Source organism: Cryptomeria japonica, chromosome 9 (assembly GCF_030272615.1).
Source record: "Cryptomeria japonica chromosome 9, Sugi_1.0, whole genome shotgun sequence".
NCBI classification, from domain to species: Eukaryota; Viridiplantae; Streptophyta; class Pinopsida; order Cupressales; family Cupressaceae; genus Cryptomeria; species Cryptomeria japonica.
The window spans coordinates 24,961,533-25,033,621 of record NC_081413.1 but is presented as its reverse complement, the minus strand read 5'-3'; positions in this window follow the sequence as shown (position 1 = coordinate 25,033,621).

Sequence of the window (72,089 nt, the reverse complement as noted above, 5' to 3'; positions counted from 1 at the left end):
CAACCGACCATTTGATAGCTTGCATTACTATATTTGTACATCATGGACTTTTATGGTCCTATATATTTGACTACTATTACACTTTATAATATTTGATCCTTAACATCATTGTTTAATAATATAGTATTCTATCATAAGGAATGACCATTTTGTCTATGGAGACGTTATACTACATATAGTATATTTGCTCTTTTAGACACTTATACATGATTCTTATGTCTCCCATTTCTTCTATGGATAGCGATTGTAATGTATTTCATTATAATAATGTTTTACTTTCAAACACTTTTCTATAATCCATGATAATTTTGTCTATGGAGATATGTTATGTTATCATATAGGTATCTTTGCCTTCTTTAGAGATTTAGTTTTTTTTAAAAAATGTCATGTTATTTTTATCTACAATCCTTACATGTATTCGATTTCTTCTATGGATAGTGATTATAATGTCATGATTATAAATTTTTTTTTTACCTCTTTCCATCACACGATTTAATTTGTGACTCATCTAGATTGTAATGAATATTTTATGTGACATGACATTAGACCATCCATACATATTCATTACATTAATTTTTTCTTTTGGTGACACATATCTTATATAGCAAGATAACCTAATGTCCACAAGAACACATGCTTTAAATAAATTATCTTCTTTTATAAACAATGATGCATTGTATGAAAATCACATGATTTCTACTTCTCATGTTAGCTCTACTAATATTCATTTGAGTCTATCACATTGTTTTAAATTACATGGTGAAAAGATATACACCTTAATGCTGGTTAATTTTCCTTTCATGTAGGTCCTATCAATATTCCATTGCCTTCCTAGATAGATGACATAATGACATTATGATATAAGGTAAGGAATTATAATATGATGATCACAATGGTACTTTAGATGCTCCTTTTCATGTTAAATTTTTTTCTTTTGTGCTAAGGATAAGTATGTAGATGATGGCATCTTCTAGATTAGTCCAAGTTCAAACTTCAAATGGATTGTATAAATTTGTGATGTTTAGATTCATCTTGTTTTCTATACACTTTATAATATAACAAATGCTTTCATTGCTTACTTTTTCAACATGGTGCCCATGTCGAAAAAGGGATCTAGTAATACCTTCTCATGATTTATATTTTCAGATTTCTGCTCCTATTTCTTATATATATATATATTCTCATGGACATCAACCCACTTTTCATGTTTTTCCTAATTCAAAAAATTATCACATAGGTGGAATTACAAATTGAAAAATACCTAGAGGCCAAGATGTTCCATTGCAATAGTTTGTTTACTCCTTAATATACCTAATTCCTCATAAGCCTACACATATAATGTTAGAGTAACTTTTGTAAAAATAATTACCTTACCTTTTCTCAAACAAATGTATAGCTCCAAGATTGTACCACATATGGCTAAATATTTTAAATACTTGTCATCATACACATGGACATTCTATAGATAGAGGCATTGCATCCAAACCTAAAATTCAAAAACTTATTGAAAAAAGGAAGATAAAAACTTAAGCCTACTAATAATATCACACACCTTTTTCATTGGGTTAAATGAATCATATGAAAGAAAATCACACAAATCAAGCATTATATCTTGTTCAGAATAGCACACTATATTGAGGTTGCACATGACATAAAAGAGAAAACACTTGATACAAAATATTGACATAGATAGACCTAGATGGGAGGCATTGGTTTTAATAATGACATATCTTTCAGTTATATTAGGAAGACAAATCATTGGTTAGATATTTGTAACTAAAGTCTTTTTTTTTAATCAATAATAAAGTTGTTTTAATATTAATAATAAAATACTTAGATACATTGTCACCATATCATAAAAAAAGGATTAACCCAAAGTTTGAGAATGTACAAAACAACATCACCTCCACCATTAACTACATAGAGACACCATGATGACCAAATACTTAGACCCAGTATGTCTGAAAACAAATAAAATTACTGGTCCCAACCTATACTACCAAAAAAGTACACAACAAGGAAGCAAATCCTACTTGGATTTCACATTCTAGCCAGACACAGACCCTGGCCCCTTTGTGTATCCTAATTCCATGGTCTTGTTTCTTCTTTGCTTCACAAGCTATTTCTCTCTCAATTTCAGTTGAGTAAACATACACCATCAAATCCTCCTATGCTTCTCGAGCCTCTTTGGTTCTCTTCACATAGCCTACACCATCCCTCCACAATAGAAACGACTGATATTCAACATTTACACAGTCTGGCATCACACCCTCCCCAAACGGTGCCCTCAAACTTAGCACAGGAACTGCTCTTCCCATCAGAGAAACTAGGTTGCAAAGTGAGTGGGTAGGAATACTGGCTTTCATCAACCATTGAACCTTTGATTTAGTCCCAAACGACAAACCCTAGACCACCAACATCAACAAAATATCTATATTGGCTTTGTATTGAAATTCAGACACCAAATACTCCCATCTTAGAAGATGCTTAATGATATCAAGAAAGGCCTCCTCATCACACAAGAAAATGCCACCCAACCGCTTATCATAGATAACTCCATGGAAAGCCAATTGTTGCTTAGTGGAATGGAGAGTAAAGTTGACCTCCATTTCCACCCATCACAGAAGAAACACAATTATCTCCACACCACGCCCTCACTTCAAACTATAAAAACTTCACAATGTAGGTGGAAATCTAGAAATATTTAAATAAAAATGAAGCCAACCCCTTTGCATGTCATAAAATGTGTCACCCCTCTTGCAACCAATACTAAAAACCTTAGTCATAATGACAAATTAAGTTGACGACTCAAATTTAATACTAAGCGAGTAAGATCGACACATAGAGAAAAAAGAAGGAGGAAATTAATTTGCAGTACAACTTCAAGGTAGGAAAATCATTTTAAAGTACCAATCAAGCATTCGAAGCCACATCAACTCCTAAGCTATCCCACCACCAGATCATTTGAGGGTCCAAATCACATGCCACATTGGACAAGGCATCAGCCTCCCCATTACCCTCCTGCCATAAATGCGATATTTTGAAATCTTGAAAGGAAATTAATTTTGAGCAAATAACTAATACAAACTTGTTAATACGCCAACATTGGGAGGATCCACTCAAGATTGCATCCCTAACAATCTTGGAGTCTCCTTCAAGATGGAGTTTAGAAATTTTAAGGTTGCATGCTAATCCAACTGCCAACAACGCAACTTGAACCTCGACCTCATTATTCGTTCCATCTTGCAATCTTTGAGCACCTTTTAGCAAGATTTTCCCTTCATCATCTCAAGCCACATAACTAGCACCTGAAATACCCAGATTTCCTCTTGATGCACCATCAAAATTGATCTTCACCAATCCTTTCTCCGGTCTTACCCAAATAGTTTCAAAAGCACCACAACTACTAGGATTTTCCCTAGAAATCCCATTAACGAGCCATAACTAAAACCTTCTTATTGGTTACCCAAATTTATGTTTCTTTGCTCACTTTATGCTTATGTGTTCATGATACTAATTATCATATGGATGACATAAAAACATATTTAGTAGTGCATATTTACATAGGAAAATTTGATCACATGTGTTGCTCAAATAAATTATTGATTATTCTTTATATCATCTCTACTTGGTTCTTATGCTTGTCTCATGTATGTTGTTATAATTTACCTTATGTATATTTTTCTCCTTTGATTCTTCCATATTTTTTCACCTCATATTCTCACTTCACCTTATCTATTATGCTTAATGTTTGGGTTCCTTGTGGGAAGATATTTCTCACTTTTTTTGTTATGCTTACTTTTCATGCTTTCCTATACGACTTGTTTAACCCCTGTCTTCTTATGTTCTATGTTTACTGCGTTATATTTTAACACGTTCCTTCTTATGCACCTATGGTACATGTAAAGGAATAAAATGTGGATTTAGATCATGTATGGTTTAGGGAAGGAAACATCCCATTCAAAACAACTGATGAATGATAAGGAAATATTCATAATGAAAATGGATGTGACTAATATATGTTATTGATGTTGATATAGATTTTTGATATTTTTATTAAAAGTGCATGTTTGAAGTGTGTTGTTTTAAAGTTTGAAAGTGCATGTTGATGTTTGATATTTATGTTTTCATTTATTTATAGAAGTATGGGAAATGCATGAAATTTGTTTACTATGGAAGGAATCATAGTCACGAAGTGATCCAAAACAAATAAACCAAGATTTTCTCCAATGTAGGGTGTAGTCACCTAGCCCCATTATATGAAGAAGCAGCACCATGATGCAAAGGATGGAAACATCAACTAATGAAATACAAATAGGATGAGAAATAAATTAGGTCCTAAAAGATGGCAAATTTTAGTTTATTACATATCATACCTATGAGCGATTTTTCCCCATGCTACTTGTCAAAGACACCACTAGAGGTGGGTTTCCCTAGAAAATGATTTTTCTAGTTACTCCTATGATATGTATGTATGTATTTATATGTGTGTGTGTGTGTATACAGATATATACACATACAAACATGTATATTCACTTTATCATCCATTTGAAAATGTTCTTAGTATGCACAAATTTTTAAATGGGAGTTGTGGGTAAAGAATAAGGCTTTCTCCTTATGGGAAAATAATCACGCCATGATCCATCTCTTACCTTCCTGAAATATCTAACTCAACTTAAATATCAGTTCATGAAAATTAAAAAATATTATTTGAAAAATGAATGATTTGAAATATGATATGCTTTACAAATATTATTAATATTTTTATTAATATAATTTAAATATTATTATTAATAATATTTTATACTGTTGTTTTTTAAATTAAAAAACAACCTACAAATTTAAGATTTGAATTTTCCATTATGTTTGATACAACTTTATAGTTTTCCATATAAGAAAAATGGCATACTTACATTTCACAATAATTCGGATGTCCCAGATATTTCTTTCATATACATACCCATAATAAAGAGTAATATTGACCACATGATGGCTTTTTTGACATTAAACAATGGCTTCCATGGGCTGTATAATTGATATATGGAAAAAAATTCAGAAGTCCATAAAATTCCATTCTTAGTAAAGTCTGTGATGAGGTCTTGTTGAATAAAAAAATTGGAAAAAGATGTGCGGTGAGAATGGCATTCAACTTTGAGTGCTGCGGCCCACCACGCAATCAATTGGTCCCCTAATGCTATGAGGCAAATCTCTTCACAGATTTCTTTGTATGTTGTTTGGCTTCCTATAAATACCCATGCAATCATCCAATTCAAGCATTGCAGGGGGGATTGAGATAAAAAAATCTCATTCCTTTCAGAAGCCACAGTTTGGCACGATCCAATGGGCATGTTTTTGCACAGTTTGGCACGATGCAATCATCCAATTCAAGCATTGCAGGGGGGATTGAGATAAAAAAATGCTGTTGCACCGTGCCAAGCTGCGTGCATCTGAAAGTGGTTCGGAACATGTTTAGGTTTTTCTTGAATAAGATTGTTTGAACTGAGCATAACCAATAGATATTTTGTAGATGAAAAGTGGTAAAAATTCTTTACTAGAAGCCGATGCAAGCAATATTTTTTAAAGTGAGCTAACACGCACAGCAGGTGGTTTTGGTTTATACCATACATGCTTTATTTTCCTCATTTCTAAGAGTACTATTAAGTCCCCATGAAAGTTATCTACCTTTTGATAGAGAATAGAATGTTCACTTCTTCTCTGCTATTTTCATGAAGTTTCTTTTCAGCAAATTTGCATTTTCCTCACTGAATCTATATTCCCTCTTTGTTAAAATGCAGATTGCATTTTGAGTTTTACACATTCAATGTAACCTAATTCATTCTATTATGTTTTTATGCATGACACTTATTTGTTTTGATTAGATTAGCATATCTGCCATCCAAACTTATATGACTATAATTTGTTTTAATATTTTATTAATTTTTTTATTTTATTTTTATTTTTATTTTTTATTTTTATAAAAAGTGGTAGAAATCATTAAATATTATTAATTATTTTATAAATTTTACAGTCCTGGTTCAAAGAGCACTCGTAGGAAAGAACCAGGCAAAGAAAACCTCCGGTCTTGCTCATAAAATCCTAAAAAAAGATATTAGCATGAAAGTACAAGGAGAGTATATGATTCAACCCGAAGCCCCACCAACCAGACAAACCATATTATATTAAATTATTGTTTAATATTTGTTCATATAATTTTTTATTATTTTATTTTATTATTTGTGTTAATATTGTATTGTTTTATTGCTTGGAAATTGTGCATATAATTTTGTATGTGGATCAATATGCTTGGATAAGTTAAGTTACAAATAGGATCTAACATTGAGTCTTCAAACTCTTATAAACTAGCAATATTCGTAGAGGTGGTGTTTTCAGTTCTACAATGTCTTGATGCTATTACCACTTCAAATCAAAGAACGAAGAAGCCTCAAAGACATACCCTCAACAAGTGTGTAACACTCACAAAAAAAAAAGGAACAAACTTCTCCTCACGTTGGTGTCCACGTAAAATAATCTTGGTTTTTGCATAAACAATCTTCAACCGTTGTCTTCATGCAATACCTCTACATTTTCCTTCATTGCATAATTTATGTCGCTGCCATCATTTAGAAATGGTTTGTACTCTTTATTCTATGCCATCTCAACACAATGCCTAAAGAAATAGAACCTTCTCACATGGTTGTGCACTATCATAAGTGACAAATGGAATCACATTACCCTTGTATTTTTTCTTGATACCAAATGAAGGATCCAAAAGGTAAAAGCTTCACTATCTTATTCAACACAAAGAACACCATTTTATACAATGCATGATAGGATAGTTAGACAATTACCAACCAACTACAACAAACAAGTGCAATGTAATACTAATTACACCAACACTTCCACCTTTCTATCTTGGTCTTTGTGAGAATCTCGTCATGTGGCTCCTTGTCCCACATATCTCTCCATCTTGCCAATCTAGTAAGAGAATATTCCTTCTATCTCTCTTTTAATTCAACCAATTCAATCTTGACCGTCCATTTCATAAGACCGATTCCTCTACCATTGGTTTCTACCACCTTGGATCCAAGCCATGAATTGCCTATAAAAGAAAGCCTCTCATCTTCATTTTGAGCTAGCTAGGGAGTCTAATATACTTTCATACTATTTTGACTCAGAGCTTAAGAGATCATAGTAATATCCAATTGTGCCTTTTTCTTTAATTTAGATTATCATAAGTATTTGCAAGTTTATTAGCATAAAATTTCAATTTCCATTGTTGCATTGTAGCTACACTATTTCATTTAGAATCATATGTAGCTTCCATATCATTAACATCATTTCATCATTTTTATTAGCCTCATCATATTTACCTTATTGCATATGATCATCATCACACCTTTGCATCAAATCCACTACAAGTGCATTCGTCTTAGAGTCATCTTGAAACAAAGAAGTGAACTCTAAGAGCATAATTATAGCAATCAACATCAAGATCTCAAGAGATAGGACATAATGAGACACAAAGGAGAAAGTTGCTGTTTGAAGGTATAATTTGTATATTTTTTCATTAGTTTCTTGCTTTTGGTAAAGAGATTTTTTGTTCTAGCTTAATAGATTTTTTATTAGAATTAAGTCATCAACACCAAAATATAAGGTTCATTGTCTTCTCAACAAAAAAATAATTTTTATAATTAAAATTTTATAACAAAAAATGATTCATTAGAAAAGAGATAACATGTCAAGATGATATGATTTTTAATTGTTTGGATAAATAATTAAAATTAAATTTTCCCCTATTGAAATAATTGTATTTTTAATACACAATATTTAATATTTATTTTGAAAAGTATTCATTGAAATGGAAAAAAATAATTCATGCTCTAAAATTTCAAGTTATAAATAAAATAAAAATCTAAAGAAAAATATTGACTATAGAAAATGCTATGATTTTTGAACATTTTATGAACAATTAAATTGTAGCGTCAATTTAAAAAAAAAAAATGAATTCAAATAAATTTTTATTTAAACAAGTAAAAACATAATTCAAACTAAGAAATCTATCATTAATTAAATTTTATATCATTTCAAAGTTTAAAACATAATGCTAATTCAAGTTAGAAATTTAGTTCAATGTTGGCCATTCTATTTATAAAATGGTATACAAATTTGAATTTTCACCTAGAACTTGATGCCAAACCTCTTGACCAAAATAATGAAAATTGCATCAAAAGGTTTTTTTAAGGGTTAAATTAGAATTAGAGAATATGTTAAAAGTAGTTTTCATAGTATCAATCAATTATTTGTTTGATCTCTAACAGGGTACTCAATTCTAAATATGATGGTTGTATTTATATTTGTACAAAATTTAAATAGACTTAAATAAAACATCTCCTAAATATGAATTTCCTATAAAAAACTATTTACATGATGATAGATTCCACCATTAGATATTAAATTATATCATTTATGGATAGATTTTCAAGCTATATCCATATTCTCATAAACACCCAAGATTAGCATAAAATGACATTTAGTACACTACAATTTTTTTTTCTCTATACCATCATATATTTTAAAATAAAATATTTTAGCTACATATCAACATACTATGTCACTAGTCTTTCATGATATTATGCATGAAATTAAAGAAAAATTAATAGGAATCAATAACATTCAATACTTACATTGAAAAAACTATCCCGATGGCTCCTAGTCTCCAACATCCCCACCTATTTCAAATTTGTGATTACAACCCATGACCATTGGTGTCAATGGCTCTCCTCCCTAAAACCTAGTGGTCAATATGTCAAGCTCTATGTTAACCCTAGACCATTCTAAATCTCATTTTGATTCTTCTAGAAACCCGATTTCTCCTGAGATGATTCTGAACTTACTGCTTGAAGCCTCCTTTGAATTTTCTATGTAAACTCCTTAGGGGACCTTCTAGTGTGACTATAAAGTGTCTCTCCTATGAATCCTTTTCTCTAGAGGCAGTATTCGGTTAGGAGGTGTAGAACTATATTTCCTACATGGAGAGGAAGGAATTGATATACAAGTTCAATCATTTGTGGCCTTGATTACTAGACCTACATACCTAGATTTTAGAAATAAGCCTATGGTTATAGTCAAGGTAGATATCTACCCTTATGCCTGTGGTTTTTTTGTTATTTGTTGTGATTCAATGAAAGAACATGATTCTATCTTGTCCATGGATGATTATAAATTGGGCCACCACCCTCTATCCCTTTACCCTTGAATGCACTCCTTCAACCCCCTAAATGAATAATTTGTTGTCTCTTTCATCTCGATACATTTTTCCTATTCCCCCCTCCACTTTTGGTGCAACTCTACCTACAAGGCTATCAAAAACACACTAGGTCAATTCCTTAAGGTCGGCCCCAATAATAATAAAATATCTAACACTTCCTGTGTTCAAATATTGGTGGATATAACCTCTCAAAGCTTCGTCCTATTGAGATAATCTTTAAGGTTTGTGAACAAACTTGGTCCTTGATGCTTGACTATAAAGGAATCTCATTTTGTTGCAGATATCATTTTTCTGCTAGTCATCTAGGTTCTCCTTCACCTCGCGATTTGTACATGTGGGTTCCCCCTTATGGTAGAATGATGTTGATCACTACCATCTCATAGTATTTCTTATTGCTTTGGAATATGACTTTGAGTCCTCTATTAGCTCAAGGGTTCCTTCTTCTACTAGATGTAAATCCTATTCCCAATTCTCACTTTGCTATAGATGTAAATCCTTTTTCCTTGATGGTTCCTAACTCTCTCTCTCCAGATTACATGGTTCTTGAGCTTCATTTCTAGTTGCCTGCCCGATTGGTTTGTTTACAATTTCAGAAGGTGCTTCCTCCCCTACTCCAAATGGTTCAACCAAAAATGATATTGCTTCTTGGACTATTGTTTTTTATAAGAAGAAAAAAACCAGTCTCTAATTTCTCCTTCTACACAAATTGTCTCATTGGGACCATTGTTGGGTCCTAGCTCTTAGTTTTAGTAAATGTCAAATATGTTGTTTTGTCCAATTCAGTTGATTGTCCTTTTTCTTGTCACAACTCTACTATTTTCTTAGTTTTTTATTTTTTGTTCCTCCTCTTTCTTGGTTTGGTTACCCCTTCAGTAACCTTCTTTCTTTTTAACAAGGTTTAGGCCTTGCCAAAAATACACATATCTTAAAAAACAATCAATAATTTAAGAATGCTTTTGAATAATTATGCCAATAAAAAGTTATCATAAGTCTAAAGTAATAAGTATTTGGAATTAATAGTGGTTGCTAGATAGGTTTTATTATATATCTTGATGACACATGGAGGTGTATGCTAAAAATATTGATGGTGTTTCTAATATGCATCCTCTAAAATTCCTATTGCAAAACCATAGCCTTTGATTAAAGATTCAAGCTTTATGTGAATATTCATTACACAACTAGTTGACAAAACATTACCATTCACCAAGCTCATAAGGAAACATGTCAATTTTTAATAGAATGTCAATTGAAAAAAGTTGTTTTAGGAAATGAAATTATACTTTTTGAATCCATTGAAACTCATGATTTCTTTTCATCGAATAAATTTTCTATAATATGTGTTGACCACTAAGTCTTCTATTAGAGTCTTTTTACAATAAAATGATGAAAAAGGAAATGGAGTTTATTACATTACTCATTTTTGTTAGATTATGAGATATGGTACATATAATAATGGAGAAATTATGCTTGGAAATCCCAAAATAGTAGGTTCCACTTATGAGACTTCTTGACTTGTGTCCAATATTACATTTAATTTTTTTTTAATTATTTAAGCATTGGGGGGTTTCATATAAAGGGTCTTGATTGAAGTGTTATATCAAAAATATTTATATTTAACTTCCTTGAATATAACTCACCTAATATTACATCAAATGGTCAATGAAGTCTCCTTTGCACCTAGCACCTATCAAAATGTTGACAAAAAACTAATATTGATTCACAATTAGGGGAAAAAGAAGTCATGTTGAAATGTTATTCTATGTGTATTTATCCCTTAGTATTATTTGTACATAAAAAAAATAATATATATTGTGTTTTAATTTACATTATTTAAAAAATATATAATGAATGCATATCCATGATGACAAATGATACAGTCAAGGTAGGGAGATCAAATGAAGGACATCTCATCCTCGCACCCTGAAACAAACACCATGCAAGATATACCGGTAACCAGTAACATAATGCCAGAAATAATAGAAAGAATGATTGGTAACGTCACATAATATGTATAACTGATAAATAGTATGCACAATTCTTATAACAACTTGAAGAATTACATATGCCACATGTTGGATCGCAATCCAGGATACAAACAATGCTTAAAACACAATTATAAGATCCATAGATCATCTACACATCAAATCAGCCTCCGGAAATAGTCTGTCGGTTCAACCCTAATTCGGACCTCAGCCCTTTTGATTTCGGTCCACCAGACTAGAATCTCGTCGGTTCTACATCTTCGCTCGATTCCTAAACTCTTTCTTCTATATTGTGTCTTTTGTCTACTCAAATGATTCACAAACTTCTATTTATACCTTCTGCAAATAATAACTTGATCAAGTCGACCCAAAGACAAACTGGTTTATAAAATGCGTAAACAATAACAAGCCAACTCAAATCATTAAGAACAACTTCCAATGCACAAAAAATCATGCGGACCTCTTTGAAATACCAACCGAGGCCCAAAATAACATCTCCAACAATCTACAAGTCATAAAAATCAACCGCAACCCGATCCAACTTCACTCAACACACTGCCAGACTAACCGGTAAGAACATATCAACAGAGCCAATATAGGAATCAATATCTCATCTTAATCAAATCCAAATGCAATGAAAATCAAACACAATAAAAATGATGAACTCAAGGGAATAAATCCAAATCCACAATGCTAAACTCTCAAACACAAAGAAATGCCATGATCTCCGAGCAATTCCACTGCTAACTGCTCAACTGGTAAGAACTACACCGGTGCTCCTACTTCAAACTCTCCTCGATGATCTACCAGTCCACTCTGCAGCTTGCTTCAATCGACGATCTGTTCAAGTCTCCACCCACTAACTGCCTCAAGCTCTAGGATCGGAAGTCTACCTATGAACCTTGCTCTACCTCACGTTTGGCAATCTAAACATGTCCACAAGTTGCCTCAACTTCCTCTCTAAGCAACCAGTGCATAACCACATCTTCCTCCAACAACACATTCACAAACTAGCTCTGATACCATTTGATGCAGTCAAGGTAGGGAGATCCAATGAAGGACATCCCATCTCTAATGCAGGAGCACCAGTGTAGTTCTTACCGGTTGAGTAGTTAGCAGTGGAATTTCTTGGAGATCATGGAATTTCTTTGTGTTTGAGAGTTTAGCGTTGTAGATTTGGATTTATTCCATTGAGTTCATCATCTTTGTCATGTTTTATTTTCATGACATTTGGATTTGATTTCGGTGAGATATTGATTCCGGTATTGGCCCGATCGATATGTTCTTACCAATTAGTCTGGCAGTGTGTTGAGCAAAGTGCGATCGGGTTGCGGTTGATTTTTGTGACTTGCAGATCATTGGAGATGTTGTTTTGGGCCCTGGTCGGTATTTCTGGAGGTCAGCATGATGTTTTGTGCATTGGAAGTTGTTCTTAATGATTTGAGCCAACTTGTTATTGTTTACACGTTTCATGAACCGGTTGGTCTTTGGGCCGACTTGATCAAGTTGTTATTATTTGCAGACGATATAAATAGAAGTTTGTGAATCATTTGAGTAGACAAATGGTAGAAGATAGAAGACAGAGTTTAGAAATTGAGTGAAGATGTAGAAATAGCAAGATTCTAGTCCAGTGGATTGAAACCGGAAGGGCTGAGGTCCGGATTAGGGTTGAATCGACATACTGTTTCTGGAGGCCGATTTGATGTGTAGATGATCTGCAGATCTTATAATTGTGTTGTAAGAATTGTTTGTATCTTGGACTGCATTCCAGCATGTGGTGTATGTAATTCTTCAAGTTTTTATAAGAATTGTTTATACTATTTACCGGTTATGTATTTTGTGATGTTACTGGTTGTCCTTTCTTCTATTTCTGGCATTGTGTTACCGGTTACCAGTATATCTTGCATGGTGTTTGTGTTAGGCTACAAGGATGGGATGTCCTTCATTGGATGTCCCTACCTTGACGACATCAACAAATAGTAACTTATATTCAAGACACTAGGAAGAATAACAAACATTGTTAGACAAATACAAAAAAATACACTGCAGTCAATATGAATTTCATTATTTCAATGAAAAAGAAAATTAATTTTGAGAAACATTCTACATGAAAAATGTGTTATGAAATAATATAAGTCTAATTTTTTTTGTTATTAATAGTTTTAAAATTATAAACATATAAAATATTTAATAAAAATATAAAAAAATCCATATTATAGACATTAGAGCTAATGATTTCATTCTAATAAATAATGAAAATTATTTAATTTTAGTGAAAGTTATACATTAAGGAAATGTATCACCTAATAAAATATAATAAAAAAATAAATATCAATTGACAAATAGAAATATAAAGCGATAGGAATAATTATTTATTTAAATTTAAAATCATAACTTGAATCTATATAGAAGGTTTGATTACTCATTAGTTTGAATTATTTGTTCCTTGTCATTTACATAAATAAAAAATTTATTTTTTGTTGGTTTGTTTTGGGAGTCCTTATTAAGCCAAAAAGTGGTACATATTATCTTGTTTTTATTCTCTTCATAAAAGTAATGAATTTATATTATATAAAATTTAACACACTACCTTTGGAAAATAAAATTTAAGACACACTACCTTTGGACATATTTTCATTTCTGCATGCTCTCTTTCATGTTGATGATGGATCACAGAGTGTGATCCAGAACGTTGATGCAAAAAATTCACAAACAATCTAATCCAAAAACAATTGAATAATATCATGGATTGTGGAAACTTGATGTTTGTTAATAAGATCCACTATATACATGTTTTCCAAAATTAATCTTGTAAGTTGTTCTACCTCTTGGGTGATGCTAATTTTAAAGTTGTATTTATAATTTTATTAATGTGAATAAGAGATATGACTAAACTAATTCAATTTTAAGAATTTTTATATCATATTAATTAAGTTTATTTGGGCCATCTACTTTTTTACGTATTAAGTAATATGATTATGAAACTTGTCAATTATTGTTATATGTTTGTATCTTTTGATATAATAGAATTTCTTTTTCATTTACAAAGCCTATGAGCATAGCAACCCAGCACCTTGGTGGCAGTTTCACCAAGAAAGTGTTTTAACCACTGCATTACATGGGTCACCCCTTCTTCTTGTTGTTCTTTTAGATATTTAGGTTGTAGATATTATATTTTATTAAAAAATTAACTATTCTCTTCTACTGTATTAAATGATGGCCTGGAGAAAATAAAACAAATGTGATATAAATAATAGATACTACGAGTTTATGTTTGTGTCTTTATATTGTATATACATTTTAAGTTTGATGGAGACAATGTGATCACATAATTGAGTCTTGAGCATCCAAGAAAGTCAAATTTATCTTTTGTTGCATCTATATTTGAACATAGAAGGTCAAATCAACAAGGGTTGAAGTTGGGAGGTGTGTGCTAGATTTGATAGGTAACTTATCATTCTAAGAATTTTGGGTCGAATTTGAATTTTTTATAATGTTTAGAAGGCCCAAAAACATAAAAATTGACTATCATTTCACCAAAATTAGAGCATTTGACCTTTACCCACAAAATAGTCCTCAAGTGACCATATAGATAACCCTATATAATAATCTTTATGTGGGCATATTTGTTGACATAGTGGAATTAGAATTGGTGTTAGAGTGGCATATGTGGATCAAAAGAAATAATATTTTTTTTAAATATATTTTTGTTGCAAGGTGTGCGCCCTTGGTCTCCTTGTGTTGTGTAGCGCAGTGCTCGAGTTTATGACATGGCTTAATCACATCCTATGGATTCTATAAGTCTAGTGGTTGTATTTGGCATTAGGGTGAACTCACAATAATGGTTTCCAATTTTTTGCCACTTTTGACACTGAGCTGAACAATTTTAAAATAATCTTCAACTTCCGACAACTATAACTTTTAAACTATTAAGAATTTGAAGATGATGTAAATTAGTGATTTGTAGAATTTTGTCTGTAGATTCTATATATATTTTTTTCAAATTTTTTTGAAGGATTTTTTTTCAATTTTTCCATCTCCCTCGAAAAGTAGTTTTTTACAACAAACTACATTTTTTAAGAGTGATGTGCCTCCCGAAACGCATAATTTTTTAACTTTATAAATGATAAAAACTCAATTCTTTCAAATTTTGGTTTGTAACATCAATATCAAGTGCTTTCAGTTGGTTTGATAGTGATATGTTCAATATTTTGCATTTTATTAAGTTTTGAAGTCCAACTAGTCATAATTCAGACATAGGTTTACATTTGAACACATAACTTATTCTATATATATCGAAATTCAATTTTATTTTTTTTATTAGAAATAAGACATCAATACCCAGAGCTTAGATATTTTTCAGAATTTTTTTGAATTAGTTTCCTATTTTTCCCAATGCATTTAACAGAGAAGTTCATGTTCGGTGAAAAACCTATATTTGGTAAAATTAAAAAAACAAGTTCACAATAAACTCAATATGTAATAAAATTATATTCATTTGAAAGCTTTCTTTGAGGACTATAATACTACATTTTGGGTTGTCAAGATCATTCCATTTGAGCCTTCAACCAGAGGTTTCAAGGCAAAAAATCTGCAAAAAAATGTAGAAATCTTCAGAGAAGTGTTAAAAAAGGGGTTCAAACGAAGGGGGGTTCGAGCGAACTCCCCTTTTTTAGGGGGGTTCGAATGAAGGGGGGTTTGATCGAACCCCTACGCTATAATTGAAAAAAGACATAAACGGGCATTAAAGGTGCTTCGCTCCAAAGATGGGGTTCGAGCGAAGTGGGGTCTTCGCTCGAACCCCAAAGGGTATTCCGTTCGAACACCCCCACTTCAATCAAACCCCCTATAAACAAAATTTTCCACTTTCGCCAATTTCCTTCGTTGGCAAAAGTGGGAACCGGCTTTGTGAGTTCACCCATTAACAGGTTGATCTTTTGGTGCAATGGCAACCACACTTACATAATAAGTGGTATCAGAGCTTGGTCATAGGTTCAAACCCCTCGCTTGCACTGGGGGGATTGCTACAAGGTGTGCACCCTTGGTCTCCTTGTGCTATGCAGTGCAACGCTTGGGTTTGTGACATGGCTTAACTGCCTCCAATGGATTCTATAAGTCTAGTGATTGTAACGAGCATTAACAAGTTGATCTTTTGGTGCAACGATAACCGCACTTGTAATAATTTTCTCTATGCCCTATAGGTATAAGGTATTATGTTATTAGAATATGAGGAAGGGACTATAGGTTGCATTGATTGAGACCCACCACAACTAGAAATAAGTAGTGTCACAAATGGTATTTACAATCAACATCTCATGGGTACAAAAATTAAAACAATTATTTTAATTACCATATCTTTGAAATAACCTATAGTCAACCAAAGATAGTGTTGGAATCAATGAACACTGGGAGGGGGGGTGGGGGTTGAATCAGTGTTCTGCAAATTTTAAAGTTGTTATTCTGATTCTTTAACCACCAGATGCATAAGAAAGAAAGTAAAGTGCAACAACACAAAACAAATAACCATGCAACCATAACACTAATACTTTTACGTGGAAACCCAAATGGGAAAAAACATGGTGGGATTTGAACCCACAATATTATTCCACTATGGCTAGTAGAAAAACAATATTACATAAGGGGAATGAACTTGCATTCAGGCACATTGCCTAGAGCTCACTCCTCAATCACAAAAATAGGGCTAAAACCCCAAAGGAAGGATCATGGCCTTATAGGGGATTACAAACTGATTACAATAAGTAGTGAACCAAAAAATAGCATTTGATTATGCCAAAAATCAGTTCTGGTTAAGTGCAAAATGATCCGTTGTAACTAATCTGCTTATCTGCTTTGTTCTGTTGTGCAACTGCTTACTGGATCAACCAAGATCAAGATGTGCTCATGAAATTGCACTCAATTGCTTCAAAACAGTCTACCACATCATCTATCACACCCAAATGCATCATCCAAATCGGTCTTATATATCTGCACACACAAAAATTAATCTTCCACAAGTCGGCTTCACCAATTATTAAATTATGAAACGTGCAATTGCAAGTCATCTTAGATCTGTTACCGAACCATATTCTAGACCCAAAATACAAGATCACACGCTTCCTATAGGTCTCACATCTTTCTCCAAATACATTTCCAATCACCGGAATCAACTTAAATAATCCAGACACACGATACACCACCAAACATGAAGAATACTATGCTTTACTTCTCTACCAGATACTAGATCTTCAAAAAGGCATAGGAATCAACACCAGATGGTGGATTTTCATGATAATATGCTTCATATACGCAACCAACCAATCACTGATCACCAAAATCAAAACCCACTTCATCATAAATGAGAATGATCACAAAACTATATACTGAATTGCACTAATAGTCTTAATCTAGGAATACTTTATCCAAGACATCTGGTTAGCCAAAACTTCATACTGGATCAGATCAGTAGGCTAAGTTGACATCAATGACAACTCCTAAGAGTATAAAAGCATCAAGAACCACCAATCTCCACCAGAGCATCATCGGAACATGAAATGCCAACAATCTCCCCCTTTGGCATTGATGGCAACACTGGTGAAAAATGATAAGTATCAAAAAATCTGCAAAACACCAAAAATATTGAATTCTGTACACTCAATCTAACTAGCTCCCCTTAAAATGCTTTCTCCATTTTTCACTACTCCCTCTCTCCCCCTTTGACATCAATGGCAAAGGGTAGGAATCCACCAACACTTATGTAAAAAACATTGAATGAATGCAATTGATCATATGAACTTAAAAATGTCAGAGTAAGTCTCTTTCAAGGATTCCAAATATTGGTTCCATCCTCTCAGGAAACACTTCAAAACACTTATTAGGGAACTGTACATGAATGCATGAACCTTAAGACTCTGAAGATCAGATGGCGTTGGTTTACCTAAGGCATTGATTGCATCCTGTTGTGCTCCAAGTAAAGTGTCCATCTGAGGAGTTATTAGAATTCTCAGATCTACCACTCTGCTTAACATTTTCTCCTTGTCTTGGTTCAATCCCTTTACTTTATCAGTGAGATCCAAACTTTGTGCTTCAAGGGTACTCGGGAAGATCAATTGAGGTGCAAAAAAAAGACCGATACTGGCTAACTTACCCTCAAGATCTTTTATTTGTCGATCAATTTTTGTAGTAAACTTGGGCAAAAACAAACATGCTTTGAAAATTTTCCTGCCTTCATCAAATGTCTCTTCTACACTCTTCATTGCATTCTTCAGGCTCACCCTATCTCTCTCAACTTCTTTCAAATTTTCCTGCAATCTCATCTCATTAAATATTTTCTGTACAAATTCATCTGCAACCTTCTCTAATGATATAAAGTTGGAGTTAACAACACTTAATATGTTCTTAAGTTTTTCCAGAGGGAGAAGCACCATAATCCTGATTGAAACTAGGTAAAATCTTTTCCAAAACCTCAATTGCAAGAGAGATGATTTCTTTATCTTCAGACTGAGATTTCAACAAGTCTTCACTTGCCTTAATCTGAGCTTGGGTCGCAAGTTTCAATTCTTGAAGAGGGGAAAGAGTGCTTAAATCAACTGGACCATGAGAAAAGTCATCCTCAACATCTATCTGCTTACCTTTTTCAGAGACATTAGCCACAATCATGGTTACCGAAGCTTTCTCTGTTGGCTCATCACTCTTCTCCTCTACACTCACACTCTTTTCAACTTTTTCTATCTCCTTAGCTATCATTTATATAAGTAATTCTATGCTAGGAGGGTCTTGAGTAGCTTCACCAGAGATATCTATTGTTAGATTCCCAGTAGGTGCATCTTGTGCTTCTTCTTGCTCAACCGGATCAACAAATGGTTGATCCTTCAGACCAACGGAGATTTCTGTCGTTACTTCTGGAATGGAAGTTGTATACACTCAAAATTGGGTGAATAATTAAATAAATATTTATTATTTATCTAATGATTATTCTCCTATTAAATAATTAAATTGAAAATTTTAATTTATTTAACTCATTTAGTCTTTCTTCCAATTCAATCTTATTAAATATTTAATATTTAATCATGCACTATGCATTCTTCTAAATTCTCCACTAATTAAATAATTCTACAAATATTTAATCTTCTTTTCCACCTCAAATCATCTCAACATCACTCAATCTTGCCAACTCATAATTTTGTGGCTAAACAAATTATTAATTTTCAATTATTTAATAGCCATATTTATCTTCAACTTCCATCTCTTAAATAAAATAATGTGTATGTACACACATTTTCAACTTCCCTATATTCTCTCCATCACTCCTACATCTTTGGAGGAATTTGTCCACATCATCCTAATCAGCTTACACTTGTCCCACATTTCCTAAATCTCCTCCAACCATCCTATATTCTTGGAGTCTTCATCTCAGTCAAGATGAGCATCTTGCCAGTTGGACTCCTCTTCCACCTTTTCCTCCATCTTGCATGTGCAAGAGGAGAATATTCCCCCTTTTCTCTCACATCTCAACCAATCTCTTCATAGCCATCAATCTTGCAAGATTCAATCTCAACTGTTGATCTCTTCCACATGGAATTTTTGCTCATGAAAATCTATAAAAAAAGGACATTTCCTAAGAATTTTTGAGCTAATAGTCATCTAGTAGTTATCTAGCATTCACATGAGTTTTGATCATCTAAGCATTTTAACAACTTATAGTGTGCCTTTGGCATTTTAGTGTAATCTTTCATATAGTTACATATTAAGCTTTGTACAATCATTTAGCTTTTATTAAACATCAAGTTGTCATCTTGGAAGCAACTACAGTGCAGTTTGAGAGCAAATATCTGCAAACAAGTTGAAATGGTGATAGGACACAATGGGACAGTAAGTGAACGTATAATGTTCTAAGTTTTAAATCCTTCATTTGTTTAGTTTTTTAACTTTTGGAGTATTTCTATAGGATTGTCTTGCTATTTATAAAAAATAATCAATCTTGTAGGTTTACTTTTGAAGAATATTTCTAGGTTACACACTTTGGCACCCACAGCGGGACAGAGGCCTCACAATTTCTATCTTCTGTCTTTCATTCTCGTAGGTTTAGTAGACTCGTGTATTTACTCATTTTTAAACGCATTTGCAATCTTTTTAGTGCAATTGTCACTTTATTTAGCGCATTTGTTCTACTTGGCAGCACATCTGTCATGCAGGGTAGCACACTTGTTAGGTTTTAGCACATATGTAATGTAGTTTAAAACATTTGCATGACAAGGTAGCGCATTTGTTAAGTTTGATAGCGCATTTGCAGTTAGTTTTAGTACACATGTTCTTTTAGCACATTTGTTCTATCGGTTTGCAAAAAAATTCAAACCAGGTTGTCTAACTAACACTTGCAGCTTTTTGACTGTCAAAGACAAAATATTTTAAATAGCTAACTAGTGGTTTTGCAGGTACTTTTCATGCATTTTCACACCTAGTTTCACTAGGGGCTCAGTAATTGATCATTTTTTATTCACATAGCTTAAATAGGGGGTTAATTAATAGCATGCAACTTGCATTTTTATTTTCTTTAAATAGTTGCAGTTAGACTAATTTAGAGGGTTAATTAATCAAGTGTTCACTATGCTTGCAAAGTGGTAGGTTAGTATGCTTTGGCCTTAACCAGGTGATAAAAAAACTAGACCTGTTTTTAATGTTTAACCTTTAGAGGGCCTACATCCTGAGTTGCCAATAGGGCTAGTGAGACGGAATGACTCAAGTGGCAACGGGCTAAAGCCAAGCTTTTCTGAACCACTATAAATAAATTGTGTTTTTAACAAAAGTTACAAGAAACGAGTGATGATTAGTTCATACTGACGTTATGACTCCCCATAAACCCTACAAAGCACAACCTCTATAGGTTGGGAGGCCTTCCTTAATGAAGCATAACATGCCACATGTATGGCCACTCGATTGGATGCCCTTACTAAAAGCTTTTTTTATAGAAGCCAAAATCCTTCTAGTTGTTGGTACAGGTTGTTGGACCTTAATGAGACTCACACACATATGGTTCTTAGTAGAGATACGAAGTTTTGCATGAGTAGTTTTCATGGGAACTGATGCTTGGCTGCCCTGGAGAAGTGAGTGTTGTGGAGTGTAGCCAGTGGGGTCAAGCATCTAAGTATCCACATTGAATAGCATAGACTTGGGGAAACCCACATGAGATTCAACAACTACTATCTTGGCCTACCATAGGAATTGTGCTTTTCTTTTCAGTTCTATTTTTCCAAACATTGTGTCTATTGTGTTTGCAGTAGGTTCTCAAATCAAAATAGAAAAATCATCCCTTTTGAAAATAGTAGAAAATTGAAAATTTCCAAGGAAGAAACAAAAAATTACATATTTGAGATGCAGAAAACTGCATTTGAGAAATTTTGCAGAGCATTTGAACAATAGTGTAGCACATTTGTAAAAATATTTAGTGCATTTGCAAAAAAAATTGGTGCATTTGTTAAACATTAGCGCTTTTGTATCATTCTATAATGCATATGTAGTGCATAGTCATGCATTCAAAACGCAATGCAATGCATTTTTGAATTTCTATAGCGCATTCGCTAAAACTTTAGCACATTTCTTCTGGTGCATTTGCAATAGAGGGAACTTCTACTAGTCATCATAAAATTTTGAAAATATATTTGGATACCCAATTTTTAGAAGATCTCATTTCATCTATCACAGATTTCATAACTAGTCAAAGAAACTAGTTTCTTGAGAAATTTACACACAAGGATAGATCACACTTAAGGTTTTTACAAGTTTTCATCTCAACAAGTTTTAGATCCAACATTCTGAAGTGCATAATTGCTTATCTTTGATAAACTGATCTTACAAACATAGTTTCTCATCGGGATTTATCATCCTTTATCACAAAACTACAAAGATTGATCAGATTAACCTTGTTCTTTGCATTGAATATAGCGTTCCTCTTTGAACTTGGTTATATCAAAATTTTACAAAATTTGCACTCTCATTAGGATCCAAAAATTACAAATTATCACACTTGTATGACCATTTTGTGTCGTCTCAAAAAGAGGAAACTTAGTTATAAAGAACTCTTGAAAAAGAGAAGATTTTTATATATAAATTGCAAACTTCCGTTGAAACATCGCGTATTCTTGTACACCATTTTTGTGACTATCTGCGTGGTCATGGAACTAAGTTTGAGGAAGAAACCTTACAAGCACGTGCCTTTCAACAAAGATATGCTTTATCTCAATGTACCAATAGAGGTGGTAGAATCAACTTAGCATATTTATCTGAACAATTGATCACCTATTAAGTCACATCTTGAAAATTAAAACATTCAATGCCAGTTTGGACTAGAACTCAACACTAGCAATTCAAAAGACAACAAATGGAGGAGGAAAATCTTGCTTACCATCAATTTGAACACACAGATAAGGAGGAGGAATAAATTAATGTGACCATTAGAGAACTTCAACAAGATCCTAAATTTGACAAACTAATGGAAATAATGTTGGAAACCCAAAAACAAAAGTACTTCTTGATGTCGGCAAGATCAGGGGCTAAATTACCTCAAAATTTTGTTCTAGAAATCCTGAAACAAAATGCCAAATCAAGTTTTACTCAACACAACAATGATCAAGATGACGATGCTATAAATCAATTGAATAGTGATACCAGAGGAGACCATGATGATACCATAAGAAACCATGAGGGTATTGCCAAGAACCAAGATGAAACAAGAAGAGATCATGGTGACACAAGAAGTCATGGGGATACAAGGAGGACTCGTGTTGATAATCCTCTTTTAACTCTCACTCAACAAATGCAAACATTTCAACAACATATACATGATATGCAAAATGGAACACGTTCTAAAAGATACTCCTTGGAGGATAATTGTCCATATCCTTTTGACAAGAGTTTAAACATGGTGTCATTCCCACAATATTGTGAGATCCCAAAATATGATAAATATGATGGTAAAATGGATCCTCAAGATAACATTAGGGAATTATATACCATGAGTATGGAATTTGCACATAATGAAACCTATGTCATGTGTTTATTTCCCAAATGTTTGAGTGGATAATCAATGGAATGATTCTCTAAATTACCACCTAGGATTAGATCATTCGAAGAGCTTGTAAACAAGTTCATTTTGCAATACTCATATAATATACACCATGAGATAACAACGTTGAATTTGTGTAACATCAAGAAAAAGAATGGGGAATCTTTCATGTTCTTTCTACAATGTTGGAGATGATTGTTCAATAGATACCCTAGAGCAGTGCCTGATTAGGAGAAAATGGACATCTTCATTGACAATCTTACCAGTGAAATGAGTTATGCACTCAAGTTACAATGTCCTCCTAGTTTTGCAAAAAGGATTGAAAATGGTTTAAAAATAAAGGACGCTATTGTCAAGAAAGGAGAGTTGAAACTCTATAAGGAGGGAAGTATTTCCTCTAACAATAACAATCACAACCACAACGTGATAAACCAAAATTTTGGACAAAGAACATAAATGTTGCTAATGAGGGAGTACTTGATAACAACGATGTTAAATCACAACAACCTATTTTCAATCTCTCAAGTCGAGCACCAATGAATAACCAAGATAACCCTAAATCAAAACCTTTCTTTTCGAACGCTCGCAAAAAATTTACCAACATTGGGGAACCATTGGAATCGTCTTTAAAAACTCTTCTTGCAAACAAGTTAATCACATTACCAAAAGAAAGAGATTTTGAGTCCAAAATTAAACCTAGTTGGTGGAATGACAACCATTTTTTATGATTTTCATAGAAACAAGGGACATCAAACTAATGATTGTTAAAGGTTAAAACATCTTATCCAAGATTTAATTGACAATGAGGTTATCACAGCGAATTGTCACAAAATGAATGAATCACATTTATCCTTCAAAACTACGCTCCCTAACTATGTAAAGGGTGGATCCTCAAATACACAATATGACAAAGGAAAAAAAAAAGTAAACTATGCTCACACTTACGACAATGTGGTAAATACCAACATTGTTAAGGATAAAATACTCTCAGAACCAGTGCATGCCATTACTTGGAGTAAGGCTAAGGTAAAATTTCTAGGTGTAACAAATGAGACAACCTCTACCTCAAGGCAGATAACTTAGTAGATCAATTGTAGAAAACACCCGCACAATTATCAATCCTAGAGCTCCTAAAAATCTCACTAATGCATAAGGAAATATTGGGAAAATCTCTAGTAGAAACAAAAGTCTCTAAGGACTTGGATGTTGATCAATTTTAAAACATGGTGGGACATCTCATATCTCCTCATTTCTTATCATTCATAGAATATGACGACGTATCATTGCAACACCCCCATAATGCTTTGCTACACATTGAAGTGCTTATTCATAAAATGCGGGTCAAATATGTTCCCATAGATGGAGGAGCGGGCTTCAATATTTGTGCATTGATTTTAGTAAAAGCTTTGGGTTTTTCATAAAATGCAACAGATCCTAGAAAGAGAATAACAATCAAGGCCTATGATGAAGAAGAACGTTCTTCCAAAGGAACAGTGGTTTTACCAACCTGAATAGGACCGATTAAAAACGATATAGTTTGTCAAGTCTTGGACTTGAATATATCCTATAACATTCTTATGGGAAGACCATGGATTCATGATATGCAAGAAATACCATCAAACTATCATCAATGTGTAAAATTTCCCTATAATGGAAAGAGATAACAATTTCAGCAGATTCAACTCAATATTTTAGCAATTTGAAGCCAACTCAGGATGCAACAAGTCCTTATAATAGAGAAACAATCTCTCCTATTGTGTCATCTCAAGAGAAATCATTCACATCAACCTTAGAAATTTTTGATAAGAAGTTGAAATTTAATGACGAAGGAATTGGAAAGTATTCTTTGAAAAATTTACCACTTTCTCCAAAATCTTGTAGAAAACTGACAAATTCACAATCACAAAGCCCATAAAAATCTCTTCAAAAATTTGATGGAGAATTTGTCAAAGCTAGGACATCATCTGAAGAAGCTAAAGACAAAGACATTCTAATTTGGTTATATAAGAATGAAGAAGAAATTAGAACAACAACTTTAGAGGTCACTATTCCCACATAACAGTATGGTAATGGATTCAGAATCATGAAAAGAATGGGATACAAAGGAAAATTCCCTATTGGAAAGCACCAAGAAGGCATCATAAAACCTATCCAACCTCACTCTCAACAAGCATATGACAAATCTGGTCTTGGGTATGGCCAACAAACTAAACCTATGCAAAGTCAAGATCACCAACATCATCAACATAAAAAGAAAACAACACAAAGGGAGCAATCATCACAAGGAGTGGCACAACAACAAGTAGCTGAAGAAGTAGTCAGAAAACAAAGGGAAGAATAATATGAACAACAACAAGATGAACTCGACATTTAAAGGGAAGAACCTTCTTATAAATAGATCTAAAGAGTGCAAGCAAGTACAGAACTTGAATCAGAACAAACAAAAAAACTTGTATCAATTATTAGCAAACTCTTCTCATCATATAACATCCTTGTCAGATATAGTGGCATAATCTTAGAGAGTGATTTTGAAATAGACTCACATGAGTATGAGTGGGATCCAATCTCACCATCTTATTTTTCAGGAGAAGAAAATAAAGATACAAAAAGCTTAGGGAATAAGCAAGTTACTACAGAACAAGAAACATCTTCCACCAAACAAAAGGATGAACATGCTAGAAAACAAGAGGAAGAAAACAAGAGAAAACAAGAAGAAGTAACAAAAGCAATCAATAATAAAAAATTAGAAAGACAAAATGGTACAAAATCCAAATATATCTCCAGTCCATAAGTACCAAAAATGGGAAGAAGTCAAGAGGAACTGATAGCAAGCCAAACATAAGAGATAATTAGTCCAAAGGAAGTAGGGTATGAAAGAAGGAAAGAAATGGGAAGAAAAGCAACAAAAGCTACCCAAATATGTAGATTACAAGCCAACGATGAAAGTGAATCAAATACTGAAATAGATTCTGAAGAGGTATGTTAACCAGAGAATATACAGGTCGATATGATCCATTCATTTGAGGGACAAATGTCAACAAATAGACCACTTGAGGGTGAATCACAAACTACTCATTCTAGCTTTACTAGAGCCAATTGGAGAGTGATAGGGAGAGTATATCCTGAATAGAGTGATATAATTAACTCGACTTACACACCTAGAAAATTTGACAACTACATCACGGTCATTGAGACTGATCAAGCGGATGATTTACCCTTCGTCCATCCAGAACTTATTGACCAGGACAATATTGAACTTATTGAAATTGATACCTTCCCAAATGACCATGCTATATATGTATACCTTAACGTTGTTGAACCCGTAACTTTGAAAAGAGCTTCCACCATCGAATCGAATAACATTTCTTATAGTTAGGAGGGTGCCAAATCTTCCAATCACAAAAGCGAAATGACAAAACAAAGAAAAAGGTCTAATGCTGATAAACCATTTTATGGAAACATTAGATCAATCAAAAGATAAAATAAAGGGCATATCTAATGGTGAAAACCTCCCGAGGCACTAGAAGATAGAAGATTTGACACTCTCCCAGAATAGTTTCAAGAGAGATTTGCTATTGTGATAGAACCTACAGAGACAATTAATATTGAGACTTGAGAGAGTCCTAAAATTCTTCATCTTGCTGCATCCTTATAAGAACAAGAAATACGTAACTTTACCCATTTTTTAAAGAAAAGGTAAATCAGCTTTGCTTGGTCATACGATAATATGCGAGGACTTGACGTAGATCTCATCATGCATCATCAGCTTGCTGCCAAGGTAGAAGAGAGGAACAAAAGGAAAGGAGACTCTAATAATAGGGGTAGAGGCAGAGGTAGAGATCAAATGAATCACCGAGGTGGTTACCAAAGCAAGGCAAATGAGCAGAGGAACCAAGGGGAAGCCAAGTTGACTGAACATGGTAGTGAAACCAATCTCAGAGGAGGCCATTCTAGAGGAAGAGGTGCACAAGGTGGTCCAAGTAGGGGTAGAGGTACCGACAGGGGTAACTCCTACTTTGCAACTATGAAATGTTACAACTGTGGACAATTGGGACACTCGGCCTATAGATGCCCTGACAAACCTACATCATCAAACAGTGGAAAGAGGGCTGCTTATGCACATGAAGACTCTTCAAGAAGCAAGACACCTGAGGTGGACCATATTGAATCAGAGATTGGAGAAAACCTGATGTTCAATAGGGTCTTGATAAGATAGCCAGTTAAGAATGAACCTAAGCATAGGAGAGCATTGTTTAGGGTGAGATGCAAGATCCTTGGTAAAGTTTGCAAGGTGATAGTTGATTCAGGGTCAATTGATAACATAATATCAGAGGAGGCAACCAAGAAGTTGAAACTCACAAGGATACCCCACACTAACCCATATAAGGTGACATGGTTGAATCAAGAGCAGAGTGTGCTAGTCAATGAACAGACTTGGGTAGAGTTTTCTATTGGAGGATACAAGGATACGATCCTTTGTGATGTGTTACCCATGGATGCCTGTCACCTATTGCTAGGTAGACCTTGAAAATTTGATAGGAAGGTGATCTATGATGGAGAGGAGAACTCCATTTCCTTTAAGAAGGATAGAAAAACTTTTTAAGATTTAGTCTTTGATAGAGAATGAAGAGGGAACCTCAAGAACACCTAGTGTCTCATTGGCTACTGGTAAAGAGTTCTTACACTTGATACATGAGGAGGAAACAGTGAGGTGTGCTATCTTTGTGAAACCAAAGGAGGAGGAAGACAAGTTGCAGGTAGGGGTACCCAAGGAGGTGAAGCAAATGTTGCAAGAGTATAAGGACATAGTGAGTGATGGAGCACCTGCAACACTCCCACCAAGAAGGTCTATAAGCCATCAAATAGAATTTGTTCTTGGTGCATCCCTACCTAACAAAGCTGCATATAAGCTCACACCTGATCAAAACAAGGAGGTAGCAAGGCAAGTGCAGGAGTTATTGGAACAAGGACTAATTAAGAAGAGCATCAGCCCATGTGCAGTCCTGGTAGTGCTAGCATCAAAGAAGGGAGGCAAGTGGAGACTTTGCACTGACTCAAGGGCAATCAATAGGATCACCATAAGGTATAGGTTTCCTATTCCTAGAATAGAGGATTTGATGGACTGTTTAGGAGGTGCTATGTATTTCACTAAATTGGACCTTAAAAGTGGTTATCACCAGATTAGAATTAAGGAGGGAGATGAGTGGAAGACTGCTTTCAAGACCATAGAAGGGTTGTATGAATGGCTTGTGATGCCATTTGGACTAACCAATGCTCCAAGCACCTTCATGAGGTTGATGAATGAGGTGTTAAAAGACTTCACAGGTAGGTTTGTGGTGGTGTACCTAGATGACATTCTCATCTATAGCAGAACCAAAGAGGAGAACCTTGAGCATTTGAGGTTAGTCTTAGAGAGGTTGCATGAGGAGAAGTTATCCATCAACCTAGAGAAGTGTGACTTCTTGAAGCAAGAGCTGGTCTACTTAGGATTTGTGGTGTCTAAGGGAACCTTGAAGATGGATCCAAGCAAAGTGGAGGCAATCTTGAATTGGCTTGCACCTAGAACAGGGACTGAAGTTAGGAGTTTCCATGGTTTAGCCCAATTCTATAGAAAGTTTGTGAGGAACTTCAGTGGAATATGTGCACCAGTCCTTGACACCATAAAAGGAGGCCTTAAAACTAAGTTTAAATGGATTGAGCAGGCTGACAAAGCATTTCAATTATTGAAGTAAGAAGTAGCCACAAAACCTATCCTACTCCTACCTACTTTTGACAAGCTATTCACATTGGAGTGTGATTTAAGTGGAATTGTAGTAGGGGGTGTATTGAGTCAAGAGGGAAGACCTATGGCATTTTTTAGTGAGAAGATCAATGAAGCAAAGAAGAAGTACTCAACCTATGACCTAGAGTTGTATGCATTAGTTCAGTCTCTCAAAAAATGGAGGCATTACCTACTCCCAAAGGAATTTGTGGTGTTCACAGACAACCAGGATTTGAGTTACATTAACACTCAAGAGAAGCTTAGCAATAGACATTTGAAATGGATGGAATACCTCCAATCCTTCACCTTCACCATCAAGCATAAGAAGGGGCAACTCAACAAGGTGGCAGATGCTTTAAGCAGGAAGTTATTGACAATTCAAGAACTATAGTTGCAGAGCATAGGAATAGAAGGTTTCAAGGACCTCTATGAAGGAGATGAAGACTTCTCATCAGCTTACAAGGTTTTCAAGGAGTTTGAGAACCATTTCGATGGTGAGTATGCAAATTACACTCTCCAAAATGGTCTCTTGTTCAAAGGTAATCAGTTGTGTGTACCAAGAGGATCCATGAGGGAAAACCTCATCCAAGAGAACACAATGGTAGTTTAAGTGGACACTTTGGAGTCAACAAAACCTTGGATTTAGTACAGAGGTACTACTATTGGCCCAAGTTGCCAAGAGATGTGAAAAGGTATGTAGAACAATGTGGTGTGTGCCAAAGAGCAAAAGGAGGATCAAGCAATGTTGGCCTCTATCAACCATTGCTGGTCCCAAATAGGCCTTGGGAATGTGTAAGCATGGACTTTGTAGTAGGACTTCCCAAGACAAAGACAGGTATGGACAACATCTATGTGGTAGTAGATAGATTTTCCAAGATGAGTCATTTCATTCCATGTAAAACTACACATGAGGCTAGCTATGTTGCACATCTCTTCTTTAAGAAGATTGTGAGGATTAATGGACTCCCTTTAAGCATTGTTTTAGACAGGGACAACAAATTCATGGGCCATTTTTGGCAAACTTTATGGAGGAGACTTGGAACTAATCTCTCATTTAGGTCAGCTTACCATCCACAAACTGATGGTCAAACTGAAGTCATCAATAGGGTGTTAGGCAACTTGTTGAGGTGTTTAACTAAGGAATATGGATAGACATGGGATCTAATCATTCCTCAAGCAGAGTATGCATATAATGACAGTGTAAATAGGACCACTGGTAGAAGTCCTTTTGAGGTTGTCTATGGTAGACATCCAAGAGGAGTGTGTGAACTCAGGGAACTTGGTTCCATGGAGATGAAGAGTGGGCAAGCAGAGGACTTCACTCAAACCATCAAGGAAGTCCAAGAGTAGGTTAAGAAAACCATCCTTGAATCCACTCAAAAACTAAAGGCCAAAATGGATGAGAAAAGGAGAGAGGTTCAATTCAAGGTGGGTATGTGATGGTCCATTTGAGAAAAGCTAGAATGCAAAGTGGCAAGCCTATCTGGCAAAGTATGGTGAGAACGCCTATAAGGTTGAACTTCCTTCAGACTTAGCCATTTCACCAGTCTTCTATTAGGGGTCCCACAGATACTGAGAGGGGGGGGGGGTGAATCAGTATCTAACCGGTAATAAGAATTTCTTAAGTTAAAACATGTAGAACATAATATAACAGTGTCCTAGTATGCAAGAAATAATGCAATAAACAGAATCAAGAACATCCACATGAAAAGTACACCATAACACAAGATGTTTAACGAGGAAACCTAGTGTGGGAAAAACTTCGGTGGGATTTGTGACCCACAATATTCACTCACTGGCCAATAAGAGAATATTACTTACAATAGGGGCCTGCACATGCAGGAAGGCCAACTGCCTAGAGCTCATTGCTCAATGGGAAGTCACACTGACTTACAATAAGGATTATACTAATCCAATAACTTGTACTAATTTACAATAGTATCTTCAATGCCATATTTAGTACCAGTTCTTGCTCTTTTCTTTACATATACCTCTGACCTATATTTCGCCCATTAGGTCTGCCTAATATTTTCCTTTATGCTTCTACCATCACTTATATAAATGTCTACAATGATCTCCTTTATATACAAGAGTCATTTTACAATTTGCTAAGTTGGCTTACAATAATAAACAAAATATTATATAACAAAAATCCTATTGGCCTCTGTGCCGGTATACTTTCTTTCTTCTGTGTCGGTGCCGATGTAGAGTGTTTTGCTGATGCCGGTGCACTATCTTGCCAGTGTAATGCTTTGCCGGTATAATGTCTTGCCGCTGCCATAGGATTGCAAGGTTGCCATCAATGACAAAACCTTCAATCACATACAATGTCTCATTGGAGTGTCCATATGCCAACATCTTCAATGTTGCTGATCTGATCATGTACAAGGGTGAGATAGAAGGGCAGACCGAGAACCAAGCCAAGGTGCAAAAAGACTTGGATGTGAATGCCTTACCTCAAGTGAAGAAACCTATAGCAGAGGAGATCTTGGAGTCAAGGGTGAAGAAGTCTACTAGACACCAGGTCTACATGGAGCACTTGGTGAAATGGGCAGGTCAACCTGTGTCTGAAGCTACTTGGGTAGAGGAGAGCAAGTTCAAGAAGCTTGGCATTGATCCGACTCTTCTCACTCCCCTAATTCCTTAGTTTGTTGTAGAGGGGGAGTATGGTGCAGGAGCACCCTTCAAAGGGCTCCCACCATTTGTCTTTTGATTGTGTTCTTTCTTCTTTATGAAGCCATTGTATATAAAATAAGAGCCATGTGCTCATTGGTCCTAGTTGAGATCCTAGGGTCATGAGTCAAAGTTGAGTTTTTTTTTTGGAAATAGAGGGTATGTGTGCCTTTGAGGTGTTTAGGGGTCCTTCTTATCATGGTGGTGTCCCTAGGTTAGCCCAATGTGGGTCTAGGAGTCAAGTAAAGTAACATTGAGAAAGTTGCTCAAAAGTTGCATGACAACTTTTAAAAGTTGTCAAGCAACTTTTCCACCATGAGGTCAAAATCTTTAATGTAGCGTGGAAAACCCTAATATGGGCACACAAACCGAGGAGAGGGTAGTATAAGTAGTTACAAACCCTAAGATAATGGGTTGAATGTCAGATGTTGTACGACCCAAGCAAAGTGACTTGACTGTGACTGCAATTTTGTTGTCAGTCGACACAAATGGAGTAAAGGAAGATTGTTAATGGATTGATTTTCGTGCAAAACTATGTGGAGTGTCTTGTATGGTGTATTCAATTTCATTTTGAGCATTTAGATTAGGTTTTTATTTGTAAGTGAGGCATGTTTGTAAATATTTTGTAAATTGCCTTCTCTCTGTCCAGTTTTGGACTGGTTGTGTCAATGGGTTCATAACTCCATTCCCCATTGTGGAATCACCATGAAACCATGGGGAATGAGAGTATAGATTCTGTACTATACTTCAAAGCAAGCAGAGCCCTTGAAAATGCAAGGAGGCCATCTAAGGACCTACTCCTAGGCGAGACTGAATAGTGCCCAACTAGGAAGGGTTAAGTTGCAGAGGTCTTGGAGAGCAAGGAAGGTCAGAAAAGGAGGCACCCTTTGGAGGAGTTGTAGAGGGGTGAGTGGAGCACCATTGGTGTGAAGGAGGAGCTTCCACCAATCCAAAAAAGGTGGCAAGAGCACCAAACCTACACTGTGACCCTAGTAGGCCTAAAAACCCTCTTAAAAACCCTTAAAACCCTTAAAATCCACCTAGGGTAGTGTACGAACACTTGGAGGCCTAAAACTAGAAAAATCCTTGAGCCCTTGCCAAATGAATAGTAGGTCTCTTAGGGAGTCTCACAAGCATATGAATCATTTGCAAGAGGGAGCCCTAAAGGACTGGGTAGGAGGCCTAATTGGTCACAATCCTTGTAGCCCTATTTTGTAGGCAAAAGACCAAAATTGTGAAATCGGTAAGGGGTAGGAAGCTTGAAACCTCTTGGGGGCACATGAATGGGTGGAAAAACCTTGTATTAGACCTTACCTATCCTTTCTAATACCTAGGAAGGTGTGGAGCAAGCCAAACCCTTATTAGCCTAAGTAAGGGTTCCTTGAAACTCATGAGTAGGTGAGACCTTAGGAGTAGTTTTTCAAGTTGTTGGTGGGTGGATTGGGCAAGGTCAGGGGAATCCTCAAGCAGAGGAAGTCCTAGAGACCCTAGGGGTGGTTAGAACACCTGGTGATCTGAGGAAAGGATCCAAGAGCATAGACTAGGCTAGTCTATCCCAAACCCCATCCCATCAGGTCACCCAGAGCATCCCATGGGGGCTTCACTGTCTAGGCAATATTATATCTCATGCATTCATATTGGGGGGTTTAATATCTCAAAAAATAAGCTGAATATATTGCCTATTTGGTGAAAATAGGGGGTTTTTAAATTTGGGCTATGAAAAAAATGCAATAGATGGTCAAAATAGGGGGGTTTTTAATTTGGGTTGTGTATTGGGAGGGGGTGACAAAAAAGGATTTTAGGTCAATATTATTTGAAAATAGGGGGATTGTTTAGTATTCCATGAACACACATGCTATAACCCAAGTTCATTAAGTGAAGCCCCCACAGAGCATCCTCGTCCTACACTTTCAAGATCAGATTCCAAACATGGTTTCCTCTTAACTCCTTGATCCTAGATCTGTGTTTATGACTTCATATCAAATCTAAAACTACTTGTTCATGTTAATTTATGTCAATTTTACACCTTTAGCCCTAGATCTTGAATTGAATTTATATCTTTCAATAGCTCATTTTCAACTGAAACAAAGGAGACTCAAATCCACCTTGTACTCAGTCCTTTTCTTAGATTTGTGATTGAGCCAAATGGATTGACCCTCTCCTTTAATGTAATGTTTGGAAATAGGCCTAGTTCCTTGTCTACATGCATAAACTTGTAAACACCAATTTTCATAGATTACATTTTGGTGAACTTGACATAGTGCTTGCATTATTTTTTATTTTCATTTTCAAATCCAATTTGTATGCATTTAATTAATTCACATTTGCAATCATTTATGCACTTAAATTATAAAATAATTAGAGGTTTAATCCACAAAACCCTAAATATTTTGATAAAATTAACTTGTGGGTTGCATAATTTTTGATTTATATGCTTAGATTTGATTGTTATTTCATAACATTCTTAGATTTAGAAGCATTGATAGTACATTTTTTTAGTACATATTGCTTAATTAATTGAATAATCAATCATTCTATTTTGAAATTGCATTGTTTAATCATTTCTCTTGATTGCATGAGAGGCATTGTGAGTACAAATCCATTTCATTTGCTTTGCCCTCTTTGTGTGTGAGTTTCACTACCCTTTCACCATGTTTGATATCCCAGTGAGAAGAAGTTAGAGACTTATGGTTTCTTAAAGTTTAAATACTAAGGGTTGTGAGCCTGGGTTGAATAGCTTATTCCATGGGAACTTGGGTGAATCCTCTATTCCTACACAAGACATACCCAACATGAATTGGATAGGCTTCAAAAATGGATTGGTCAAGAACATTTGAATTGGGGAAGCTTGAGCATGAATTGGATAGGCTTCAAAAATGAATGAGTCAAGAACACTTGAATTGTGACGCAATCCCCTTGATTGAGGCTTCAAGATAATGATTCCAAGTGATGAGAATGGTGTGAAAGTGTTACATGGCATTTCTCATATTGTAGACTCTAATATCATGCCAATGAAAATTCATCCCAAATCTCTTGGTCTTTCCCATCCTCCAAATCAAGCTGAGAATTCCATTTCTATGCCTACATATTTGCCTAATGTGCCTAAATATAAATATTATATCATGGCTACATCTACATGAAATGCTAATCTTACACACATTATAGTAATGAGGGAAACTCTATCAAATACTCCTACATGTACCTCCATCCACTAACCTTCCATTTGTAGAACTTCACCATCTCCCATGCCCACATATCATCACGTTCCATCTTCCTATTCTCAAGCTCCACCTATTTATCCAAATATTACACCTCCATCACAATCCAACATGTCCAATTCCAACTCCTCCACCAAAACCACAATAAACAATCTAGCTCAAAGTATCTCATCTTTACAACAACAATGAATTTTATTGGTTCCTCACTTTTGAAGGTGGAAGTTTATGTGGATAGAACATGATGTTTGAAAAATCCACATGAATATGATCTATCAACACATTGACATCTATAGGCCTAGCAGAAGAAGGTAACAAGATCTTTTGAAGAGCCTCTTGAAGCATGACTTGATAAAAGAGAGCTATTTGAAGCAAATCCCAAAGTGCGATCTCAATGGGAGTAACATGAAGTTTCTCAATAAGATCATAATCACCAAGTGGCCTTACTGAGGGTTTAGGTGCTTGAGGAAGGCCTAGTCGAGAAGGTGGTAAAGAAGTGTTAGATTGATCAACATTTTTCTTATTTCATCTAGAATTATATGTATGAGCAATGAGTTATAAGAATACTTTCTAGGTTGAGTAAATATTGTGAACAAGTCAAGAGAGTTACTTTCAAATGGTTTACTATAATTTATAGACAATTTTTTTCAAAGAGGGGCTAGCTACAATCACGCAAATGATTGGTTTCTTAAGCCTTTAAGGGGAAACAAAGATGCAAATAACAGTCATAGACTTCTTGCTTGCAAGGAAGAAAAATAAAAATGTAGTTTTTGTTTAACAAACTTATGAGTAGAAGGAGATGCCACTAGGAAATCATCCAGGGCATCTTCCAACATATCAAAGTCATTCTCTAAGAACACCTTATTGAATGCTTCAAAGCTATGAAGGAAGAGATCAAACATAAGGCATTCACATCAGATTCACAAAAAAAATTTAGAGGTGATTCAATATGCTCAAGATGACAAGGTCTGAAGGAAAAAAAGGCCCTAAACTAGCTCTCTATTCTAGTGCTTTGGTGAGCTAGGAAAGATGATGCTAGAGAGGAAACTAAAACTACACTAAATTACTAGCATAAACTGAAAAATATCAAATAACTAGAAATTACAATGAGATAAAAACATTTCAAAGATTACAACATGAATATTTAGCCACCAAATGGAGAAGGTCTCATCCTCGGACTTTAGAGCACCACACAAATGTCTACATGTCATGTTGTTGTTTGTATGATGAAAAACCTAGAATTGTTCTAGAAAGATGCTAGAATTTGTCCTTCTTTTCCTTGAATATTTTACCCACCCGCACACACTAAGATGGGGAAAATTTTGGGGCTATATAGGGGTTTGCCTTAGTTTGTAAAGACGTCAATCTAGGATCTAAACCTAAACTACTCTTTATTCATAAATAAACTTAAATTTCAATCTCTAAGCATATTTTATACAAGATATAAACAAACATCAAATATGGATATAAAAGCATTCATAGATATATCATTATAATGCACATGAATAATACAATTTCATACTAAGAAGTTCTTATTTCCCACTTAGGCTTCCAAATTGCCTTAAGAATATACAAGAAGATGCATCCGTCGATATTTAGTCGGAGTCACTTCCTTCTGTCTTTTGAACGCAGACGAGAACAAGAATCAAGCGCTTTTTCCGCCCAACCTTGAAGCTTACGCTTCCCCAGAATTCTTGGTCAATCAAGAATACCCGACCCTGCATGAATTGGTTTAACCAAAGAATTCAAAGCAAGAGGGAATCTGGTGCATGCCTAGATAATATATGCATTTTCATTTTTCTACTTCATTCTAAGAAACAAGCATTCACTATCATACTAGAATGTGGTAGAGAGAAGAAATAAGGAATTTCCATCATTTTCTACAGATAATTCAAACAATAACTCGACCGAGTATATGCCATGCACAACAAAATAATAGTTGGAAAAAGCAACCATTCTCCCTAAAAACATCCACATTCGGCACCCATCTCGAAAGGTAAATTTTTTAACTCAAGCTTAACCCTAGCTTGATTCCCTCAAACACAAATTCCATTGGGAATACAATCTTTCTTTTAAAACAAAAAATTAGAGATATCATTTTTCCTTACTAATCATTACTTGTCTAATATATCTATCGAAGACAATCTTTCATATTTTGGAAATGATAGACTTTTATAAGCAATAATCTTAAAATCACTCTTTCGACTAAATAAGGTACATACAAAAGAAGGTGTTTTACATGTATGAAATTAATCTCATATATAACCAAAAGTACGCAAACACATTCTTAAGATAGAATTAGAACTAATTATTTTTGTGCAAAATACGATATTAACAACATCTTTTCTCTAAATTCTTTTCTTCTATTCCACAAAGGTTTACAAAGCATTTCAAATAAAATAGTAATAATTGCTACCCATTTGGGTGTACATACCTATTATCTAAACTTCCATTTCTACACATTTTATACCAAATATAACAAATACAATAAACATAAACAAAGAATTCTAACCTCTTGAAAACTTAGAGTGGTTTGTAAGATTTTGACCTTGACGTTCTTTTGTCAAATGATTCCATGCCTTGATTGCAAGTCTCTCTCTCTCTCCAACTATTCTTATCTCTATATCAAACTATCTATATATCAAACTATCTCTATCACTCAATCTCTACGATAATATCCAAATAGCTTCTACTCTCTTCTATATTAACCTTCCCTTCAAGAAATTATCGCTCTTCTCTCCTTGTGAGAAAGAATGAATGAATGTGTGTGTTTATACTTCTATTTATTCTAATCCCCAACTATGTTTTTTGCTATCCTTTGGGCCTTTATTTACTGTTACCATTATTTCTATTATCACATCTATCAGTTCAACTAACCACGTAGTAGTTGGTTCTAACTGCAATCTCCACCCATGTCTTTAAATTAAATACAAACCCTCGTTTTGTGGCAAGATCAAGTCTTTTTATCGTTAAAACTTGCAACGGTTTCAGTTTGAGCTTTGATTGCTGCATGGGTTGATGCTTTTTATCTTGCTGCGTGGAAATGGAGAAGTAATACTTCAGTTTTACACGTGCTGCATGGGATGGAGGTAGTGAAACTAATTTTTTCAACATGTGCTAAGGCTATTTCAATGTTTTTCCTGCTATTTCTGCCAGTTCTTCTTAGCTAATTCACTGAGGATTGGGGTTGCATGCCAAGTCACCCACCAAGGGTCATGGGAGTGTTAAGTCTCTAATCGTGCTTCGACCTGAGTAATTGGTTTGACAATGGCTACCGTGGGTGGAGGAAGCCGACTACCTAACTGACCAAAACGGCTCTTCCATGGCTTCTATTAGTCATTTTTATTCTTTCAACCCACCACCTTTTACTATTAACATATTTAATAAAACAATAATATATAATAATATATTTGTAATATGGTTTTTTTTAAAAAAATAAAAAGAAAACCTACTTAAAACATTAGGATATAAATATAAATTAATTTTATATTTATATATATTAAACGTCCGATTTATTTATTTCTATTTGTTAAAAATGTTTTAAAATAAAGATGACATATATATATATATATATATATATATATATATATATATATATATATATATATATATATATATATATATATATATATATATATATATATATATATATATATATATATATATAATCCTAAATCATATACAAGAATATTTGAATCATAATATTTCAAATTGAAATAAAAATTATCTTAATCACTTTAAAATAAGACAAATTATAAAACAATTATCAAAATCTGATGCATACAAATTCCATATAATTGTAAACACATCAATCATAAATAAAATTATATTTGCATTCTCTTTATCTAGAAACATTAAGTCATCTTAATAAAGAACGTTAAGTCGATAAATTTCATAACTCTAAATAGCAAACTAATTTTCACCTTTATAGACGAAATCAATGTAACGATTACCAATTACTCACATCATTTTGTTTCTATTACAAAATCATACATTGATGAAGTCACAATTACACAAACAAACTTTTCTACTGTGGTGTGTGAGAGATTCCCTTTTCCATCGAAGTCATTTAGTTAAAAGCAATTCTACCAGATTCTTGTTCTCGCCTTCGACCTCCTTCACCTCATCCTGCATTACTTGCACTCAAAAGTTTATCAGTATTGACAAACCCAAAAGAATATTAAATGTCGAATTTCATATCAATTGCAGGAGTAAAAAAACATACTATATTTCCTCACACTAGATTATGAATGATCTAATCTATTTTAAATTTCAAAATCACATTACATCTTTAAATTGCACATTATTAAATTAAACGATTCGTGACATCCTTCCCCTCTTGGAAGAGACATCGTCTCAATGTCTTGCCATTCATCAATAATCACAAAATAATAATATCTCATAAAATGTCCGTCATACATCAAATTCAAATAATACTACCAAGAGCACATAGGCTATCCAAGTTTACATCATAAAATTTAAATAATTGTTTCAAAATATCCAAAATTAAGTAGCAGTTATTTTCTAAGAAAGCAAATGAGGAAAATGATGGTCAATCATCTCAGCATCCTCCCATGTAGCATTATCCTTAGAATATTGGTCCCACTGAACCTTATACTGAGTGAAATCTCTGCTATGTAGCTTCACACTACGTTGATCTAGGATTCAGATGGGCTCCACTAGCACCACCCCTGGATCCTGAACCTGTAAGGATTGCCAATCAAGAATATGAGATGCATTAGCATTGTAAGGTTTCAATAAAGACACATGAAACACATTATGGATTCGAGCTAGAGTAGGGGGTAAAGCTAATCTATAAGCAATTGGATTGATAACCTCTAGTACATCAAAGGGTCCCACATATCTTGGAGCCAATTTTGATGATTTTCCAAATGAGATAGAGCTCTTATGAGGTTTGACTCTCAAAAAGACTTTATCTCCTGCAACGAATTGTCTAAAAGTTCTATTTTGGTCTGCATAACTCTTCCGTCGGTCAGCTGCTTCTTTCAATCTACTCTTAATCAACACCATCTACTCATCCATTTCCTTGAGTAAATCTGGACCAATAATGATCCTATCCTCCAGTCTATCCCAGCTAATAGGTGTGTGACATTTTCGCCCATAGAGTGCTTCAAAAGGTGCCATACCTAATGATGCATGAAAGGAGTTGTTATAAGCAAATTCAACTAAGGGCAAGTACTCCTCCAGTTTGTACTACTGATCCATGCAATACATTCTCAAAAGATCCTCCACTACCTGATTAACCCTTTCTATTTGGCCGTCAGTCTGAGGATGATATGCTGAGCTAAAATATAGCCTTGTTCCCAATGCTACATTCAATGTTGTTCAAAATCTGGAAGTCATCCTAGTATCCCTATCAGATATTATAGTTTTTGGAACTCCATGTAACCAAAAAATTTCTTGCACAAATTTCATGGCAAGAACAAATGATCCATCTTTTAGATTACCAGGTATAAAATGTGAAACTTTAGTCAACTTGTCCACCACTACTAAGCTAGTGTCATGCTTATTCTTACTCATCGATAATCCTTGGATGAAATCCATATTGATTACTTGCCACTTGTATTTTGGTATAACATGTTGGAATAGAAGTCCTGCTGGATGAACATGTTTAGCTTTTACTCTTTGACATTCCAGACATTGTGCTACATACTCAACCAATTCTTTCCTGAGTTTAGGCCAGAAATACAATGTTTTCAAATTAGCTACCATCTTTGTTATTCCAGGGTGTCCAAAATAAGGTGTATTGTGCATCTCATGTAAGATCAACTTCCTCAACTCTCCCCCTTCTGGTATGTACATTCTTCCTTGGTATCTCAAAATACCCTCTGGTTCTATCTCATATCCATCATAGCGATGGTCTGAAGAGTCTCTTTCCAAGGCTTGTTTAACTCTAAAATAATGTTCATCTTCAGAAAGATTCTGCAACACTTGTTGCTTCAAATTTGTCCTTGTTGTAACCATTGCAGATAGGTGTCTTCTTCTGCTGAGAGCATCAGCTACTCTATTTTCCTTCCCTTGGATATATTCAATACCAAAGTCATACTCACTTAGAAATTCAAGCCACCTTCTCTATCTTTCATTTAGGTTAGGTTGTGTAAAAATATACTTCAATCCTAAATGATCCGTTTTAAGCTCAAAAGGCTTCCCTAAAAGGTAATGCCTCCAGATTTATAATGCATGCACAATAGCTAGTAGTTCTAAATCATGCGGAGCATAATTCATCTCATATTGCTTTAGCTTTTGTGATTCATATGCAACCACCTTTCCTTCTTGCATCAATACTGCTCCCACACCTTCACTCGAGGCATCTGTAATTACTAAAAAATGTCTGTTGGAATCTGGTATTGTTAATACTAGCGTTGTTGTCAATTTCTGCTTCAGGAGTTGAAATGATTCCTAACACTTCTCAGTCCATTCAAACCTTTTTTCCTTTTTCTGTAGTGAGGTAATTGGTGCCGCTATCCTGGAAAACCCTTCCACACATTTTCTATAATATCCAGCAAGTCCCATAAAACTTCAAACTTCTGAAACATTCTGGGGTGTTGGCCAATCTACTATTGCTTCTATCTTTGCAGGATCAACTAAAATTCCTTCGGCGGATATGACATGACCTAAGTATTGCACCTTTTCCTGAAAGAAGGCACACTTAGAGAATTTCCCATAAAGTTTACGATCTCTCAATCATTGCAAAACTATCCTCAGGTGCTTCTTATGTTCTTCTTCATTCTTAGAATAGATCAATATGTCATCAATGAAGATTAAAATAAAGTCATCCAAGTATTCTCTGAAAATACTATTCATGAGGTTCATGAATGCTATTGGGGCATTAGTTAAACCAAATGGTACAATTGTGAATTCATAGTGCCCATACCTTGTTCAGAATGCAGTCTTAGGAATGTCTTCATCTTTAATCCTTAATTGATGATATCCAGATCGAAGATCAATCTTGGAGAATACAGATGCACCTTTCATTTGATAAAATAATTCATCTATCCTTGGTAGAGGATATCTATTTTTGATGGTTACTTTGTTCAACATCCTATAGTCAATGCATAACCTCAAAGTACCATCTTTCTTCTTTACAAAGATCACTGGTGCACCCCATGGGGATACACTTGGTCTAATAAAACCTTGCCTAAGCAATTCTTGCAATTGAGACTTAAGCTCATACAGTTCTGTTGTTGTCATTCTATATGGAGCCTTAGATTGCGGCTCCGTTCCAGGTAAGAGTTCTATAGAAAAATCAAACTCTCTCTTAGGTGGTAACTTGGTAAGATCTTCTGGAAAGACATCTAGAAATTCTGCAAGAACAGGATAATCTGTAGGACTTTTCTCTATATTATTCAAATCATTAACCATGACGACAATGATGGAACATCCTTTTCTTTGGGCCTTCTTGAGTTTCATTGCCGAAATGTATCTCAATTCAAGAGGATTTTGAGACCCAAAAATTTCAATGGAATTCCCAAAATCATCCATGCAACTAATGACCTTATCTTCACAGTTCACTATGGCTTTATGTTCAGTCAACCAATTAATACCTAAGATCACATCATATGATCCTAGTGGTGCAACATAAAGGTTAACTTGGGTTTGGAAACTAGGAAGTTCTAATTCACTGCAAAATAGACAAGTATCTACCCTCTTTTCTGCTCAATTTCCATACTGAACCATCCATGAATTTGAAATATAACCAGGTTTAACAGATATTCTAGAAACTACTTGTGGATCAATAAAACATTCAGTAGCTCCCGTATCTATTAAAATAGAAACTGTTAGTCCAAAGAGCTTACCCGTAATCTGGATAGGTGCAGCTTGGAAATCAGCTTGACGATTGTCGACAACAGCGTGAATTTGATGTTGAGGGGCTCCTTGCTGATATGCTCCTCTCTGTGCTAGGGTAGGTTGTGGACAATTGGAGGCATAATGACTCCCTCCACAATTATAAAACCCATCCCTAGGACCAGGATGGCCACCTGACCTTCCTCTGTCCATATTCTATCGAGCATTGGTATTATTGTTTTCTTTCTTATTTCCATCCTGATTCGCTCTTCCTTTTTCCTGGGTGTTGGTTCCCCTCTTAAGATTTCTTATCTGCCGATTGTTTCCATTGTGGTTCCTTTGGAAATTTCTATTCCCAAAATTTGGTCGGTTGTTCTCATTCTTTCGGAGGTTCCCCAACTGCTGTAACTTCTGCTCTTGCTTAGTCGCCTTTTCAAATACCTCCACCATAGTTAATGGATTATGGATATCCACCTCCTCTCCTATATGGGTTCTTAAACCCAAAATGAACTTTCAAATGCAGAACCTTTCATCCGTCTAGTATTGCGGAACATACTTAAGGAGATTAGTAAATTTCTCCCAGTACTGTGTTACCGACATGCTACCTTGAGTAAGGTTTTGAAATTCTGTCATCTTCTTGTCGAAGAATAACTGTGGAAGCCACCTTTTCCTGAAGGATTGTAAAAACAAATCCCAACTGATCTCTCTTGGTTGTAGTTTCCTTTCTGACTTTTCATTGTCCCACCAAGTAGTAGCTTCACCAGACAACTGATAAGCAGCCCAAACTGCCTTGGTTTCATTTGACATGTTGCGGAGACAAAAGTATTTCTCCATTTCAACTACCCATGCCTCTGCACCATCGCCAATTGTTTTTCCATCAAACTTTGGCGGGGCTATCCTTTTTAAATCCTTTGCCAGCTCTTCTTCTATTCTGGCTTGGTTATCGGGTTGCTCCTCAACCCTTGGGGCTTCCTATCGGACTTCTCCAACCCTTCGAACCTCTTGTTCGAGATCATTCATCCTTGCACTTTGCTGATTGAGTAGATCAAGAATTTGATCTAACCTTTCGTTCCCATTACTTGACCCCATCCTTGTGGTTCTTGAGGCCATTTCTATTTATTAATTCTGCAACAGGGAGATGTTGATAATTCTTAGCGATAAGAGACATATTTGCAATGTTATGTCTTTCGTAACTTTTATAATATTCCCTAACTTATGGCTTTATAAAACAACTACAGAGTTTTAATACTCCTATTGAATATTTAAGGAAAACAATATAAATTTAAAATATAACAATATCAAATAATTTCACTCTACTTCATTCCCATTTACAATATAAGCTCGGTTCAAAGTATATATAGATATCATTAAGAAATACACAATTTTTAACTCAAAATACAAAAAAAACATCTTTATTTGATAATAGAAGAGAATACATCTTTATTTTATTGTAGAAGGGATTACATCCTTATTCGGTAATAGAAGGAAAGACATTTTTATTGAAGTGTTGTAACATGTTACATCACTCATCGAGAGGAGTCAGGGGAGTGGATTCTTCCGACTCATTAGGACTTCATGGGGTATATCCTTCCGATTCAGTCTCACTTAGAGGAGTATACTCCTCGGATTCTTCAGAACTGATCACTATTGGCCTGATAGGTGAATATTCCAACTCAGGCTCTTTTTCTTTTTCAAGGATATTCTTCTCAGTATGACATTCGGTAGGGTCCTTTCCTATTACAACACTCTCTTCTGGGACTGGTTTTGCTTCAAAAGGGGCGTCATCCCAAACTGGCTTGATAGGTGATTGAGGATCCTTTTTAACCTCAGGTAATGGGCATACCCTGCTACTGACTTTTGGGCTATTTGCTTGGTACGAACCATTTCTGTAAAACATAAAGCTATTAATTTCCAGATTTATCTTATCTAAGTGACTCATATAGGTCCTAGTGTTATAAACCTAGGCTTTGGTACCAAAATGTAAAGATGTCAATCTAGGATCTAAACCTAAACTACTCTTTATTCATAAATAAACTTAAATTTCAGTCTCTAAGCATATTTTATACAAGATATAAACAAACATCAAATATGGATATAAAAGCATTCATAGATATATCATTATAATGCACATGAATAATAAAATTTCATACTAAGAAGTTCTTATTTCCCACTTAGGCTTCCAAATTGCCTTAAGAATATACAAGAAGATGCATCTGTCGATATTTAGTCTGAGTCGCTTCCTTCTGTCTTTTGAATGTAGACGGGAACAAGAATCAGGCGCTTTTTCCGCCCAACCTTGAAGCTTACGCTTCCCCGAAATTCTTGGTCAGTCAAGAATACCCGACCCTGCACAAATTGGTTTAACCAAAGAATTTGAAGCAAGAGGGAATCTGGTGCATGCCTAGATAATATATGCATTTTCATTTTTCTACTTCATTCTAAGAAACAAGCATTCACTATCATACTAGGATGTGGTAGAGAGCATAAATAAGGAATTTCCATTGTTTTCTACGGATAATTCAAACAATAACTTGGCCGAGTATATGCCATGCACAACAAAATAATAGTTGGAAAAAGCAACTATTCTCCCTAAAAACATCCACATTCGACACCCGTCCCGAAAGGTAAATTTTCTAACTCAAGCTTAACCCTAGCTTGATTCCCTCAAACACAAATTCCATTGAGAATACAATCTTTCTTTTAAAACAAAAAAATAGAGATATCATTTCTCCTTACTAATCATTACTTGTCTAATATATCTATCGAAGACAATCTTTCATATTTTGGAAACGATAGACTTTTATAAGCAATAATCTTAAAATCACTCTTTCGACTAAATAAGGTACATACAAAAGAAGGTGTTTTACATGTATGAAATTAATCTCATATATAACCAAAAGTACGCAAACACATTCTTAAGATAGAATTAGAACTAATTATTTTTGTGCAAAATACGATATTAACAACATCTTTTGTCTAAATTCTTTTCTTCTATTCCACAAAGGTTTACAAAGCATTTCAAATAAAATAATAATAATTGCTACCCATTTGGGTGTACATACCTATTATCTAAACTTCCATTTCTACACATTTTATACCAAATATAACAAATACAATAAACATAAACAAATAATTCTAACCTCTTGAAAACTTAGAGTGGTTTGTAAGATTTTGACCTTGATGTTCTTTCGTCAAATGATTCCACGCCTTGATTGCAAGTCTCTCTCTCTCTCCAACTATTCTTATCTCTATATCAAACTATCTCTATATCAAACTATCTCTATCACTCAATCTCTACGATAATATCCAAATAGCTTCTACTCTCTTATATATTAACCTTCCCTTCAAGAAATTATCTCTCTTCTCTCCTTGTGAGAAAGAATGAATGAATGTGTGTGTTTATACTTCTATTTATTCTAATCCCCAGCTACGTTTTCTGCTATCCTTTGGGCCTTTATTTACTGTTACCATTATTTCTATTGTCACGTCTATTAGTTCAACTAACCACGTAGTAGTTGGTTCTAACTGTAATCTCCACGCATGTCTTTAAATTAAGTACAAACCCTCGTTTTGTGGCAAGATCAAGTCTTTTTATCGTTAAACCTTGCAACGGTTTCAGTTTGAGCTTTAATTGCTGCATGAGTTGATGCTTTTTATCTTGCTGCGTAGAAATGGAGAAGTAATACTTCAGTTTTACACGTGCTGCATGGGATGGAGGTAGTGAAACTGAGTTTTTCAACATGTGCTAAGGCTATTTCAACATTTTTCCTGTTATTTCTGCCAGTTCTTCTCAACTAATTCACCGAGGATCGGGGTTGCATGCCAAGTCACCCACCAAGGGTCGTGGGAGTGTTAAGTCTCTAATCGTGCTTCGACCTGAGTAATTGGTTTGACAATGGCTACCGTGGCTGGAGGAAGCCGACTACCTAACCGACCAAAACGACTCTTCCATGGCTTCTATTAGTCGTTTTTATTCTTTCAACCCACCACCTTTTACTATTAACATATTTAATAAAACAATAATATATAATAATATATTTGTAATATGGTTTTTTTTTAAAAATAAAGAGAAAACCTACTTAAAACATTAGGATATAAATATAAATTAATTTTATATTTATATATATTAAACGTCCGATTTATTTATTTCTATTTGTAAAAACTGTTTTAAAATAAAGATGATATATATATATATATATATATAATCCTAAATCATATATAAGAATATTTGAATCATAATATTTCAAATTGAAATAAAAATTATCTTAATCACTTTAAAATAAGACAAATTATAAAACAATTATCGAAATTTCATGCATACAAATTCCATATAATTGTAAACACATCAATCATAAATAAAATTATATTTGCATTCTCTTTTTCTAGAAACATTAAGTCATCTTAATAAAGAACGTTAAGTCGATAAATTTCATAACTCTAAATAGCAAACTAATTTTCACCTTTATAGACGAAATCAATGTAACGATTACCAATTACTCACATCATTTTGTCTCTATTACAAAATCATACATTGATGAAGTCACAATTGCACAAACAAACTTTTCTACTGTGGTGTGTGAGAGATTCCCTTTTCCATCGAAGTCATTTAGTTAAAAGCAATTCTACCTGATTCGTGTTCTCACCTTCGACCTCCTTCACCTCACCCTACATTACTTGCACTCAAAAGTTTATCAGTATTGACAAACCCAAAAGAATATTAAATGTCAAATTTCATATCAATTGCAAGAGTAAAAAAACATACTATATTTCCTCACACTAGATTATGAATGATCTAATCTATTTTAAATTTCAAAATCACATTACATCTTTAAATTGCATACTATTAAATAAAATGATTCATGACATAGTTAGACCCTTGTTTCAATGTTTTTACCTCCATAGATAGCTAGATTAAAGATTGAATAGACATGTAATAGAAATGATCCTCATTGTGGAGGAATACCCTATTACTAGAGATAAAATGTCAATAGATAAAGTATAAAGACAACTAGATAAATATAAGATCAATGCATGAGATTAAAGATGAGTAAGAGAGCATTATACAACTACGACTTCTCTCTTGAGACAATAGATGTGATTGTAGATTGAGAGAAGTGTTGAGTACTACAAGAGTGTGGAGAAAATCTATAGAGCTTCGTTGTTTGTGTGTGAGAGAGAGATAGCGAATCAAAATGACTAAAGAGACAAAATGAGGGAGAAATTATAGTTTTGTTGCTTGGAATGGTTGGGAATAGCCATGATAGATGTGCTTGTGTGAAGGAGAATGTGTCATAAAAGCTATGATATAGAATATGCTCATTTGAATCCCAAAATATTTTCAGGATGTTTGTATGCCATGGATCCCGTGTAGCCGAATTCATCCGAAATTCAAACCACAGGTTGCTAATGCTCATCTTTACAATTCATGAAGTTAGAATTGTGAAATCTTGATCGTGTATTTTATCATAAATGTGCCAAGTGCAAAGCGTAAGTGTCATAAATGCACATGGTGCAATTTGCAATGCTACAAAACTCAAAGATAATATCGAGAGAATCAACATAGAAATAGTAAAAGGTAATGAAATTATACAAAGGATATTAAAAAATATATGATTTTTAAAAGACACAAAATGAATGGAGAAATTAGAAAGATAGTTCTAAAAGAGGAAAAATCTATCACATGTTATATAATTATGGAGAAGGTCATTAAAGTGATCAATTTCTTAGGAAATCACATATAAGAGGAAAAATGTTTTTTTATCAAAAAAGACAATCAACTTTTTCTCAAAAAGAGTGCAATCATAATATATTGATAGACTCTCTAGCTACCCAAATAAATTCAATTAACACATGGTATATTGATTTAGGATCCAACCAACATATAGATTACAATAAAAACTTCTTAAGTTCTTTAGAACAAGTGAAAGGTGGAAGGAAATTTCTTGGGAAGCTAGTGTTAGTGTGAATAAGGATATATTAGAACGAGTTCTAAGTTAGTACCTATTCACACATGTTAAGTTTACTTAGGATAGCTTAGTTGTCGCATAGAACTTTTATTTAATATTGTTCATGTTAGCTATCTTAGGTGTTATTCTAGATAGAGGTAAGTCACACCTCATTAATTAATATTAGTTTCATAATGCATCATGCATTTAATTTTGTATCATGGTTAGTTGTAACTACCTCATCATCTCTTGCCTATATAAGCAAGGTTCATTTGTACATTGTATCATTAATTCTTATTAATTTATCTCAAGCATCTCATTTTGATCTCCATTGTTCATTCTTGCTCATGTTGCATCATTCTCTTGTAGTTGGTTTGTTTCTTGATCGATCCCTTAAAGTATGGCCGGCTTCATGATGGACTCTTAATCTTTCCAACATGGTATCATGCCTTTGTCCATACAAATTTGGTTGCGTATCATAGAGAATTGAGCATTTGATAGAAATTTGTTATTCATCCCTCCTACAGTCTAGCTCATAGATAACATCATTTCGATGTTAAAAATTCCTTGAATTTTTAGAAATCGTCTCCGTTTGGGATGCCCTTATACATACGGCGACAAATTTATTCAGTTTTTTAGCTTGTTTGCAGCAGTGACAATACTACAAGCTACTTATTATTGAACAGTGATATATATTCTCTCCTTTCTAACTGATATCATTTGGTTGCGTATCATCATTGACTCCATCGCAAACATCATACTTTGCAGCCAGCCTTTTATTTTGTCAAAGCTTTATTTTGTATTTGTTGTCAAGTTCAAATGTTTGTCCAAGGCGATTATCATTACCCGAGGACTTTGGAGTGATCTCTATTAATACCCGCTTTCAGCTATAACAGTATTACATTATTGGCAACGCTACTTTGGTTTCGAGTTCATTTCTTGGCGACCAATATATATTTGCAGCGATATCAAGGATATTAATTAGCATCGTATTTTCAAAAGGTGGTAGAACTTTATATTCCTTAACATTGCCATATATCAAAGTTGTGTGCCGTGTTATATTTTGTTACTTGCTTGTGGCATGGTGTTCTCTTTGAGAGCCAACTTCACAAGCAACAGCATTGAGCAACAGCATTGAGTTCTCATTTTTACCCATGTTCCAACTCATTATTGGACGTATGACAACTATTAGAGCCATTTTTTTATTGGTATGTGGCATTTACATTGGAGCGATATATAAACTAGCGACCCACATGTAAACTCTAGCGCATGTGGTTTTTCATGTTTATAGCCATGTTCAATTTGAGTGCTAGGTCTTGGCTGCATAGCTATTGACAGTGGTTGGCAACGACTACATACCTTTTTGACCTGCGATCCACTTGCAATTGATCTACATTATAACTGATTTGGTACAATAATTCTCTTTTCTACGTAGCAAGGAGACACATATTTTGTTTGAAGTTTCTTCATCTTCATTAACTGCGACACTATTCTTCCTTGACAATGTGCACTTTTGTGGCTACGAGATATTGCCTGTTACTTGCAAGTTGAGATATCATTTTATTGGCTATGGACATTCTAAGGCTGCGATAGTATTGGTTTTTAGTTGCAACAACATTGTTATTTGACTAAGCATTTTGTTTTGGACCTGATATTATCTCTTTGAAGGCTGTGATTTCATTGCATAGTGAAGTGCTTGTAATGACATCCTAAAAGGTGAAGATATTTGTTACAAGTGACTCCCAACATCGATCAATTGTCATCCACCTTACTTGCAAGCCCCACCTATTAGCCATTCTTGTTAATCAGGTGCCTTGTTTCAACTTCATAAGCTATATTTCATATTTTTCCTTGTTGTTTTGGTAAATTTGGTGTTTGAGAATTGTAAAATTATCTATTTTAGAGGTTGTCTCTTGCATATTTATCTTTTGTGTTCTTTGGTATATTATGTCAGACCTTAGGATTGAATTGCTCACTCCACACAACTATCTGACATGGAAGATCAAGATGTCACAATTGTTGCAATCTTAAGGTCTTTGGAAAATGTTAGATGCTAAACAACTTGAATTCACTAAGGCGTTTGAGTATTTGTTCATAGGAACAAAATGGATGAGGTGAAAGGACTCATAGGTCTTCACGTGTCAGAGAATTTGTTGTTTCATATTGCTGAGTATACCACACCTAAAAAGATGTGGGATAAGCTTAAAGAGTTGTATGGTAAGATCTATTAGTTCAAGATCCTATAGCTTGAAGCCAATCTCACTTCCCTCTCTCTAGATGTAATTCCCACTATTCAAGATTTCCTTGCATAGTTCAAGTTGATTTTGTCACAGTTGAAAGGCTATGGTCATATTAAAGAAGACAGGGAGTGTATTTTCTTGGTCCTATCTAAGATTCAAGGTCCATTTCAAGTGTTTTCATCTATATTCTATTCTACTATAGATGTTGTGGGAAAAGATTATAAGATGCCTCCTTTTGAGGAGGTTTGTGATTGATTGAATAGGTAGTAGGCCAATTTGACTCAAATGGATGTTATTCCTAAGAGTTATGTTTTGATGGTTCAATCTTCAAAGGGACGGGGTAAGAACATGAACAAGACCAAGGCAAAATCTGGTGACACTTCCTTTCCCTCTTCCAAAGAGGTGAATTCTAAGAAGGAGGGATCCAATTGTTCTTTTTGTAAGAAATTCAGGCATAATGATCAAATTTACAATAAGAATGACAAACCATTGTATGGATTTTGTAAGAAAGTTGAACATGATGAAAAAAATTGTTATAAGAAGGAAAATCATGAGTTGAGACAATTACTCAAGGTCCATAATATTTCCATTCCTTCATCTAGTTCACCTTCTACCAAATATGAGGATAGTTCTCCAAATCACAAAGGAAAGGGTCATGCCTTTATTACGACTCAAGCACCTCAGGACATTGGATGGATTATTGATTCTAGAGCTTCAGTTCACATCACCTGTTTGGTTGATGTCATGGTTCTAGGTTCTCTTAGAGAGCCCTCTTGTGATAGACCCTTGATTGCAAATAATAATTTTGTTCATGTTGCTACAGTAGGTGATATTGACTTGGGTGATGGATCAATAGATAATGTTCATTATTTTTTTGAGATAGCCCATAATCTACTATCCATTTATCAGATTACAAAAGTTGACGACAATGTTGAGTTTGTAGCAAATTTAGTGTTCATTCATGGTGACAAAGATGTTGTTGTTGCAAAGGGTAGGGTTGATCATCAATCCATGGATTTTTAATTGATGAGACTTCTTCCTTCTCATTTCATCATGGATGCAGAGTTTCTTCTACATTCACCATTGCATTTCCTTCTTCCCAAGGGGATACTTGATATTTGCTGCCATTAGATTCTTTTTTGGCCTCAAATATACTTTGGTGGCTTTGATGATACTTCATTATGGGGGGCAATGTTGTCTCTATATTTCCCTTCATTGGAGGGGTGATTGTATTATTTTCTTGTGACGGATGTAGTTCTTGGGGGGTATTGACATGAGACCTCCATACATCACATGATCTATCACTTGTACATATTTTTCATCTCTCCTTTTTGGAGAGAAGTTTTGTCCCACAGGGTTTTTGACTTTTCTTTGTTTGTTAAAAATAAGTTGCATAATTATTTGTGCATGGGTACTTAACATGGCTTAGTTGTTGGGACCCATATATTGCATGTTCATATTAATCTTGCATCATTTGTGCATAATAATTTTTCTCTCTAAGTTACACTCAAGGGGGGTGTTAAGTTGTTGGGACCCATATATTGCATATTCATATTAATCTTGCATCATTTGTGCATAATAATTTTTCTCTCTAAGTTACACTTAAGGGGGGTGTTGCTGTGAATAGCCTATTCACTTTTATTAAGTTTACTTAGGATAGCTTAGTCGTCACATGGAACTCTCATTTGATATTGTTCATGTTAGTTATCTTAGCTGTCATTCTAGATAGAGATGAGTCATAGCTTACAATTTAATATTAGTTTCATCAAGAATAAACATTAATTTTTTATCAAGGTTAGTTGTAACTACCTCATCATCTCTTGCCTATATAAGAAAGGTTCATTTGTACATTGTATCATCAATTCATATCAATTCATCTCAAGCATTTCATTTCAATCTCGATTGTTTATTCTTTCTCATTTTGCAACATTCTCTTATGGTTGGTTTGTTTCTTGGTCAATCCCTTGAAGTGTGGATAGCTTCATGACGGGCTCTTAATCTTTCCAATAGATGGGGAGGGTATAATTAACAAGATAGGGAGTGGGTTTATTGCAATGAGTGACAAGAGACAACCTTTGATCATATGATTATATGATAAACACCAAAAATAGGTGCTAGGAAAATTTAGATAAATAACATAGTGTGTGGGTGTATAATTTTCCAACTATGTATCTCAAATAAATTATCCAAGTCCTTGGAGAGATCAATTTTGAGATAAATATGCTTTTGCAAATCAATCGAGAAAAAAATTTGGCTTGACACAAATGATATTTCCTAGCAAGACTATTATTTTGGATAAAAATTATAGCATGAGAAAAGGCAATCCAATAAACTCCATCCAAACATAGACACAAAGAGCTCTCTCCTTTGAGATGACAAAGTCTCATGTCTAGAGTGTGAAAATGAGAAATGGTATTAAAATAAACTGGGGGCCATGTTTGAGGATGACCTTGTCACTAGTCTTAATGAAGAAAAAAAATAGAAATCCCTTCACAAAGTTTTAGACAACACAAAGGTGAACCCCATTTATTGGTCACTCTTTATTGTAGAATATTTTTAGGGGGAATACATGACTCAACACAATAACAAATTAAGGTAAAATTATCAAGCCAACAAAAAACATGATCATATTATGGAATGAGAAGAACACATCTAGAATTTTTTTAGAAGACATACCTCATGAAAGACTTTGGAGACAAACTCTTTAAATTGCTTTGATAGTTGACACATTCTAATGTGCTGTCAAATCAACACCAACACGAACTTCTGAATTGGTGAAGTTTGAGGCTATTAAAGATTAACAATGTAACAAACAAATAAGACCTTACAATAGACATACAAAATATTCCAGACTCTTAACATGAAGAATGACATAATATAAAAAATAGTACAGACAAAGCTAAAACCTGAACCTTAAGAGATGCTCCAGCCCTTAATTACGTTTCTCAAATATTTATGTAATTTCATATGAAAATATAGAAAACGTACAATAAGATTAGAAGTAGGCATTTTGTTTTTGTAGGTGCAAACATTGATAAAAAACCTATACACATGTATTATTTCTTTCAATGTTGGCAGCAAGCTGTTGTAATGAGTTTACTCTTTTGTCATTATTATTGATTTAGTTCATCACAACAATATGATATTTTTGTTGTTGCTGTTATCTGCTATAAATTATATCTTTTATTGAACTATGCAATCTTCTTTTTCTTTTTCCATAAAAAAAAAACAAATCATATGATGCTGTAGCGAAAAAAAATAAAAAAAATAACAGCTCAAATCTGTGTGAAGATGTCAAATCAACGTAGAAAATTCTTTTTGAAACTGAATAACCACTCCATAAGTGGCTATTTACTTTATCTATTGTGGATATTATTCCTCTGAATTAACGTCCACTGTCTTGAATGGCAAAACAAAAGAGCTAAATGCTTTTTAACTCCCCAACAACAGTGCCTTGCCGACATGGACACAGCAAACATAATACGGAATGTAATTATATTAATTTTTCATCCACTTGGAAATGTTCTTACTGCACACAAATTGGGGTTGGTGGGAAAAGCATAATAAGTCTTTCCTCTTGTGGGAAATTAATCATGCCATCATCTATCCTAAATTCTCTCAGCCTGCTTGACTATCTATTTATGAAAATTGAGAACTTTGTTTGATCTGGGTGTGATAAGTTTTGCATAGATTATTAATATGTAGATTTGATATTTTTAAAATATTTTTAATAAAAATTAATATCAATGAATATTATAAATGAAGTTTTTAATTTTCTATACAAAATAATACATGATTAAAAATATAAAATCTGTAAATCATAATGGATTTTTACACAATTTTTACTGGTTGATCTTCTTAATCTATTTTCTTAATGATGTAAAAATACCAAAAAATCCCGTGAAAAATAATTGTATTATGTAAATTTGTATTTTTGATGGAAGACTGTTTTGTATGGAAAATAGCCATTGCCATTATATTTGCATCATCTATTATATTTAAATTAATAAAAAATTACTTTCATGAATTCAAATTTTATATAAACTTCATAGTTTTACATTGATTCAGATGTCTTGACAACATGATAGCATTTTTGACTGTAAACATTTGTGACTGTAAATAATTGATATATTGAAAAATTTTTAGGAAAAAATCCATTACTGTTCAAGTCTCGTTGAATAAAAGAATTTGAAAAAATATGAGCTGCTGAGAATGGCATTCAACTTTGAGTTCTGTGATCCCCAATACTGTGTGGGCAATCTCTTCACAGATTTTTTATTAATGTTTTTGGCTTCCTATAAATACCCATGCAACCATCTAATTCAAGCATTGCAGCGAAGATTGAGAGAAAAAAATACTCATTCCTTTCGGAAGCCGCACTTTGGCACGATCCAATGAGCATGATTTTCACTAGTTGATATAAATGCCATTGCACCGTGCCAAGCTGCGTGCAACTGAAAGTGGTTTGCAACGTGTTTAGTTTTTCCTCAAATAGGATGGTTGGGATCTCTCTGTCTTTTACTGGATCCGAGGAAATGCAACGTTTGAACTGAGCATAACCAGCACATATTTTCTAGATGAAAAGTGGTAAAAATCCTTGACTTAAATGAACTAACACGTACATCAGATGGTTTTGGATTATACCGTATATGTTTTATTTTTCTCGTTTCTAAGAGCTCTATTAAATCCCCATGAAAGTTATTACCTTTTAATGGAGAATACAATGCTCATTTCTTCCCTGCTATTTTTATGGAAGTTTTTTTTCGGCAAATATTCATTGGTCTCATTGACATCTATATTCCCACTTTATTAAAATGCAGATTGCATTCTGAGATTTACAGACTCATTTTACCATGTGTAAGAAGATGGAGCTCCTAGTTTTGGTATTTAGTATTAACAGAGAGCCAAGGCACTATATCACTATCATTAACGCATGCAGATCATAATTACAGATTTAAATTTAAAGGTAGTGAGTAATCTATTAATAGTTGAAGATAAATTTTGATCAATGAATAGTAATTGGTAAGTGAAAGGAGTGAGATTGTTATTTTGAGTTGGAAAAAACTCATGTCTAAGGGGTGAAAATGAATAAAGACATATAGACAACTGAGGGGACACAATCTTGGTCACTCATTTTTTAAGTGTATTTTTATAGAGAATGTTCTCAACAAAATAATTAATTAAGATAAAAAAAATTTGAAGTCAAATGAAAGAGAACCATATCTAGAGGTATTTTAGAAGACATATATATGTGAAAAGATTTTACAAACAAACTTCCTAATTTACTTTAATGGTGAAACTATCTTCATGTGCTATCAAAACTTCAACACCATTAATATCAACAACTTGATTAATGAATTTGGAGATTATATAAAAAAAAACAATAACACCCATAATCATAAACAGCAAAGAGAACTTGCAATAAAACTTAAAACACCAATATGAACAACTTGATTAATGAATTTGGAGATTATTAAAAAACAATAACCTCCATAATTATAAACAGCAAAAAGAACTTACAATAAATATAAAAAATAATACACAGCCTTCAAAATAAAAAGAAAGCTAAAACCTAAACCATAACATATCCTCAACCCTCTTAATTTGATTTTTCAAATATCAATGTAATTTCATATAATTCTGGAAAATATCAAGAATGTTAAAGTCAAATTAGAAGTGAGTGTTTTGTATTTTAGTTTGTAACATAACAAGTCATACCTATATGGTGCCCAGGAAGAAAAAGTTACAGAGGGGTACAGGCACAAATATTAAATGATGTCAAATCAAAGCACACGTAATTCTTCTTTTCGAAACTGAAGAGCCCTGCCGTCACTCGCTATTTACTTCATAGTTGAAGAGAGTGGAATTAAAAATCCTCACTTCAATGACAGAACAAATGAGAGAAATGGGATACCCACGTTATTTTCTCTCTCGTCCCAATGAATGACAGCTCCCCAATTAATGTGCCCTACCGACATGGAGACACCAAATATAATACAGAATGTTATTAATTTAACTTTTTCATCCACTTGAAAACGTACTTACTGCGCACAAATTTCCAAATGGGACTTGTGTGGGAAAAGCATAATGTCTACATACGCTTCATAATATTTCAGATGTCTCAAACAATCCATAGTTTAAACGTTAATAATTAAATAATATTTTGAAAGATTAACCACATGATTGCACATTAGACTGTAAACAGAGGCTTGCGTAGGCTGTATAATTGATATATTAAAAAACATTCAGGCAAACTCCATGAAAATCCATTGTTATTAAAGTCTCTGATGATCCATTTATGTCTTGTTGAATATAAAAATTGGGAGCACTAAGAATGGCATTCAATTTGAGTGGTGTGGTCCGCCAAGCAATGCATTGGTCCCCCAATATTATGTGGCCCATCTCTTCACAGATGTTTTCTTTAAATGTTGTTTGGCTTCCTATAAATAGCCATGCAACCATCTAATTCAAGCATTGCAGGGTGGATTGAGAGAAAAAAATGCTCATTCCTTTCAGAGGCCGCAGTTTGGCACGATCCAATGAGCATGTTTATCACTTGTTGATGTAAATGCTATTGCACCGTGCCAAGCTGTGTGCATCTGAAAGTGGTTTGCAACATGTTTAGGTTTTTATCAAATAAGATGGTTTTCGTTTATACCATATATGTTTTGGTTTTCTGATTTATATGAGTTCTACTAATTCGTCGTGAAAGTTAAATAGTTACAGAGTAGAATGTCCATTTATTCCTCCTATTTTCGGCAAATATGCATTATCCTCACTCATATCTATATCCCTTCTTTTGTTAAAATGCAGTCGTATTCTGTGATTCATGTGGAACATAGTCATTATTTATTTATTTTAATATTAGATCATAGAATATGATTTAAAATGTTATAAAACATAAATATTATAACTAAAAACAAGTCATTTTTCATATCATGCTCTGAAATGTTATGGAAAAAATTGATCACATATAACCATACAATAAACTTCAATAGAGTCCCTGGCGTGCAAGCAGATCATCAAATCGTTTACACATTTTAATAGAGCCCCTGGCACGCAAGCGAATCATAAAATCGTTTACAAATTTAAATGTAATTTATGATTATTTTTATTACAGTTGAAATTAATGGTTCGAGGTAGATTTTGAAGACAATTTATTATTACAGTATATACCATGAAGTAGCCTCCAAAATAAGTGGTAAGCGAAATAAGTAATATTGCACGCTTTTTTGCTTTCTGTGTTAAATGAAGTGTGTTTCATCAAGAGATTAATGTTTAAGAAAACTGTAAAGAGTTTTTATAAGTCGTCTCAAATTAGGGGTTGACCCCCAACAGTAATTGATCTGGTTCGCTCATCGACGAGATTTTATATGTCGTATCAAATTAGGGGTCGATAACGAGCGTCCTCAGATTCCCACCGCTAAAGAAAATATAAACTTGTTACAATGATTGGGTTTCATTAGCTTTTAAGTATGTGATCGTTAATGACCTTCGTATGCGTTATATGCAGGCACATCTTATACAAATAAAATATATATTTAACTTCTAGAATATGTCAAAGTTTTTGTTGGTGGTAGCTGCATATGGATCAAAAACACATTAGATAGAACACATCAAACACAAACTGGAAAAGTTATCAACCACTTTGCTAAACTATTTAAAGTGTTCAGTATTGAAATGTTCATTAATCAATCTTTTGGTGCAACTATGCCTCATGTAGGGTGGGAGGGTCCCTACAATTCTATGGTAGAATGAGGGTAGATTGATTTGTGGGAGGCCACCTTATTGCCACCCATCAATTCACGGAGTTCCATAGAATAAGGAATACTTTCTTTGTCTTGATCATTGAATTTTAGTATGGCTCATCAAATAATTATGCCCCTTAACTATTTTGTAGTTCAATAATCACTTTCTTGATAAACTTTACAAATGTTTGGAATGTTACAACATTCATCTTACTCTCCATCTCTTGATTACATGATAACTTGATCATAAAAACACCTTTGATGCAAAGCCGTTACATGATGCCTTATTATATAGATGAATTTTAGACAATTCTAAAATCTAGGCCAACTTGCCCAAAATAACAAATAATGTTTTCTCTCTCTCTCTTCATCCTTATATTATTTCCTTCTAAAATATTCCATTAAAAACTTGCCTTTCTCAAACTAAGGGTGAAAAAGTACTTTTGTTCGAAGGTGTTTGCCAATTTTTTTTTGGCCACCTAAAACTTTTTTGTTTGTCATGAGTTTGTAACCCATTATTATGGGTTCACCCAAAATCATAAAGGACAAGTGTTGGGATCTACATCCTTGTACCCTATGTTGATTAAATAATCATTATGAAAAGAAATGTTGAAACTAATAATTGAAGCATGAATCTATGTTATAGGATGCATGAAAATAGATTGTGGAATGAGTTCTGTATCGTGTTGGAAAAATATAATAGGTATGGTGAAAAATTTATTCAGTATAAACGTTCTTATATGAAAAACAATAGCAATCATGAAAAGTTTGAATTTTCAAAAGAGAAAAAATATTTTGTCAAAAGCAATCATTGCCTTGCAAGATAACTACAAAAAATGAAGTTGGAAGAAGTAATTTCTATGATTTGTTTTGATGATTTTGATGCAATTGTTATAGAAAAGTGGATGTTTATTGTCATGTGTATAATTGATTTTAGTAAAAATTTCATGGAGATGAGTGATATATGCTTCACATTTTGTTCTAGATTTGTTGATACTATGACATTGTTTTTGATTTAGGTACAAACAGATTTTGAAGGGAGTCAAAACCTTGCTAACAAAATGCTGCCCTCAGCTAAGCATAAAAAAACCAATAGCCAAACTACCAAAAGAAAATAACAGAGTAGAAAACTAAAATAGGTACATCAAGGAATTAGTGGCCTCAACCTCCATCTAGGAAGTGTCCAATACCATCTTTTCCAATGTTCTGAGAAGCAATAACAATGACCAATCCTTTGTTTCTATCTTTCACAGAGCCTGTGAAAAACATCAGCCAAGAATTGAAAAGGAAATAAGGAAAATAACACCCATACAGAGTGCATAGTAAAGATCCAATCTTTTCTAGACTTAATGCCAATTGACATTAAACATACCATCCAGGATTCTGCACATGCCTTCTCTCTAGCTCTATCATTTTCAATACAATCTTGGGAAGGGAATTATGAGTTTGCCACCTAGCCACATTGTCATTTTGGACTCCCAATTTTGCAAAGTAATCTTCTATAAAATTACCCTCATGATATATATGAGAGATCTTGCATTCTTCAAAGGATTCAATGATCTTTTCGGAGTCTTCAATCCATGTTTTAATTAACATTGGATGATATTTTTTGAATAAGGGGGTTTGAGTACCTAATAAATATTGGATGATATTTTTTGAATCCCCCTCAACCCAAACCTTGGTGAAGTTCATACATTTTTCCAAGCATAGGCCATGGTAGGCAGACATAGCTTCAACGGTGCGATTAGTCTGACTTTCCAAGAGGAATGTCACTGTTGCCAAAAATCCACCACAATCATTTCTCAATACTCTCCCACACCTAACTGATCCGAATATTCCATTAACTGCCCCATCAAAATCATCTTTGACCCATCCCAAAGGGTGGGCATTCCCACACAATATATCTATTTCTCTTTTGGGGGGCTTGATCCAGATGGAGATATCAAGACCAAAGTTCCACATTTCCACAATAGAAAAGTCACTGGATCAGAAATAGCTCACCTCACATAAGATTTGCAATTAGAAAATGCAAAGTGAAGATTTTCCAAAATCGCCCTAGTGCATTTAGAAAACACCAAAAAAGGAGGAGAGAAGTCATCACGAAACACCCTGATGTTCCTTTCTTTCTAGATGCACCAAATAAGATGAGGAAGAGATAACAACCACATTAGCAATAGCACAAAATTGGAGGAGGGGGAGACCCATTGAGAGAAAAGTTGATGGAGAGAGGACAGAAATACCAATCAACTCCCCAAAGATTCAGAAAGAAACCCCACACCACATGGGCATAAGGACAATCCATAAAAAGATGAACTGCACTCTTAGAATCTTCACAGCACAACGAACATCTATTAACAATATAGAAGTCTCTTTTACAAAGATTTTCTAGAGTGATAATTTTGTTCTGAACGACAATCCAAAAGAACATGTTGATCTTTGGAATCAACTTCGGGTTCCAAGCACGCACCCTATAGGGAGGAGGTTGGGGGTAGCTATGAAGAGAGTTCACAGTGGAAGATACTGAATAGTTTCCTAAGAAAGTAAGAGCCCATACTTAAGAATCATGACCATCTAATAAAATGATAGAATTAAAGGGGATTATTGGAATACGTAATTTCTCTCACTACCAATCATTAAATGAGAAAGGCAAGTTTTAAATGGAATATTTTAGAAGGAAACAAGATAAAGATGAAGAGAAAAAAACATTAATTATTTGTTATTTTGAGCAAGTTGGCTTAGATTCTAGAATTGTCTAAAATACATCAATATAATAAGACATCATGTAATGGTTTTGCATTAAAGGTGTTTGCATAATCAAGTGATCATGTAATCAAGAGATGGAAAGCAAATTGACTGGTGTAACATTCCAAACATTTGTAAAGTTTGTATCAAAAGAGTGATTATTGAATTGTAGAATAATTAATAGACATAATATTTTTTGATGAGCCATTCTAAATTTCAATGATTAACACAAAGAAAGTGTTTCTAACTCCCTAAAATTGGTGGGTGACAATAGGGTGACCTCTAACAAATTAATCTACCCTAACAAACCAAAAAAATAAAAAATAAAAAATAAAAAACTGAAAACGCTCATTGTCAACCAGATCGATTACTGTTGGGGATCAACCCCTAATTTCAGATGACTTATAAAAACTCTTTCCAATTTTCTTTAACATCATTCTATCGATAAAAATACTCTTCATTGTTGGGGATCAACCCCTAATTTCAGATGACTTATAAAAACTCTTTCCAATTTTCTTTAACATCATTCTATCGATAAAAATACTCTTCATTGTTGGGGATCAACCCCTAATTTCAGATGACTTATAAAAACTCTTTCCAATTTTCTTTAACATCATTCTATCGATAAAAATACTCTTCATTTAAGAGAAACAGGGAAAAAAGCGTGCAATATCGCTTCCTTCACTTGCATATTATTTTGGATACTACTGATGGGCATATACTGTAATAATAAACTGTCTTCTAATTTTAACTTGATTCATTAATTTCAATAGTATTAAAAACAATCATAAATTACAACTTTTAAAGTTAAATTTGCCGACGACTAATATGATCTACATGCATGACAGTGCTCTATTGACAGTTTTTTAAAGGTCTAAATGACAGTGATATAATGCCTTGCTCTCTGTCATAATACCTATGTTCCATCTTCTTGCAAATGCACGAATTTGTGAATCCCACAATGAAATCTTCATCTTGATTAAGAAGGAATATAGATATCAGTGAGGACAATGCATATCTGCCGAAAAGAAACTTCCAAGAAAGTAGCAGAGAAGAAATCAACATCATATCTTCTATCAAAAGGAAGATAACTTTCATGGGGATTTAATAGAACTCTTAGAAATGAGAAAAATAAAACATATATGGAATAACCAAAACGATCTACTGTGCGTGTTATTTCATTCAAAAGAATCTGTGCTGGTTATTCTCAGTTCAAACGTTGTGTTTCCTTAGATCTGGTAAAAAACAGAGAGATCCTAAACGTTGGCACATAAATAAGCTTATTTGAGAATGAATGTGTAAATCTCACAATGCAATCTGCATTTTAATAAAGTGGGATTATAGATATCGATGAGGACAATGCATATTTGCCGACAAGAAACTTCCATGAGAATCGCAGACAAGAAATGAGCATTCTATTCTCTATCAAAAGATAAATAACTTTCATGGGGATTTAATAGAACTCTTAGAAATGAGAATAATAGGACATATATAGTATAAACCAAAACTATCTGCTGTGCGCGTTAGTTCAAAATAAATATTGCTTCAAGTCAAGCAAAAAATAGAGAGATCTCAAACATCTAAGTTGAGAAATACCTAAACATTGTGCAGACCACTTTCAGATGCACGCAGCTTGGCACGGTGCAATAGCATTTATATCAATTACTGAAAAACATGCTCATTGGATCGTGCCAAAGTGCGGCTTCTGAAAGGAATGAGCATTATATGGAATAACCAAAACGATCTACTGTGCGTGTTATTTCATTCAAAAGAATCTGTGCTGGTTATTCTCAGTTCAAACGTTGTGTTTCCTTAGATCTGGTAAAAAACAGAGAGATCCTAAACGTTGGCACATAAATAAGCTTATTTGAGAATGAATGTGTAAATCTCACAATGCAATCTGCATTTTAATAAAGTGGGATTATAGATATCGATGAGGACAATGCATATTTGCCGACAAGAAACTTCCATGAGAATCGCAGACAAGAAATGAGCATTCTATTCTCTATCAAAAGATAAATAACTTTCATGGGGATTTAATAGAACTCTTAGAAATGAGAATAATAGGACATATATAGTATAAACCAAAACTATCTGCTGTGCGCGTTAGTTCAAAATAAATATTGCTTCAAGTCAAGCAAAAAATAGAGAGATCTCAAACATCTAAGTTGAGAAATACCTAAACATTGTGCAGACCACTTTCAGATGCACGCAGCTTGGCACGGTGCAATAGCATTTATATCAATTACTGAAAAACATGCTCATTGGATCGTGCCAAAGTGCGGCTTCTGAAAGGAATGAGCATTTTTTTCTATCAATCTTCGCTGCAATGCTTGAATTATATGGTTGCATGGGTATTTATAGGAAGCCAAAAACATAAAATAAAAATCTGTGAAGAGATTGGCCTTATAGTATTGAGGAACCAATGCGTTGCGTGGCGGGCCACAGCACTCAAACCTGAATGCCATTCTCAGAGCACATATTTTTCCGAACTTTTTATTCAACGAGACATAAATGGATCATCAGAGACTTTAATAACTTGGATTTTCTTGGACTTCTTCTGAATTTTTTTAATATATCAATTATACAGCCCACGCAAGTGATTGTTTACATTTAAAAAGTACAATCCCGTTGTTAATCTTTCAATAAATTTATTTAATTATTAGAGTTTAAACATCTGAATTATTAGCGGGTAAGTCTATTAAGGAATTGTTTGAGACATCTGAATTATTATGAAGTGTGTGTAGACTTCATGCTTTCCCACCCGACTCCCATTCGGAAATTTGTGCGCAGAGTAAGTACGTTTTCAATGAAAACATTGAATAAATAACATTCTGTATTATGTTTGGCGTCTCCATGTCGGTAGGGCATAGTCATTGGGGAGCTGTCATTCATTGGGACGAGAGAGAAAATAACATGGGCATCCCATTTCTCTCTTTTGTTCTGACATTGAAAATAACATGGGCATCCCATTTCTCTCTTTTGATTTGACATCATTTTAATATTTGTGCCTGTGCCCCCTCTGTATTATTTTCTGCCGGAGCACCATATATAACTTGTTATGTTACAAACTGAAATACAAAACGCCCACTTCTAATCTAATTTTACATTCTTGATATTTTAAAAAATTATATGAAATTACATTGATATTTGAAATTTTATGTTCACGATTATGGGTGTTATTGTTATTATTTATGTGGTCTCAAATTTCAATTAATAGAGTTACCAATATTGGTATTGATGTTTTGATGGTACATGATGATAGCTCCACTATCAAAGCAACATAGCCAATTTGTTTACAAAGTCTTTTCATGTAGGTATGTCTTCTGAAACACCTCTAGATGCGGTTATCTTCCATTTGATAATTTAATAGTGCTTGTCATTGACTTGAAGTTTTCCACCTTAATTATTTTTTTGTTGGGAGGGTTCCCCACAAAAGCATGCTTAAAGAATGGCTAGACAAGGTTTTCCTTTCTTGTTTTTCTCAAGCTAGTCATATAGAGGCTATTTTCAAATATGGCTCTTGGTTGTTCTATATGGCTTTACCCATTTTCAGCCCTTGGACATGAGATTTTTTCATCTCAATAGAGAGAATACTTTGTGTCTATGTTTGGATGGAGTTTCTTAGGTTTTCTGTTCTCATGCTAGAATTTTCTATCCAAAATAATAGGCTTGCTGGATAATGTCATTTTCAATGAGCTAGATGATTATTTAAACTCATTCATAAAAGTGTGTTTATATCAAAATTGATCTCTCCAAGGGCTTGAAGGAGATTGTTGAAATACATATTGAACAAATAACACCTATTTCAAATATCAATCTATTAATCATAAAATTGAAGAGTGTCCCTTGTCACTTGTCATAATAAGCCCATTCCTTATCTTGATAATGATACTCCTCCCAAAAAGAAGAGGTTGGTCACTGGATCTACGTGTAAAAATATTTGTAATGCTAGGAATGGTGGTGTGCTACTTAGAATATCCATCAATTATGGTGGTCAAATACCCCAAACAAAGGCGAGACTCTTTTAAACTTTAAGACATAGGAAAAATTTTCTTCCCTCACATGGTGAGTCATCTAATGAGGAACATAACTCATCCTCTAGAAAATCTATTTTAACATTTGTGTTATATTCTAAGAGAGAAGTTAGTATTCATTATCCAAGTCCTCTCCCTTAGTTGTCCAACATTGTTGTCAAAGTCCATTGATACGTCATCTTGATAATACCTAATGAGTCACTAGTGGTATTATTGAACACACAACAAACAATGCATAAAGCTTCAATTCATCCAAGATTAAAAAATCATACAAATTTGGGAAAAATCATGAGAGATGTATTCACTTGACTCCGTACAATTTGAAAAAACTCATGGGAGAGATGTATGACTTGATATCATTTAAATTCATGGGAGAGATGTATGCCCCACTAATACAATTTGTAGAACTCATCAAATGAGATGTATGGTGCACCTTGAGAAACTTGTCTAAAGAGATATATAACTACAAATCCTTTTATTAACATCAAATTCAACCCATTTATGAACTTTTAGAGAATCTAAAGGTCACTACATCCATGTCTTCATTTGAAGTCAATACAAGTCAATACAATCAGCCTAAAATTTAAATTTAATTACATTTAGATGACAATGTTAATTAAAATATTAAAATATATTATTTAATTTGAATTCTCCAACTTCTTTTTTGATCATTACTTCCCCCTAGAGAGGAAATGAGCCCCATTGAAAGTGGGTGCAAAGTCTTAAGAACCACAATTATTTTATAAGAAAGTATCATTGATAGGACATTGTGTGGTAGACATGATCATCAAGTTAAAATAAGATATAGATCCTCCTTATATTTGGACCCCACTATATGGATTTTTATCACATTCTAGAGTGTACATCTTGTTATTATAAATTAATTTAAGATTTTGATGAAGACAAGAAGGGACCTCTTGCATTCATGAAGCAACAACCTACCTAGAAGAACATTATAATTGAGAGTATCAGGCATGACATGGATAAGCATGGTAGGATTACATCACATATTTTAATAGGAAATGTAACTGTACCTAATGACTATATAGGAACATTCTCAAAGCCATGAATACAAAGAGAATTTGGTTGTATGAGGGAGGTATCCACTTTGATTTTATGTAACAAGTCTATGTTGCAAACATTGAGACTCAAGATCCATTATCATCTAAGTTACATCTTATTGTATTACCATTAGTGACCACAACAATCATGAGGGAATCATATTTATTTTAAATTTCTAAATGAGGTTTAACTTATGTTGTTTTAACATAATATCTATGTTTGTTTCATCTATATGATCAATGAAGGCTTCTACATCATTTGGCCTAGTAGAAGATGAGCCCAATTCCCTTTGTTAGGTTTCTTGAAGCATCTCATGGTATGTAGGTGAAGATTGAATCAAATCCCAAAGGGAGATCTTAGTTGGAGGTCAAATTTTCCCTCCTAGAACTCCTTTCCAAATCGAATTACATAAATTTAGTGGTTGAATTTACAAAAACCCTAATTTATAATTCTAAAATTTATCATGTGGGTTGCATAATTTATCAAATTAATTTTCAGATCTAATCTTTATGAATGTTATGCTATGATCTAGATGCATTTATTTTTCAAATTCACAAATCAAATTGTTTAATTAATTAGTTAATCAATCATTCTTTTCACCAAATTTTGTATTGCTTAATCATTATTTTCAAATTCAAATTCAAATTTCCCTCCTTTGTGCATGAGTTTTACTACAATTAGTCTTACCTATAATATTCCCGTGAGAAGAAGTTGTAGAATTAAGGCTTCCCAAGGTTTAATAACTTGTTTCAAGAGAATGTGGGTAGTTTTTCTATTCCAACGATTGACGTTATTTATCCCCATTCTTTACATAATTATCATGATGAGGGTGAATTACTAACTAGTGTTTCCATTGACCAATTGGAGAAGATTGACAATGAATTTGAGAATCTTCAACAATGGATGAGTTAACAATACTCAAAAACATTGATGCAAAAAAACTTCACACAATCAAATCCAGAAGCATTGATCTTAACATATGGATTGTGGAAACTTAATGATTGTTAACTCTCAAAAAGTGAGGCTATCCCATTGATTGAAGGATTAAAAATAATGGTTCAATGTGATAAAGTTGGCATTGATTTGTTGTATGGACTTGCTCATATTGTTGACACTAATATTATGCCTATGAAAAGTTGTGCTGAAGTCCTTGGCCATACTCAAGCTCCTAGTCAAGTTAATCATTCTATTCCTATGATCACTTCTATGACTAGTGTGCCTACTTTCACATCCAACATCACGGCTACTTTCACACAACTTATTATTACTACACATGTTAGTCAAGGGGGAAACATTTCTAATCAAAATTATTTTATCCCTTCTTCCGCGAGTCTTCCATTTGTCAACCAATCATCTCCCATACCTACCTATCATAGTGTTCCACCTCCTTATTCTCAACCTCCTCATTCCTTTAACAATGTTACTCCTCCATCCCAATCCAACATGTCTAATTTCAACCCATCCATTGAAGCAACCATTAATATCCTAGCTCAAACTGTGTCATCCTTGCAACAAGAAATAGCTTCCATGAACTAATCAAAGTTTAATGTGCCCACATTTGATGTAGCGAGCCCATTATCTAGTGATATTGCTCGTGTTGTCCCCAATAAACATGTATAACTCCCTTAATTGGAGCTCTGTAATTGAAAAGGTGATCCCTTGACTCATGTGAATTCATTTCAAACTTTGTGTAGTGATTTTTCTCATGCATAGACTTGGCTAAATTGTTTACTAGAACATTTAGGTATAAATAATTGCAATGGTATTGTTCTTTACCTCATTCAATTACATCATTTCAACAATTGGCTAATGCTTTCATTCAACAATTTCACAATAATATTGGTCCTAAGATTACTTTGGTTGATTTGATTAATTGTAAGCAAGATGTTAAAGAAAAGTGATGAATTTTATTATAAACGTTTGTATTCTCAAATTTCTTATCCTATGCCTTATCAAGATGTTGAAAGAATTTTTATTTCGAATTTGCAAAAAGACATTAGGGATAAGATTTTGTTTTCTGAGTTTACTTCCTTTACGCAGTTGTGTGCAATACTTCATAACTACCAAGTTCAAGTGAGTCAATTTGAACAATCTCCTTGAATGGATCCATTTGATAAGAATGAAAGTGCTCAACAACCTTTTGTGAAGTTTTAAACTAAACAAGGGATTAATCAAGTTCAATAACAACAACAATACTCAAGTAGCAGCTGTGACAATAGGTGTGCCTCCTTTACCCAAGTATTTTAGAATAGAATTTACACCTCCTTTTGAATATTTGTATAGCATTATGATATAATTGTTGACCAAAAATATGTTGAAAATTTCTCCCATCAAATCAATTGATACATCTAAAAATTTTCCACCTTATCATGATGCCAAAATTTTTTGTGAATATCATCATCAACCTAGTCATGACACTGTAAAGTGTTATTCCCTAAGGAGTAAGATTCAAAACCTTATTAATAACAATATCATATCTGTAGTTGGTGTGAATGAAAAAGGAAATAAATCCGTATCTCCTCCTAATCAAAACCTCCAAATCTTTAGTAACCCTAAGCCTTCTCATTCTACTAATGTGATTGAGTTTAAGCATCTGGCCTTTTCTCCTAATGATCTTAGCCTTGAGTCTAATAATGTGGTGAATCTTATTGATAAAACTACACCTCCTAAGGACCTATGTATTGCATTTGATCCTAGTGAGACTATTGAAGAGCTTGATGGCCCACTATATATCACTCTAAGGATCAAAGACATGCTCTCACAAGGGCTGCTAATTGATCCAACGTTTATGGTGAATGTGATAACTGAAGAATATCTTTATACGTTACAATTGCATAAAGTGACATATGATAAATCTAATGTGGTAATTAAAATATTTAATGGTTTCTCTTGTCCTGCTATTGTTTCTATTAATCTACCCATTGAGGTTGGTACTAAGTGCTTAGATGTCTTTTTTGCTATCATTCCTATATAGAATCAATTTCATGTGAAGTTGGGACATCCTTGGCTCTCTTCCATGAAAGTGATTCCTTCTACTATTCATAAGTATTTGAAATTTCCTTTTAATGACAAAATTGTAACAATTAATCATAACATGTACCAACCCACGATGAGACATGGAGATGTTAATCTTGATTACTTTAAGTCTAAACAATTTGAACCTTTTTAGCCTTGAAGTGATGCTTTTTTTCAATTTTATCAAAGGTGGAAGAATGAGATGATTCTATCCTTGAGTAAGCCTAGAGATCCTAATCCCATTCCTCTTCTTCATGATAGACCTATTCCTCCTCCTCATGATGGACCTGGTCTTTTTCATACATCTTCTACTCCTCCTTTATATGCTGCAGTTCCACCTCCTACATCTTATTAAGGGAAGCGCCCAGCATTTACTATCTTTCAACCTTAAAAACCTTCTCAAATGCTTCCTTCTTTAAAGGAAGAGAAGATGCCTATGCCTATTGATCCTAAACCTTCACAAACTTTAGCTAAAACTAAAAGAAACCATTGTGCAAGAGAACAGAACGAAGACATCGTGCTAAGGCTCGTGAACTTTCTTCTTAGCCCATTTCCTCTCCAAAGACTCCAAATGTTGATATGAGCCTATGTGTCCAGCGTTCGCCTAACCCTATGAAGGAAGTTCAACGTAAATCTACAAGACATAAAATTGGTGTACTCACAACAGGAGGGTCCTCAAAAGAGAATAGTCTAGACCATGCAACAAGAGTTAACACAATAGAAGCAACACAATGTGATGGAGGCAATGCAGGAAATACTGTATTATATCATGAAAATCAATTACAGTGTACCGGCAACATGTGGTCTTACAAGATTCGGTACACATGCCTGATTACATACATGCTCATTACAATATCTAGCTCAAGCAAGAATGTGAGCCAAACTCTGGATCTCCTAACCTTATGATTATTCTTCTATATTCTCCTGACAGATTTTTAAAGGCTTAATTACATTGATTTATATGATCAAGAATGATCTGCGTTGGCCCAGTATGAAACAAATGCCAATGAACAAGATGAAACATGTAACAACAAGGTCGACCTCCACCAAAGAGATCCATCTATAAAATCCATAGAATGAAGTGTGGACCCAAGGGAAGGTCGGCCACACGCCAAGGAATGTTGGAAACAACAAACTAAATCCACCTCACCTCCTTTTTAAGCTAATTCAACACTCCAATTCCACACTTTTCTCTTTTTGATGGTGGCCACTGAGTGTGATCTAAAATGTTGAGCAAAAATATTATATATAGTTTAAGCTAGAAGCTTGCACATCTAACAAATGACATTGCTTAGCAAGATTTCTATATTTTGGATATAAAATTCTAACAAGAGAAAAAACAACTTAAGAAACTCCATTCAAGCATTGACAAAAGAAAGTCTCACATCTAGAGTTTGAAAACAATAAATGGTTCTTAGAGAATGCAGGGGAATGTTTGAGGATGACCTCCATGTGACTAGCTGTAATGAAGAAAAAAGGGTTCAAACTCCTTCAAAGGGTCTTGGACAATATCAGGGCGAATCCAATTTGCATCCCATGCTTTGGTCACCCTTTCTTTAAGTATATTTTTAGGGGAACACTCCTAACAAAATATTAAATTAAGATAAAATTATCAAGCCAACAAAAAAGAATGATCAGATTATGAAATGAAAAGAGCCGCATCTAAAATTGTTTTAGAAAACAAATCTCATAGAAGACTTAGAAAACGAGCTCCTTATAAAATGAGCTCCTTAGATTGCTTTGATAGTATACCCATCCCCATCTGCCATCAAATCAGCACCAACATCAACTTTTTAATTAGTGAAGCTTGAGGCTATTATGGAAAACAAAACAATAATACTTGTAATTGTAGAAAACAAAGAAGATCATATGATACATGTAAAAAATATCTCGGCTCTTAATTTCGAGAATAATGAGGACACGTTTGGGTCAGATTTGAGCCCTGGGTAAATTTGAAGGACTGGATCTCCTTGTATGTGGTTACTTAGCCAAAGGAGGCTTGTAGTTTAGATATATGCTTACCCAAAATGCTGAAATCTGCTATATAAAGACTGAAATGCTAATTCTTAGTTTTAATTTTTTATTATCTTTTAATCCCTTTCTCTTATCCCGCCTCACCTCCTTTTATAGCTAATTCAACACTCCAATTCCACATTTTTCTCTTCTTGATGGTGGCCACTAAGTGTCATATAAAATGTTGTACAAAAAAAATAAAAAATAGTTTAAGCTAAAAGCATGAACACCTAACAAATGATATTGCTTAGCAAAGAAAATTTTAACAAGAGAAAAGACAACATAAGAAACTCCATCTAAACATTGATAAATGGAGTTCTTTCCTTTGAGATGAAAAAGTCACATGTCTACAATGTGAAAACAATAAATGGTGCTCAGAGAAATTAGGGGCATGTTTGAGGATGACCTCCCTGTGACTAGCTGTAATGAAGAAAAAAGGGAAAACCCTTCAAAAAGTCTTTCTTTCACTTCCCATTTGCATCCCATGCTTTGGTCACCCTTTCTTTAAACATATTTTAGGGGAA